This window comes from Adiantum capillus-veneris, chromosome 15 (assembly GCF_014529385.1).
Source record: "Adiantum capillus-veneris isolate H3 chromosome 15, ASM1452938v2, whole genome shotgun sequence".
NCBI lineage: Eukaryota > Viridiplantae > Streptophyta > Polypodiopsida > Polypodiales > Pteridaceae > Adiantum > Adiantum capillus-veneris.
The window spans coordinates 34,259,221-34,331,309 of record NC_140945.1 but is presented as its reverse complement, the minus strand read 5'-3'; the positions used below and the strand labels follow the sequence as shown (position 1 = coordinate 34,331,309).

General features: G+C 41.1%; 2 protein-coding genes across 2 annotated transcripts; both read right to left on the bottom strand.

The window, feature by feature from the left end:
• Positions 1-28,233: 28,233 nt before the first annotated feature.
• Positions 28,234-29,506, bottom strand: LOC147440508 (protein SRC2-like). The gene has a single exon (XM_086530223.1). It carries the CDS (start codon positions 29,321-29,323, stop codon positions 28,424-28,426), a length of 900 nt encoding a protein of 299 aa, XP_086386349.1. The 5' UTR covers positions 29,324-29,506; the 3' UTR covers positions 28,234-28,423.
• Positions 29,507-33,215: 3,709 nt separating this feature from the next.
• Positions 33,216-61,702, bottom strand: LOC147440507 (uncharacterized). Its single transcript, XM_086483529.1, is given in 4 exon segments — positions 33,216-33,448; positions 33,571-33,672; positions 60,891-61,258; positions 61,261-61,702. Coding segments are annotated over 4 exon segments (816 nt in total). The 5' UTR covers positions 61,562-61,702; the 3' UTR covers positions 33,216-33,403.
• Positions 61,703-72,089: the final 10,387 nt, after the last annotated feature.

Sequence of the window (72,089 nt, the reverse complement as noted above, 5' to 3'; positions counted from 1 at the left end):
ACGGGTCCTCTTTTTGGCTTTTTTCAACTTTTTGCAACTATACCACTCTAGAATTCATGTTTGTGAGGTCTATAATTCTAGAGAACTATCTTTAGTAGTCCTCAACATGTCCTGATGCTTCTAGGGAGAAATAAATGTTAAAGTTGTAAGTTATGACCAAATTACATAAATTGTCAAATCCTGTTTTTTAGCCAATTTTAGCTCTTCTATGATTTTTTTGGTGGCTTTCATGATATCCAAATGCATTTTTTATCATCTATGTCGCATATTGTAACATAAAGCTAATATTCCTTGAGTTTTGGGGCACCTAATACCCTATTTTCCATAGTAGACAATGATGGTTGATTTTTTCAATTATAGAAGAAAACGAAACATTCTAGTATATCAAGTATATCTTTTTCAATTTTGTTAGTTCTTGTGACAACTACATGCATTTTGTAGGTAGTAACCATATCTAGTCATAAGGATCAAATTTGGCTAGATATTGAATAGTTTCTATGGGATTCTACAACTCATAATGTTGAACCCAGTTTTTTCATGTTTGCTGTATTTAGCACTTCATCTTTGTCCCTAAGATTCCCCTTGGTAAGAGATGTATTATTCTTTTGACATGCTCCATGGCTCCTTATGAACCTAAAGGAAAATAGGGAACTAAGAAAACATGCATATATTATTTGTATTGAGCGTGGCTATAGAAACTTTGATGATAGGTTTGCAGAATGGAAAAGATTCAACTTTTTTGTACCTATTTCTTTTGGCAAAACAAAAAATAGTGAGTGAGAAGCAATCATATGTTCTGATCACCAACCCATTGAAGTTAACTAAGCAATTTATCTCAGGTCCTACAAAAATCCCTAATCTTATTTTTATGCAACAAAGCGTAAGAAATTACTGTTTTGATGAAAATGTACTGGTCCATCAACTTTGGAGGCTTGGTGTGACCAAAAGATGAGAAATTTTACAAGTTTCTTATTTTTCCCATGTGTAGTAGGCCTTGAACTATAACCTCATGAAAGGATTTTACAAAATGAGTGGATCTACTATGGTTTTGGAGGTTTTTTTCAAAACCCTGAAAGGACACTTTTATGTCCTGTTAGGTTACCAACCTAGTGTTAAGCTCGTTAGAGTTATTGGAAAGATGATGCAGCAAGAGAACCAAGCTGTCCTCAATTTTCTGGAGTTTGTACCCAATTCCCTAGTCCTCCTGTATGGTTTACCATCTAGAGAAGCTGAGTTGCCTAGGTTTTTCCCAGCACTGTATCCTCAACATCCAGAACCAGTAGATCGGCTCACATACTATAATATCACTGATGATCTTCAGGATTGGTATGAGCGATCCACAGTAGAATGGAAAACTTGGCAAACACTACTCAATGATGCTCTCCAATTAAATGATCTCGGGGAACTAAAGGATGAGATGAAGAGGATCAAGTTGTTTATGGGACAATGGAAAATCCACCTTAGAGGTCTCACCAAGATCACAAACTAGTTGTTGCAACTTACTGTGGAGTCCTCTAGGATCCCTCAAAAGGATGTTACGGCTAAACCAAGCCTGGGACCACAGTACAGAGAGATGGCTAAGATTCTCTTTGAAGCTAGGATTAAAACAAATCAGCCTCTTCCAAAAGGATGGATCCATACAGTTTCACATTGTCATAAATTGGCTAGACCTCGTTTGACAAAAGACAAACGCAGGCTCTATGATCCCGAAACCAAGACCTACCATCCTCTCACGCCTTATGAATTGGGAATGACCACAGAAAGGCGGGATCAACTTGAGTAGGAGGCCATTTACAGGCTTATCCAGAAGGAAAATGCTGGCACTTGGACTTCTGAAACACCAACACGACTGAAGGGCAAGAGGAAGCGGGTTCAGTGGAAGGATATTGGGTAGTTCCATCTCAAAATCCGATGGTAGATTTTTCTAGCCATTCTCAGAATCAGACGATGGATTTTTCCAGCCAATTTTAGAATCAGACGGTGGATTTTCCCAGTAAGGTGCTAGAATTTCTTTGGCTAGGCACCCTTGGAATTACAACTATAGGGGTGTCAAGCACTCAACAAGCATGAAGTATGGTATAAAGCTAGCAATACCAGGAGAGTTAGCAAATTCATAGGAGTACTATCATGAGAAACATAGGCCAACTCATGAGGAACATTGGCCAACCCAGCAAGCACGCAAAGAGGTTCCTCAACACCTAGGAAGAATCAGATGGTGGATTTTTTTCAGAAATTTTGGAGTCATACCAAAATTCAAGAAAGGAGGGAAGGATGTAGACGGCGAAGGCAGTCTCCATAGGTGGGAATTGTCTCCTGAAAGCCGAACAGTGGATCAATTACCATGGCAGTTACCACAGTAACCTCGAGAGGCTATAAATAGGGTCCATTACATTGTATTGGGCTGCTTGTCTTTTGACTTCTTACTCTTAGTCTCTTGGTTTTAGTCTCCGAAGTTGTTCTCGAGCTACAATCTCTTCACTTGTAATTCTACTCTATAATCATTACTACATTAGTTAATTGTGCTTCAGTCTATTATACCTTGTACTCGTTCTTCATAAACTTTGAATCTAAACCTAAAACACTTTTCTAGTCATTCAATATGTTTCTCGTCCCAGTAGAGTATTTTAGTTCAGTTAACTATTCCAATTTAGTTTCCATATTCTATTCCAATTTCACTCACTGAACTGATGACTTACCAGTAGTAGCTGTAAATTCTAACACTGGAATCAACGAAGTGTAAGTTCCTCTTTGGATGTGTCCAGCATGACTTTGATTGCTTTGATGCCTCCATCTTCATCTTGGAGGATTTTGTCTACACAACATAACGATCCATTGGCTGCTCCAATTGTTAAGTCTACATCCTCTATTATCAGTACCTTTGCCCCTTCTACTATTTCGTGAATTGCATGGAAGTCGAGATCTTCAAGCCATGCTTGGAGCTCAGGGACATTGTGTGCATTCGTCTTGAGGACGATTTGGATAATGTGACTATGCCGATGGAAGCGTTCCAAGAGAAGTTTATTATAATATCGAACGTCACTCTTGTGTGTGCAAATGATTATCATGTTCCTATCCATGTGCTGTTCTATTTCATCCGTCTTTATGATGTGGTCACCAAGCGCGTTGTCAATCTCTTTCTTTGTGGGGAGCCTGACTCTTATTGTATCGAGGAACTCTATTAAAGAGATATATTTTGCATGGCGCACTGAGCAAGACATAATGTACATAGTAGCAGAGGACCAATAAGTGGAGCTTGTGATGTGGCACAAGTAGCACTAGTCAGTTTGATGCCTACATACCAACGGCAACTGCGCTAAATCACCAAATAAGAAGACCTTTTTATCTTTGAATGGGTCTAGCAGTGTGCCGTTGCTAACATTCACAATTTTTCGTACTATGAGATCAAAAGTTTTCTTTGTTAACATAGAAATATCATCTATGATAATCGCGTCTACTTCTTTAATATTGATGTATCTATCATCAGTTTTAAAGATTGACACGGGATATTGTTGTGTGCGCACTGGTATCTTGAATTGGTAATGGACAGTTGTTGCGATGCTACTTAACCTCGTGGCTGCTACACCGGTGGAAGCAGCGAGTGTGACAGTTTTCCCTTGCTTTATGAGTTGGCTCGTGATGTATCTTATGAGGAAGCTTTTGCCACTCCCATGAGTGCCTATAATCACATGCAATCCACCCTTTGTTGCTATGATCTTCTTGTAGATCTTTGCTTGTTCAGTTTGCCAGTGACGTGTTTTGGACATTCTGAAGCTCGTTTAGAAGTGCAGAGATACAAGATGATGTGTCCTGTTGCTCCTAGTCTGTTTGCACATCTGGAGATTGAAATGAGGCAGCCTTTGTTGAGGATGTCTTCTGTAGTATCATGTTGTGAAATTGGTGTGTTTGATCTGTCGTGAGCATATTTCAATGTGTGTACTCTCTGATGTACATCTCAAGGTCCTCATCTGTCAGTATCAAATTTCTAAGTTTGCACTCAAGATACTATGATCTGGACGTGTTCTCAGGTGAGAATAGCTGGGATTCATTTTTGAAGGTGATGCTCTTTAGCAACACGTTGTAAAAGAAAGCCTCCGGATGATGCCCTGGGTGAAAGTCAGTGAAACGGACTAGTTGGTGAAACAGACCAGTCGGCATTGCCATTGCAGCGATTGGCCGTATGTATCTCCTATGAAAGACCTTTTTTCCTTTCTTTTCCCTTCATCACTATTAATTCTTGTGAAAGTCGTAAAATGCAAGCTTCTCCAGATTTCGTGGTCATGCGTAATACAGATCAACAGGGTTCAACACGACATTATTGTTATGAGAAATGATTCGTTGTCGTAGTGCTGGGGGCAATAAGTCAACATAGTGGACACTATTGCTCTTTGAAATGATTGGAATTTGCAAACAATTTAATGCCACTTCTGTTGCTGAGATAGGTTTTGACAGTAAAGAGGCTGAGATCAGCTTCAATTTCATAGTGTCGAGGCCACCTAGGCCTAAGCGCTTTGCATCTTTTGAGTGGATGTTGAGATGGCCCATTGGTTCAATTTTGAGTGCATACTTCAAGAGGTAGTAGGACAGCGATGAATCGGTGACCCGTTGTATATTCATATGTGCACCCCATAGCAAGAGCAATGTAGGGTGGTAAGGTACGACATTTTTGTCTTCATGTCGGGGCCTGAAGTAGTGCCATCTGTGATTTTGTTCATTGAAGACTGGGTTTGGATTTGGCTACACATGAAATGGAAACCCGTGTTTACATACTCCATCTCTTTGACCGTGGTAACAACTGGTACGGTACTTGTGAATTTGTTTCCTGAGTACGAGTTCTTGGAGCCAAATTATTTCTTGTGCAACCACAGAGCCAGTTTCTGTCGGGATGTATGCAGCTATTTCAGCACATAGTTGCTCTTTGTCTTCTTCATGAATCCATAGGATGACATGAGCATGCAATGATCCTCTATTTTAAACCTCATATCTAGCCAAGTGGTGTTTCACACAGCCCAACACACCTTTTGCAAGTATTTAGTTGGACATAAGCATCTGGAACTTAGAGTGGAAGGTGAGGGCGCATGAGACTGGGCAGTCTATCCAAGTGAAGGAGGCATTTAACTGCTGCTCAATTAGCTCGATCATGTCAATCTCAGGCCATATTGTGTCTGTGACCTCATAGGTAGTGAAAGTTAAGAAGAAATCAAGCATTCCCCATTCGTCCACCATTGCTATCAGGTCCTTTAGGTTCTTGCGGTGCCACGAGCAGGAGCCTGGCATGGTGGATGGGGTGCCTGTATCGAAGCACATTCCTCATAGTATCTTCGTGAGTTGCTATATGATTGGCCCTATTTTAGTTGTCAATGTCCTTCTACAACAATCTCGTGTGTGTATTGTTAGCCAACATAAGTGCATGCTTTAGTTGGTACATTATGAGCAGGTGTGGCTTGTATAGGGTGTAAACAAAGAACAGAGTCGATGCACGTATCTTTACATACATACTGAAATTTATTTTACCATCATACTAGCCTTTCCCAAAAGGGAACATGAATGGAAACCCTATTGCCTCTATTGTGATTTTGCTTGTAGAGCTTGAAAGTAATTGCTCTCTCAAGAAACTGTTGAAAGAGCCGGCCACGGAGTTGCTGGGAAGCAAATTCTTAAGTATGACTAGCGGTGAATGCTCCTCTTTTGGCTAGTTCAATGATGTTTTTTATTATACCAAACATCAAACTTGTGTCAAGTTGTGCCATCGGTGCAAATAGTGCGTTGTCTCGTTGTTGTTGAATGATCTTTCTCACCCTCTCTAGACTTAGTATGCAGAGGCCAACCTTCTTATTTCGCCCTTCAGCCATCAACATGTACTTCTGTAGTATGAAGTTGTTCTCAACATTGAATGCAAGTATGTCTGCCACTTGTGATGTAGCTAGATCTTGCTATGTGAAGGTTGCTCTATACTCTTTACTTCATGATAGCAGAGGGCTATCCAATCTTGAACGGTATACCTCGTGTCACTATTGAGATGGCATTGACAGATATGTCAATGAAAATTAGTAGCAGTATGTGAAGATGATTTCCGTTCAATATTCTTCTTGTGTAGTCTAGAAGTAAGAGCACACAATATCTGTGACGTGCACTTGAGTTCTCACAAGCGGAGCACTGCACCCATTTCGTTTGTATTTGTGTAGCCTCTAAGCTGGATACCAATAGACTGCTAGCAAACATTGCAATCGATGTCTCGGCTGGAGCTCGAGTACAATTGAAAGAGTCACTTCTTTGGGTGAAAACTACACCACAAACAACGCATATTCTTAACACTAGGTTGGTAACCTAACAGGACATAAAAGTGTCCTTTCAGGGTTTTGGAAAAAACCTCCAAAACCATAGTAGATCCACTCATTTTGTAAAATCCTTTCATGAGGTTATAGTTCAAGGCCTACTTCACATGGAAAAAATAAGAAACTTGTAAAATTTCTCATCTTTTGGCCACACCAAGCCTCCAAAGTTGATGGACCAGTACATTTTCATCAAAACAGTCATTTCTTACGTTTTGTTGCATAAAAATAAGACTAGGGATTTTTGTAGGACTTGAGATAAATTGCCTGGTTAACTTCAGTGGTTGGTGATCAAAACATATGATTGCTTCTCACTCACTATTGTTTGTTTTGCCAAAAGAAATAGGTACAAAAAAGTTGAATTTTTTCCATTCTGCAAACCTATCATCAAAGTTTCTATAGCCACGCTCAATACAAATAATATATGCATGTTTTCTTAGTTCCTTGTTGTCCTTTAGGTTTATAAGGATCCATGGAGCATGTCAAAAGAATAATACATCTCTTACCAAGGGGAATCTTGGGGACAAAGATGAAGTGCTAAATACAACAAACATGAAAAAACTTGGTTCAACATTATGAGTTGTAGAATCCCATAGAAACTATTCAATATCTAGCCAAATTTGAAGCTTATGACTAGTTATTGTTACTACCTACAAAATGCATATAGTTATCACAGGAAACTAGTAATATTGAAAAAGCTATATTAAATATACTAGAATGTTTCATTTTCTTTTATAATTTAAAAAATCAACCATCGTTGTGTACTATGCAAAATAGGGTATTAGGTGCCCCAAAACTCAAGGAATATTAGTTTTATGTTACAATATGCGACATACAAAATCAAAACTACATTTGGATATCATGAAAGACACCAAAAAGATCATAGAAGAGCTAAAATTGGCTAAAAAGCAGGATTTTACAATTTTTGTAATTTGGTCATAACTTACAACTTTACCATTTATTTCTCCCTAGAAGCACCAGGACATGTTGAGGACTACTAAAGATAGCTTTCTAGCATTATAGACCTCACAAACATGAATTCTAGAGTGGTATAGTTGCAAAAAATTGGAAAAAGCCAAAAACAGGACCCGTTTTTTCACACAGTTTAGGTTGTGAAATGTTGTGCAAGGACAAGGTTAAAGATGGAATTGATATTTCAAAAAAATGTCAAGTTTTTTTCAGCTCATGAGACAACTTTCTAGATAGATCACACCTCAAAATCCATTTTGAAACTCTTGACATAATTCAAGGAAAATGGTCACTTAACAGGACATAAAAGTGTCCCATTACCAACCTAGTGTTAAAGGCCTAAATATCGTTGCAATGTCTGAACTCCATTGGTAGACTATATCGATGAAATCAATCCATGATTGTGAGCATGGTAGAAATCTGGCCTTCTTCCTGATGGAAGTGCGATATCTCGCTTTTGATCTGCTCAGGTGTTTCCTACCCTTTCGGTGATGGTCCATTCAAGGCTTCAGTCGGACTCAATCTATATGATTCAATGCAATGAGAACCTTGTGATATTTACTTACTAGTCACGTCCACGAAACAAATAATGCAAGCGTTTGAAACAACCATGTACCTGGTGCTAGATTGGGCTGCTGTGGGTTTTCGAGTTGGGAAGAGGCAAGAGATAGCTGATTTTCCCAATGTCCCTTGCAAAGAATAAGTACGAAGCATTAGAAAAGTAATAACACAATGTTGAAGGTTCTGAGAGTAATCTCATTATTTGTATGTGTTCTTTCATTCTTATGTTATAGGAAAAAAAGAGAACGTGCTAATGTCCTTGCACGGGGGATTTTGCACAATCCTCTCCAATTTTTATAATATGAGGGAGCGTGCCATTCCCACGACAACATGCAATTTTTGGTGTGTTCTTTTTACTGTGTTCTCAGTGTTCAAGACTAGAATGTGGCACTTCTTACTCACCACACTTTGGAATATGTTGTTGTTGCAAATGTAGAGGAGATGTGTCCAAGCTTCTCTTGATTTGTTTGCAATGAAACACGAGAGAGTTAGGGTTGTCACAGGTTTGAATGGGATGCATGAAGAACAGTGGAATAAAAAGCTAAATTACAATATTTAGTGGACTCAAAGAGGAAAAATTTTAGGCAAAAGCTCCTCGAGCAATTTTTTTGCTTTCTCAAGCACACCACATTTGGTATACATTGTGTGTAGCGGAAAATAGCATAAACATATTGAGCATTTCGTTAGAATAGATTCCTAATGAGAATAACAAGAGTGTTTGGGTGGAGAGAGCAACAAAAAGTATAACACCTAGTTAGATATCATGAACAATACTTCAAAAGAGAGAGAAATTGAGCTATTGACAACAGTTGAGGACTGGATTTGCATGGAGCCAGTCCCCCCCTCCAAAAGGATTTGTATTATGGTTTCTCCCATCAAGAGAGACATTTTACAATACAATTCTTTGTGTTCCTTCAATACTATCTAGTGCAATGACGATGGAAACTTCAAGCACTAAGCAAAACACTTATTAAACAAAACATCAATTCCCTCACGGTCTCAGACCCAAGACCTCACACACCTTCGAAGATGGTGAGAGCTAGCGGGGTATGAGAGTAGATTGAGAGGAAGAAGGAGTAGTCTTACGAGAAAGATGTACATCTCCTCACCTAATCACTCATATTAGCATAGCTTAGCTTAGTAGTTGTCATGGTAGAGGAGATGAGCATGCATTGAAGCTTGTCTCTTGGTTGGATTTGCATCACAAAGCCAAGATTTGTTGGTGTAGGCCTCCCTTCTCACAAGCTTAGAGTAGGTGGTAAGCTTTCCATTAAATCTTGAGAAGGAGAGAGAGAGAGTCTTCTTGCTCCACACATAGATTGTGTGAGTGTGTAATTGAATAATGCCTTTGAAAAAGCATCCCCCTCTCTCTCTTGGTCGACCCCTCTTGCTATTTTCTCTTGCTCACTCCCTATTGGACCTCTCCAGGCTTAGCCAATGGAAATTAAGCAGCATAAGTGATAGCCTTATGACATGTGTCCCCCTGTCCCCTTTTGTGAGAGATTTTTCTAATGAATTAATGCAACTAAACTCTCATTGGACCCCTTTGCCTCTTGGCCAATAGCAATCAGGCAAGCCATTGGACTGTTGAATGCTCATTTGGACCCCTTGGGAGACTGTCCACCAATAGTCTTTTAGAGAGCTTAATTCTTATTGGTTCTTTTATTAAGTGTTTTTAAAATTATTTAAACTAGATTTACTCTAGCCTAATTCTCATTGGTCCACCTCCATGGCCATCGAATAGGATTTGAGTACACCTTGTGGGCATCTGGCCTAGGGAGCTGACATGTGTCCCTCATTCCCTTTGTGTAAAGGGAGATTTTGTGAGTATGTGTGTGTTTCTATCTCATCTCCTACTTCTAGGGCTCGCCCCCTCCTATGTAGGGATGCATGAAGACTTTTCGAGCACACACAAAGCATCCAATTTTCCTAAGCTTTTGACCTTTGGACACAACCTTTGAATTTTGGAACCTTTGAATTTTGGAACCTTAGCATTTTGGAAGTCTTAATGGGCTGAACCTTAGGGTCTTTTAAGCCCATTGTTGCACATTTCTCTTTTGCAGATGGAACCTCCTTTGAATCCCTATTTTTCCTCCTTTGGATCCCTACTGTGGCCGGTCTACTAGCTTAACCAATATTCTAGCTTTTTCTCCCCTAGAACTTCCCCATATTAAATGATCACTTTAACATGAGAAAATCATTTAGGAGAATTAGATATTAGTTATTATGACACAACCTGTAATCTTGAAGCCAGGTTTTTGCATCTTCAACCCCAGTGAAAATCAAAAAACTTGTCCATGTCGTCTTTAGCAGCACCTTCTCTTCAAAGGCCACACCTTTGGCATCACCAGAATCACCACTTCAACTTCAATTAGGAGCATCAGACGCTCCTCAATGGGGGCCCTAGAAGATGGAGAGGGGACACCCCGATCCACTAGAGTTCACCTTTGAAACTCTCAACACATGCTATCAGGGCACCGCCCGCACTCACACTGACGCATAAACATGCACACATTCAAGCCACACATTGTTGCCACACATGAAACTAATCTCACTTTAGGGTGTATACATGCCATGAACTTATCCATCTTGACATAATCACCATTAGCCAACTGCATGGTTGCCACTAATTCTACCCAACATTCTTCAAAACGACTTGCTTTTCACGCATCACCAAAGGAAATGTTTGCATTTTGCTATTCTCATTTGGCATACGCAGTGACAGCATATACACCTCCAAATCTTACATCCGCTCGTCAATGGGTGGGAGGTTCAATGAAATCAACCAAAATCTATTAATCAATGACATTGTCATCCCTATTCAAGCGTTTACATAACCGACTTACATGAAATATTGGGTGAACACAAAATTATGTCCGATAAAAATTATTTGTAGGGCATATCACCAACTTACTCGAGTATCTTAAAAGTCCCACAATATCTCGAAGATAATTTTGGTGTTGGTCGAGTCTTTAGACTTTTTGAATTCTTTGGCACACTCAAAAATACCTCTACCCCTTCCATGAATGTAACTTGCCGACGTTTCTCATTAGTATATTTCTTATATTGTGCTTGTTGAACATTTTGATAGGCTAGTCTCAATATTTCCATATGGTCTTGGATAAAATCCTGACCTATTGAAGATTTTATTTTGCCAACCCCATCGTAATTGGTGGCCTAGGTTGAAAACCTTATATAAGCATGAAAGAACTAGAACCAGTCATTATATGCTTAGCCTCATGGTAAGAAAACTCCAACTAGATAAATAATATTTCTAATTGGATTGCTTGTTGCTAATGTACACTCATAGCATACCCTTTAACACGCGATTAACACTTTTCAACTGCCTATATAGACAGTCTCTAAAATGACTGATAAATATGGGTCACAATTTTGTGCAACATTGCTGAGTAATCAATAATGTTATGCACAAACAACTTGATTAATTGTACAAATTTGATTCACTTATCTACCAACACCCAAACCGAGCCATGACCTTTATTGGTGATTGGCGGACTCACAACAAAGCTCGTAGAGATACTATCATACTACACGTAAAGTGTGCATGCTTCATAAGCTATAAATTTCATGAATTTGCATGCCTCTCCAACTTATCTTTTGCTAGGACCCAGATCTACATTTTTATTACTATAACAGTCAATTTGTATGGCAAATGCGATACTCATAGCATACATGAAAGAGGAGGGTAAATATTTTTGAGAAGAAGCTAAATAGTTTGTAATGGAATTTGCCTATTCAATTTGAGAGTAGCGGAATTTAATGAGAGTACTTTCAAGAAATGATTTTGTGAGCATAGCGGGTAGACATAATTGAAGATAGCAACATAATTATAGCAATTAGTTAACTTGGCATAGACAATACTTTTGCAAGAGAGAGAATTTAGAGAACATGACAACAGTTGAGGACCGGATTTATGTGGAGCCGGTCCCCCCTCCAATAGGCATTTGTATTATGATTTCTCCCATAAAGAGAGACTTGTTACAATACATTCTTTGTGTTCCTTGTGACCTAGGTGAAGCAATGAAGATGGAAATCTTCATGCATCACCATCATAACATAACCTAAACTTGAAGAAAGCTTTAACTATACCAAGCCTCAGTCCCAAGACCTCAAACACCTTCGAAGGTGGAGAGAGCTAGCAGGGAATGAGGGTAGGGAAGAGGAAGAAGAAAAATTTCGTAGGAGAAAGAATTAGTTCCTCACTTATCATACTCTTGTTGCTAGCATACATAATAGCATAGTAATGAAGAAGAAGGAGATGGCAAGCTTAAGCATTGAAGCATGGCTCTTGGTTGGATTTGCACTCCATAGCCAAGAGTGTTGGTGTAGGCTCTCAACCTTTTCTTTCTTGGAGAGGGAGCTCTTCCACTTTGCATAGCACACAATGAGAGTGCTTGTGAGTGTGTGTGGGTGAGTATACCCCCTAAGCACCCCCCTAGCTTGCTTGGGTCGACCCCCCCTTGTAGCTCATGCTTGAAGCTCATTGGACCCCTCCAGGCTTAGCCAATCACAAGCAGAAGCCATTACAAGCAACAGGGATAGCCTTGGGACAAGTGTCCCCCTTTCCCCTTTGAGAGAGAGGACTTGATAAATGCAAAAACAATTAGATAATTCAATTAATTTATCATTGGACCCCTTTGAAGCCTAGCCAATAGGCTTCAAGCAACACATGAAGGTAACATGGGTAGGGACTTGACATGTGTCCTTGCTGCCTCTTCAAGCTGGGGCTTCCCTTGTGAGTGTGAGTGTGTGTTCTCTCTCTAATCCCTAGGAAAAGGGCTCGCCCCCCCTCTTGTAGGGATGCTTTTGACTTTAGGAGCTCAAGCACCTTAGTCATCAAGCATGACAAAGCACTTGGACTAGGGGGTATTCCCACAAGCATCTCAGGCAAGCATGTCAAGGCACCTCAAGCACCTTAATCAAGCGGCAAGTCAAGCACCTCAAGCATGGAGTAAGTCAAGCACCTTAATCAAGCACCTCAAGCAGGACAAACACCTCAAGCACGACAAGCACCTCAAGTAGGTTAAGCACCTCGAGCTTGGGCCGGGTTCCCACCTCAAGCTCAGCCCTAGCTTACCTATGGTCAAAGGACTTCTACACACATTATTGGAGGTCTTCAATGAAGCTAACCCTAAGGTCTTATGCTCCATTGGTTAGCCTTGCTCTTGATAGACCATCTCCCATTTGGGCCCCTTTACTATTGGCCCCGTGTTGAGATAGATCTATAAGCAAATATCTATATCTTAACACTTGTTCCCGTTTATTCTCCCACATTAAGTGATCAATTTAATATGAGAAAATCATTTGGGTTGGTTAGATATTAGATTTTATGATATAGTTCCTACTACAATTACTTGCAAGCTTTGTTAAAATGTTTAAACCATAATAGAACGTGAAACATAAATCACATATAGGTACAAACAATGAAACAGTTAGATTAGCATTACATAGCCTTGCTATATACATAAACCACCATTCATTATGTTGTTTAACAGAACTTGTAACCTTAGCAAGTTTTCCTAAGTACCCAACAATTTCTCGCCATTAATTTTGTTATTGGTACTACGAGCTCAAAGTGGTCTTCAAACTGGATGTGACCAACACCTAGGGACCCTGTCGTGACACAAAATTGAAACAACAAGGACTAGTGTCAATCCAAAGACTCCTATTCTCCACATGTGGAATATGTCTCAGATAAGGATATTCAAAAAAATGACATCCACCAAGTACGAGGTGAAGTTGTGTCTCGAGGTAATTGTAAACACTCAGAGACATGAGTGAGAGGGACCCTCATAAACTTTTCTCCACACTGGCTAAACCAAACTCCATGAGTTCCTAAACCATGTTGCACCCTTGTGACAACATGTGTCAAACAAACCCTACCATGTAGGTCTATAACTGCAGGATACAAAAATGTACCGAGTACACTACTATTCCAAAATTTCTTCTCCTGCATGTCATGTGTCTTTAAGAGTGAAATGGATGAAATCATTTTAGCATATTCATCCCACTTGGATGAATATACATAAATGAAATGAAACCAAAACATAAGCTTACCTAGAGAATAAAGATAGCATCCACTTACTTGGAGTTAAGTGCAGTAGCCAACCTAAAAGGTATAACTTGAAAATTATAGCATGTAACTGGTAGCCTTGGGTGTTGCTTTGGCAATCCAAAGACCTTGGTTAGATTCTACATGTAAACTATGAAACAGTGACCAACTCAGTCTACCATGTCCAATAAAGGTTGCAATCAACTTGTAAAGTTGAACTTATGGACTACCCCATGGTAGATTTTGGACTTCTTTCCTTGAAAGTACAACTGTGAACAGATCAATCAATGACCATCAACAGGCATGGAGTGATTTGGTATTAGTTGGGTCATACTCTTGAATACCACTCCTATAGCCACAACCAAGTCTTTATATTAAACAAAATATCCCATATCTCTCCATGAATAGAAGAGAAAGATCCTCAACACCCCAAACAAGGTAGTCATACTAAAGTTCTTGGGTGTTCAAGTAAGATATCACATGCTTTGAGGCTCTCTTAGTCTATTCATGATGTCCCATGAATTATTTTCTTGATAGCAAGGCCATGTCTACTTGCTATACACAGAAAGCATCTTCTGTACAGCCAGCACCTTGTACACAAAAATTGCTTTCCGTTGTAGTCATATACAACGATCACAAGACAAAATACCAACCCCAGTTCATCATGAAGAGAGTAGTTGTTTGTATAATAGAAGCATAAACAATGATTCAATGAAATAGAGCCCATCGTATGGGCATGCCATGCATGCATATCGACAAAATAATGATACTAAGCCCTTGGCTACAATAGCGATCTCAACAATTTGACATGATGCCATATGTGCCGTGCACAATATGTTCTAGCACGGATACATCACAATTTGACATTGTAAAATGTAAAATGTGAGCTTATATCCGTATGTTTCCAATTCATCAAACCTGTGTGCCATGGCCCTTGATCCTAATTTGAGGGCAATATTGTGGCAAGGGGATGAAGCCTTACTTCTTATTAGATATGTCAAAGCACTTTTCTTTGCACAACAGGGAAATTTTTCCCAAATGAAAAGTTGAAGACAAGAAACAAGAACTTAAATTTGTATAACCTTGTCTCTCCTCGGAGATGCGTTGCATTCGCTTGAAGCTAGCTCATAGCCATGTATACATATAAATTTAGAGTTGTTGGATATCCCATGCATGCCCTCTTGGATTGTACCATTCCAACCTCTAGTGAAAAAACATTCAAAAATGCTGCAAAGTTTCCCAAGTGCGTATGCTAATAGCATATTCCAAACTTTGGAAAGTTCTATGCAATATGTCTTAAATTGAAACCTTGCTTTTCATATATAAATGAAAAAGATAAGATAGGTTTGAGCCCGTGCTCATATCCCACAGCTTCTCCTACTACTAACAAATAGATTTCAATGCAAAAAAAAATCAATCAGTCAAGTTTTCATAGAGAATTGGACTTTTTGAATTGTACATCTCATTTCACGTCCTTAGATTGCTCAATATTGTGGAGTAAATAGCTCAAGAAAAGTAGCTATCTAACTACCAATCTTTGTTTGGTCGAAGCAACCTTTGCTTGTCAAGTTGACATTGTAAGTGAAAATTTTCAAATTTGAAACTTAAATTGAACGTACTTAACAATTCTTTGGAATCCCTGCCCTTGGCATTGAAGGTTGTGGCACCCTATACTCACCCTATAACATCGTTGTCGACATTGGATTCGGCTCATAGCTGTGGATATCAATATACTTCCAGTGTACTTCAAATATTTATTTTGCCTACACTGTAGCAAGCCGTATATGCTTTAAAGTGATCATGCACTCTATGCATATAGACATGGAGCCATTCTCCTGGAAGCCTTGTTGTTTCCCTCTGCTTGATAGCACAAAGAGGACATATGAAGGAGATATTGGCCAATGATATCTAGGGCCAACAAAATCTATAGAGCCTTGATCCTCTTTCTTGTATGACCAAAACTAGCAACATATCTTGTCGTTGCATCAAAAAGTAACTTGCTAAAATCCATTTGTAGAATCTTAAAAATTAAATTCCTATACGGATTAAGAAACTCTTAGGAATAAAATAGCATATCTGATGACCATAATTGTTTCTGACTAAATCGACTTTAGAAAGGTTTCCTAGGAGCCATGCCCTAGCAAATCCAAAACTCCAAACAAGCAAGAAAGATGCTTGCTAGCTTCTTGAATCAACATCACTAGCTGGACCTTGTTCTTGTTAAACATAGGGCCAATCAATCTTCCCGATCCTTGAGCTTGTATGGCCCGATTTGAGAGAAAATTTCCTTTTAGCAATGAGAGATGGAGCCTTGCTCCTTCAAATGTATACCTTTTCTTTTACCTTGATTTGCCCTGAAAGTGTGTACATGTCAAAATTTTAAAGCTTTGAGAATCTTGTTGATCCTATCATCCCATGCCGCATCAAAAAACATGCCAACTATTATGGTTGCCAAAATCCACCACATTAGGAGAAATTTGGAATCAATTTTGGGCCTTGTAAGAAACACCAACTCAACATAGACAGCGGTAATCTTGGAAAATACAAAAGTTGTTTTCTAGAATTCTATTTTTCATAGTACATATGTAAAAATTTGCTCGAGCACTTAAATGCATGCTCGTACAAAATGCTTTTCAAGAGCCCAACTTAAGTGTGCACAAAAATCCATGTCATTGAATCTTAATGAGTGATGTGATGTGCGATGAGAGGAAACACATAAGAGATGTTTTCAAAATACAAAAAGAATACCATGGATGTATCCAAAACCTCCAAAAACCTTAGGATAGCACTTTAAAACACTGAAATCTGACGTCTCTAGCTCAAGATATACGCCTTTTTAATCCTAGGGCCTCATGAGGTCATAACCAAGAAAATAGAGGCCCAAGAGACCCGTCATGGACCTCTATTTTCTTGGTTCTAGCCCCTTCATAGTCTTAAATAGTACCTATCAATCGCTATCAAGTACGATCCATTCGAATTTGAATTGCAAGTAGCTCATAAAAAGGTGATTGATGCTTGTGCGAGATGCACACGTACAAGTACCTTCCTTTATAGGATAGAAACAATGGGTCATAAAAAGGTGCTTGACACTTGTGCAAGATGTCACTATCAAGCACCTTACTTTTCTAGTGATAGTGATAATTTCACCAAAATGGTTTTCATGGACATTTTTAAAAATGAGAAAAAAGGTTTTTGCTATGTAACATTAGCCTTCTTCCTATTGGCTAAGGAGCATTCTCTCACTAGAGCTAAAAGACCCAAAAATGAGTCTGTTTCTTTCCTGATGCCAAAAAATTATCTCCTTCCAGATTTCATGCTGATCCAAGAAAGCACTTCTTTGTCGGCTTCATGCTTCTTATTGATCCAAGAAAGCATCGCTTGCATACATTGCACCTTCAAAACTGTGGGAATCGGACCTTGCCATGGAAGGGTACCCAAATTAGGGTTCCCTCATGTAAAATAAAACAAAAAAAAACCTGCATGTTTAATGGTGAAAATAGACAGATCTCCATCGAGGAAACCTCCAGGAAACAGTGAGGGTAAAGCTCCTTTGCATTCACACGAGTGTCGAGAGTTAATGATTCCCTCATGGAATACCTGACAACCCTGCTTGTGGGTTGTTTCATGGAAATCGACCCCCCCTTCCTCTACTAAGCCGGCTTGCACACACGGCTTCATCATCTTCACAAACGGCCATAGAAGTTCCCCATATAGGGGGTTGCTCTTTCATCTCTTCCTTTGGTTGGGCCCACCATGGGAGCTCGCATGAGAGAGAGAGAGAGAGAGAGAGAGAGAGAGAGAGAGAGAGAGAGAGAGAGACCATGCATGCACCATGTTAGGCCCTCCACATCCTGTTTCCCTTCTCCCCTCTCCCTTGATCTCTGATACCAATGTGGGACATAGGGAATTTCCTTGGGTAATCCTCCTTCCTACATACATTTATATCAACTCTTGGGCTCCTAGACCTAGCCTGCTTTAGGATCCCCATGTCCACACTAAGTAGTCCAAGCCCTTGGCCTAGGTCCACGACCTCCTAGATTGGTCCTTGGCCTTACACTTGGATCCTATGATTGAGGTTCTACCCTTGTATCTATTCACATTTCCGGTTTCAAAATTGAAAACTTGAACTTAAGTTTACATAATCATTCTTATACCATACTTTCCCATGAGAGGTATATGTCGGCAATCATGCACAAATGCAGTTTACATGAGCATGTTTCCCATTAACATCCTCCATATAGAAATATTTGCTTGGATTCATCACCATAGGATATGCTTGAGCAAAGTCCCAAACAGGTGAAAGCATGTTAACGTGTCATGCTTTTTGTGCTAGTTAGCACATCTTGAAAAAGTTGGGCGTCCGGTAAAATTTTTACAAATAATATCAAAATTTATAGGAGGTTGTACATTTGGATTCCTTGTTTCAAGAGCTTTCTACCAATATATCATACATCATAGATCTTGGAGATGTAGCTCATGTTATTGTACTAGTTAGCATATGTCAAAATTGTGTTAGTTAGCATTGTCCGGGACATGAAAAAGTGTGACATGTTAACATGCTTTCACCCAAACACATCTTGGTTTCTCATATTCATCAAAAGTGATGATGACATTGTGAGGATTTTACTTTAGGATAGGGCCATAGACCTTACTAAACCAATCTTGGGATACATAGTACAATCGATTCCTGCTATCTAACTTCTTCTAGACTCTAAATATGACCTTCTCTTGTAGAAGCCATATCTTTGGTTAATCATGAGTGCTTTCTTACCAAGAATGATGTCATGGCTAGGTACTCCACAGATGAGCATAGGTTAATATAAAGAACATATCCTTGCACTTTAATTTTGCCCTCTTGGAAGATTTTCCGGAAGCCAAAGCTATGGGTCGACCATGTACCTAGCAAGTACTTGCATTTGGTTTTCAAGTTGAGCATCAACATATAATTTACATGCTACATAGGAGTTTGAAATGAGATAATATCTACTTTTCGTTGAAGTTTGGAACTCCCCAACAAACATTAAACCCAATAGTTTAGTTGAAAAGGAAATTTCTAGCAAAGTCACTTGGGAGTTCATCTAAACGATTAAGGATATCCATCCAAATACAAAACATGGAGAGACAAAAATAAGTACACATGAATATCAAAATTGAGTCTATGCTCTTTATTCATCAGAATTTGATTTTTATAGATGCTTACAATATTACACATGTCGCAGAGCTAACTCTCTAAATACCCTCTTAAATCTCATCATCAACAAGAATTCTCTTAGACCTCCCATACAACATTGTGGTCTATAGCTATCTTCTTATCTTTCCTTCCCTCTGATGGCAAAAAGTGCTTCAAACTTCTTGGTAGTTTCAGAAATCTTAAGCATCTGTGAGTGCTTTGCCAAGTAATATAACATATCCCCTAGGCCTAGACACATCCTAAGCTAGAGTAGCTTGAGGTTGGTAAACCAATCCTTTGGGCTATCACCAATGTAGATAAAGAATTAACAAAAAATCTCATGGTTATGAGTAAGATAACTACGGTCGATACTTTTCCAAACAAATCATGGTCCCTAGCCTCGTAGACTTTGGTCCCAATCCCAAGGTAAAACTAATTCCCTTGCATCTCTCAACAATCATGTTGCCATGTTGTTGAATACTATGGCAAGAACTTTGTTTCCCTTGCTAAAGCATTCAGACGTCACCTTAGGAGAAAATATTCAAACTTTCTTAATACACTTGTATGACACTTCAAGAAATTTCTTGTAGCCCAATACCATGCAAATCCACACAAGCCTAGACACCTCAAGAAAGTATCACCAATTAATGTTTCTCATAAATACAATATATTTTCTCAAATAGCATGCATGACTGCATGCATGATACATGAGTTATCTGATAAGTATCAAGCTTCGAGAGATCCCCATAACCTTAGGCTCTGATACCTTGTGAGAGATACCCTCCCCAAAGGTCTATGCAAAAACTATATAATTTAAACTTTTATACAATTTCAATATACATTAGAGTTACAAAATCATTTGCATAGGGGAGAAGTTCTCAGTGCCCAACTAAGCATGGATTTTAAGCCATGAGCCGAACTTCATCCAAAGGTACCTAGCCACTAGTGCTATCCCTCAATGTGTAGTATAAATGACAGTCTACTCAACAAAAATAACCAAGTGGAGGGTGATTATATGTGTACACCGCATTGAGAGAATAGAGAGAGAGAGAGAGAGAGAGAGAGAGAGAGAGAGAGAGAGAGAGAGAGAGAGAGAGAGACAGAGAGAGAGAGAGAGAGAGAGGGACACAGAGAGAGAGAGAGAGAGAAGACTGTGAAATAGAGTATGGAGAGACAAGGGAGAATGACAAAAGAGAAAGTTTAAATATTACATTTAAATGAAATAAGAAATCATGAATCAATACAAGTTCAAAATCTTGTATACCATAACTTCAAAAATAAAAGAGGACTAGTAGAAACATCGGACCATGTATAGGGATCGACTAGTCCACCCAAACACTTATGCTCCTACTATGGATAGAGAGAATTTCACTTTGCAATTAGCGAGCTAGAACATCTCCAACTTACCCACATAAGCTAAGGCCTCTTCGTCTCCCTCCATGAACCCGAGATCTGAAAGGATTCCAAATACTAGCAGATGGTAGAAAATCAACACCGACCATACTAGTTTAGGCACCACGTCTCTTTGACACCAAGCATCGGGTGTTTAGGAAAATCCAACGCAAGATCTTGGATGAGTTATCCGTGTAGGTAGTTCAACCCCCAATGCGCTAATCGTGTAGATGAGCCTAACAAAAAGACGAAGATCTAGGAAACAATCCCAATCCATTAAATCCCCGGATCATTCATCCTTTCATCTAAGGCTAAGCGATGTAAGTGATCCTTATGTTATCTACACTGTCATGAGAAATATAGCACGTATGTTCAAACAAAATAGTATCTTGTATATGCACAAATAATCATTTCCAAAGCAATTAGATTGTATAGGGTCTCTACCCTTACATGTCTACCATAATCGATCAAAAAGCCACTTCATAATCCAATCCAAGATAGTAACCATAATCCAATCGCATCACATGGGTGAGCACTCCACCCATTTCAGGTGATGCACATCCATCCTGTAAAACCACTTTAGCACATAACTCGGCTGTAAAAATTTTGACAACACAGTTACATAACAAAGAAAAATGATCCAAGAGTCACACCGACTTCTACCATCAAAATCATAACCATCATCCATGAGGGATCTAGTCCTTTGCCATAAACCATAATCCTTACTAAAATAAACTTCTACACTTGGAGTTTGACCATACACACTGCAATCAAACCCAGCCAACACACACACATGGCCCTTAAAGAGTGAACTTTTTATCTGTAAAATAAGTCTAAAAAATGACCAAACATAACATCAAAATCCCATTTTGATAATGTTTAACCATGCACAAGTGATGTACTATGATCGCACCTCACCCTCCTAGCACATAAAGGTAGTTTTTTCGCCTAGAAGGGTGGATAGCAGTATACGCATGCACATGAGACATCCACATCCGTCCATAAAGTCTCATACATCATATGACATGATCAAATCGACCCAATCATGATGCAAAACAGATCAATTACTTTTGTCAATCATATTACATAACATCACGTTGTTGGGAGTTTTTTGGGAAGGTTTTTTTCTGCTCTTCTTTCATGGCTAGACAGTGAAGACCCAAGTGTCACTATTTGAAGGCTCTTGACTTTCAGCATATAGTGGTTTCTATGAGGGTTAAATATTTCAACATCTATAGTTATCAGATTTTTCAAGTAATTACCAGATATGTGTTTTTCCATCATGCGTTTGGGTGGATGATATTAATGTTTTGAAGGATATTACATGGTTTGCTTGCTTGCGGAGTTTTAATCTCTTTGTTGTGAGAATTTTTATCTGCATTGAATGTCAAATTTTGATGGTTGTTCAGCTAAGCTATCTACATGTGCCCATTAGTTAATGCTGTTGTGTTCCATGTAGTTATATGGTTCCCTAGAAAATAGGAAATAAATGGGTCGATTTTCTTTTGGCCCCATGTGGAGGACAACACTAGTGTTGGTGATGGAAAAATGAAATTGAATGTGTGTGTTGGTAGTCGATGACCGTTTTTTGAAAACAACATGTCCAGAAGGGGCTCAAAGTGAGAGAAGGGCCGAACAACTTCTCCAGATAATTTTTCAAGCTTTTCGGGAGAACAAGCTTTTTATCAATCGAAAGAATAGTGAATTTTTCCTTCAAGAGATTCAATACTTAGGTCATATTATCTCTCAAGATGGTATCCGTATAGATCCATCAAAGAGGTAATGTCATAAAATATAATATCTAACTAGCCCAAATGATTTTCTCATATTGAAATGATCATTTAATATGGGAAAATAAATGGAAACAAGCTTTAGAATATAGACATGTGCTTATGGATATATCTCAGCACGGGACCAAAGTCAATGGGTCCAAATGGGAGATGGTATGTCAAAGAGAAATGCTAGCTAATGGAGCTTGAAAGACCGTAGGGCTAGCTTCATTAAAGACCTCCAAAGGTTAGTGTTAAAAGTCCTTAGACCTAGGACCTTAGGTTAAGCTAGGTTCATGTTTTAGGTGTTGATAATTAAGGTTCTTGACATGCTTGATAGATAAGGTCCTTGGCCAAGCTGGCCGTATTCTTGAGGTGTCCAAGTCCAAGTCAAAGTTGATCCCTACAAAGAGGGGGGCGAACCTACAAGCCAGGGATATGAGAGAGAGAGAGAGAGAGAGAGAGAGAGAGAGCCCATTCTCAAACTAATCCTATGCATGTTGACTAGGGTGCTTGAGAAGCTTACCCATGCTTGGAAGGTAAGGTCTTGAGGAGCTTAAGTCAAAAAGGGTCCCTACAAAGGAGGGGACAAACCCCAAATCTAGGGACATTCTTGCAGACTTCACCTTCCACTCACCCGAAGGGCACCCCTTCCTTAAGGGGCACAAGGACACATGTCAGGTTCTCCCTATCCTTAGCCACATGGTGTGCTTGAATCCTATTGGCTAGGCTAAAGAGGTTTCCAATGAGCATTTAAATTAATTAATCAATTATCTAGATATTATCAAGCTCTCTCTCTCTCAAAGGGATAAGGGGGACACATATCCAGCCTACCCATGTTGCTTGAAATGTACAAGGCATGTGATTCGCCAAGCTCTAGGGGTGTCCAATCAAATCTCATGATGAGCTAGGAAGAGGGGTCGACCATGAGAAGCTAGGAAGAGGTCCAACCATGAGAAGCTAGGGCCTTTCTTGAGGGGTATACTTTCTCCCACACACTCACGTACACTAAATTGTGTGAAGTGCTAAGTGCAAGAACTTCATCTACTTCTCCAAGCTTGTTGAGAGGTGGAGAGCCTACACCAACACTCTTGGCCATGGAATGCAAATCCAACCAAGAGACGTGCTTCAATGCTTAAGCTTTCCATCTTCTTCTTCATCATTACTATGCTATTATGCTATGCTAAGCAACAAAGTTGGGCATTCAAGCTTTTGAGATGGTAGATACTATAACTACCGATGGAGATTTCAAGGGACAGAAAGCCTCCGTTACTCCCTTTTTTGAGAAGTTGAGGCTTCATGTCCAAAGCTACATCGACAAAGAATACTTTTTCATCTCTCCTCTCCAACATGAGGATGTTATCCTAGGGGCACCATGGTTCAACCGCATGGCTTCCAACATAAAGTTCCCTGAAAGGAGAATCTACTTCACCTACAAGGAAAATAGCGTGTATATAGATGCTAATGAGTCCGGTCATACTATGTCACTTGTGAATTCACCTGCTTTTGATAAGTCAATGAAAAGCTCAGTTTCCTCGTACATGATTTTTGACAAAGAGTCTCTAAATGATGGTAATGTTTTAACAAAACAAAGTGGTAGGAATCAAGAAGAATTAGACTTGTCTAGTTTTTAAAATAGATTCCAAGATGTATTTATCGATGACATCCCTATGGAGTTACCTCCAAAACAAGGGGATGATGACCATATGATAGAGCTTCTACCCGGGAGCTCACTACCTAATAAACCTCCTTATAGAGTTTCTTTAGCTCAACAAGAGGAGATTTTGAGGCAAGTGCATGAGCTGGTATACAAGGGAATGGGATAGTGAGGCCTAGCTCCTCTCCCTTTTGTTCTCCAGTCCTTTTAATGCAAAAGAAAGATGGTACATACCGCATGTGTGTGGACTATCGAGCACTAAATTGTATCACTATCAGAAGCAGAATTCCTATACCGCAGGTAGAAGATCTGTTTGATAAGCTACAAGGCTCGACCTACTTCACTAGGAAGTGGCTATCATCAAATAAGGATAGTGAATGAAGATATCGTCAAGACTGCATTTCATACAACATTTGGTCTTTATGAATATCTTGTCATGCCTTTTGGTTTGGCAAATCCTCCAGCCACCTTCAATCCTTTAATGGAGAAATTTTTTAGACCCCACCGTAAGTTTACTGGAGTTTTCTTTGATGATATCATCATCTACTCCAAGTCCTTGGAAGAGCATAAGCAACATCTCCAAGTAATTTTTCAAGCTTTTAGGGAGAACAAGCTTTTTATCAATCAAAAGAATAGTGAATTTTTCCCTTAAGAGATTCAACTATTAGGTCATATTATCTCTTAAGATGGTATTCGTATGGATCCATCAAAGAGGTAATGTCATAAAATCTAATATCTAACTAACCCAAATGATTATCTCATATTACACTGATCATTTAATGTGGGAGAATAAATGGGAACAAGGGTTAGAATATAGACATATGCTTATGGATCTATCTCAGCACGGGACCAAAGTCAATGGGTCCAAATGGGAGATGGTATGTCAAAGAGCAATGCTAGCTAATGGAGCTTGAAAGACCTTAGGGTTAGCTTCATTAAATACCTCCAAAGGTTAGTGTTAAAAGTCCTTAGACCTAGGACCTTAGGTTAAGTTAAGTTCATGTTTTACGTGTTAATAATTAAGGTGCTTGACATACTTGATAGCTAAGGTCCTTGGCCAAGCTGGCCATATGGTTGAGGTGTCCATGTCCAAGTCAAATTTTAGCTCTACAAAGAGAAGGGCAAGCCTACAAGCTAGGGATATGAGAGAGAGAGACAGAGCCCATGCTCATACTAAGCCTATGCATGTTGACTGAGGTGCTTGAGAAGCTTCCCCATGCTTGGAAGGTAAGGGCTTGAAGAGCTTAAGTCAAAAAGGGTCCCTACAAAGGAGGGGGAAAACCCCAAAGCTAGGGACTTTCTTGACTTGACCTTCCACTCACCCAAAGCTAGGGACTTTCTTGACTTGACCTTCCACTCACCCAAAGGGCACCCCTTCCTTAAGGGGCAAAAGGACACATATCAGGTTCTCCCTATCTTAGCCACATGGTGTGCTTGAATCCTTTGGCTAGGTTAAAGAGGTTTCCAATGAGCATTTATATTAATTAATCAATTATCTAGATATTATCAAGCCCTCTCTCTCAAAAGGATAAGGGGGACACATGTCCAAAGCCTACCCATGTTTCTTACAAGGTATGTGATTGGCCAAGCTTTAGGGGGTCCAATCAAATCTCATGATGATCTAGGAAGAGGGGTCGACCACGAGAAGCTAGGGCCTTGCTTGAGGGGCATACTCTCTCCCACACACTCACACACACTGGCATTGTGTGAAGTGCTAAGTGCAAGCACTTCATCTCCTTCTCCACGCTTGTTGAGAGGTGGAGAGCCTACATCAACACTCTTGGCTATGGAATTCAAATCCAACCAAGAGTCGTGCTTCAATGCTTAAGCTTTCCATCTTTTTCATCATCATTACTATGCTATTATGTTCTGCTAAGCAACAAGAGAGATGATAAGTGAGGAACTATTTCTTTCTCGTAAGATTGTTTCTTCTTCCTCTTCCCTACCCTCATTCCCGTCTAGCTCTCTACACCTTTGAAGGTGTTTGAGGTCTTGGGACTGAGGCTAGGGACAAGTTAATGCTTTCATTTAGTTAAGTTACGGGCATAATTGTGGTGCATGAAGCTCACTATCTTCATTGCACCATCAAGGTCTCAAGGAACACAAAGATTGTATTGTACCAAGTTTCTCTTTATGGGAGAAATTATAATACAAAATCCTTTTGGAGGGGGGACCAACTCCACATAAATCTGGTCCTCAATTCTCTCTCTTGCAAAGTATTATTCATGTCAAGTTAATTAAGTATAATGGTTATGTTGCTACCTCTAATCAAGTTCACACTCTATTTTCTCAAAGTATTCTCATAGAAAATGCTCACTACAATTTTCTTAATTCCGTTATTCTCAATGTTCATAGGCCATTTCCATTACATGGACATTATAATCTATTTTCTTATTTTGAAAGAAACCCAAAAAATGAGGTTATTACATATGGCTAACTAGGGTTACAGAGATGGGTTTCAACAACACAATAGCCGATCTTTCTCCTTCCTTGTACCCTCTTTCAGGTCCCTTTCTACTTACCTTCTATTCCCCTTTTTCTAACCGAGAATGGATTGCCCTTGCTCTTCGAGAGGACCTCCCCTTGAGGCAGGGGAATTTTCTATATTGAGTAAGAATGTTCCTCCTCTGGAATTGAATGCTTTGGCTGCTAACCTAAACCAACCCCTTTGTGCATGGTGAACATATTTTAATCATGAAGCTACGGCTTGCATCTTCTTTTCAAGCTAAGGACTATTTGAAATTCCGTTTTACAAGGAGGGGGATTAGAACCTACAGTTGTTCTATTAAGCAGATAAAGGAGGACCTTTTAGTAAAGTGTCATGTTTGGGTTGAATTCGTTGATCTACCCTCTTTTATATGGCCTTGCTTAAAGCAAATTGTTCAATCTCTAGGCAAGCCTCTCTATGTGCCTTCTATTTCATCTCCGAATGAGAATAGAGCCTGTGTTCTCTGAAAAATCGACCAAAAATTTAATGCTACCCTCCAATGAAATATGTTTGGAGTAGGGTAAATTGTAATTTACCTTTAATGGGATAAGCTTGTTGGAGCATGTTTTCACTCTGGGAAGCATGGGCAATTCTCCAAAAATTGCCCCGCTGTTCTTATTCCCTCCTCACCTGGTAGTAAATTGAGAGTAAATTGATGGTGCCTAGAGAGCAAATTTTTGGTCGGAAATCGGGTATGCACTCTATATATAATCAATCAAAAAATCATGTGGATGCTCCTATTCCCAACCACCCCTTTGCTCCTCCTCCAAGGGGAAAGGGCCCCTTAGCCACTAGTCCTAATCCTAGACAACCCATGACCTCTCATCAACCCTCCTCTTCGAGAGACCCCCCTAGAAATCAGGAGTCAGACCACATCGACAAAGGAAAGTGTGTGATTGATGCATAGGGGGCTCAACAAAAACTCACTAGGAAGGCCTTTAGGCAAAGAAAAGTGATGTTAACACACTGTATGCTTGATGCACGGCTAGCTACTAATGAACATGCCCCAAGGTTTACCTTTAAATCCAATTCTCATTTGCAATCTTGGCCTAGGTTGGACAAGATCTACTTTGTAAATCAAAATGGAGTTCCACCAGCTCAGGCTGACTGTTCAGTTATGAATGGTATTGTAATGTCGAATCATCATCCTCTTTACTTGAGATTGTAAATGCTGAATTCAAGCAGCTTACTAAAAAACATGTCAAACTTCCTTTGATGCTTATTAATGTTCATCCTATGTTTCAACTTGGGACACTTTTGCAATGATAGAAAACATCAAGAGTGTAGATGGCAATATTATGGATAAATGGATGGCTTTGTGTCGAGGCCTACAAGATTGAATCAAAAAGGGTGGGGAAACATGTAGCTTCCCAGGAAAGGAAAGAGGGTTAAATGCTCAACAATGTATTCATGTCATGGCTAGTAAAGCTCAAGCATCAGTTCTTTCTTTCTTGGATTTGTAGGACATTGCATATGCTAAGAACTTTCTCAGATCATATGAGCAAAGGCAATTTAGAAAGTACGGCATGCTGTGCAGAATTAGATTGGTTAATGTTCACGGTGCATCAAAGGGTTTCTTTAAAAAGCTGAAAACAAAACAAGATAGGGATGTAATGCACAAACTAGTATTGGAATATGGTGCTGTGATTACTGCCGGATAGGAGCTTGTGCAAACATGTGTGCCATTTATTGAGACAACACGTAATATTGACCCAACACTCCTTTGAAAGAAAGGAGGCTATTGAATTTGAATAGCATCGAAGAAAATCGCAATAATCTATGCTTGCATCTCTAAATGTGTGTGGTACTATGCAAGACATTGACATGGCCAAAAGAATTCACAACAATATTAATAGTCAAAGACTGTTGAGAAAAACATAGTGTTGGACATAGATGCCAAGTTATCGACTTTGTGAACGTCACTTCAGTTGAACCTTTTCTTAGAGAGTAATCACAGCTAAAATAAAAAGACCATCACAAAAATAGTGTGACCATAAAACCTGTCAGAAACACACTTAGTAGTCATCATCACCATAGCCACCATCATCACCTCCATCCTCACGGGCCTCTGCATAGCGCTCTGCATCCTCTTCCGCTTGTTCTTCAGCAGCCTCATCCTCTTTGTGGTCAATGTACTCGCCAAGAGCCAGTCCGCCGATGGCACCTGCGACGGCACCAATGGCAAGGCCGGTGCCGATTCCACCAAACTTACTACCTTCTTGCTGAGCTGGTGGAGTCTCCTGGTAGGCTGGGGGCTGAGACTGGCTGTAGAAACTATCATGGGGAGGGGCTCCATAGGGTTGAGGGGAGGCATAGGATTCATAAGGTTGAGCAGGGGCATATGATCCATAAGGCTGAGGGGGAGCCCCATATGGGGGTGGGCCACCATAAGGGTAAGATTGGGCTGGGTAGGGCTGTGCATAACGTTGGGTAGCGTAAGGGTGGTTGTAACCTGGATCTGCATTTTGCCCATATGGTGATGCCCCCGGCGGAGGCGCACCATACACCCCCCTCCTCTCTCTCAAACAAATTGCGAGTTCGAGCTTACCATGCGGTCGCCCTGACGGCCGCTTCAGCTTGACCGTGTAGTCCTGCGCACTGTCGTAGCCACCGGTGTCTACGACATCGAGGAGCGGAAGTGAGGCGCTGCCTACGATCACCTCTTCGTGGTAGACCTCAAGGATGAGGTGTGCATCTTCAAGCTTCTCCTTGGTGGCACAGAGAGTGAATTTATTGCCCCATGAGGGATCGGTGTCGCCGCTGGCATCAACCTCTGTGTTCATCTTGGTGGGCTCGGCACCACCGTCTTCGATCCATGCAACCGCGTATGCACAGAGGTCACCATGCTTCCAGTTTACATTTTTGAGGTCGCGGGCACTGGATATGGTGATCTCAACATCTACCAGAGGCGCCATGGAGAGGGGTGTGCAGCTCTGTGTGTGTGTGTGTGTGTGTGTGAGAGAGAGAGAGAGAGAGAGAGCAGCACAAGTAGCGTAACTGAAGACGCGTCAAGACGACTCAAAGACTCTGAAGTGTGTTGACCGTTTCCTTCGCCCACGGTTTCGGTTTTGGCTGGTTTTCCTCGCCAATCTGGTTTCCCGCAGCAGCGATGCCATGTTCACACCTGCGCAGAAGATTAATCTTAAGCTGGCGCAGCAAATGAGAGAAGGCAACGTGGACGGCTGCCCGTCCCATGTTCTCCATATCCAAAAAAATTTCTTCACATTGAAGACCCCGTCATGGGATCCATGGCAAGGGGGTGTGCGCGCAAAAAATGGCCGTCCGATTTTAAATGGACGTGTCCGAGTTTATATTTTGTGTCCGAGTTTACTTTTGCTTGCGTGAGTTCACCATACACGGTTTATTTTGCGCCTTGATGGCAATGAAATGCACGCGCCTGTTGCTGCGGGGTTAGCTCATCTCGTTGCCTTGGCCCAGGTTGTGGGTTCGAGTCGACGGTCGAGCGTTGACCCAACATTTTTGTTGGCCATCGATCACCCTCGAGATGTGCACGTGTCCCCTCTGCCGTCGATTCCATGATGGGGTCTTTATTGAAGACCCCGTGTTCTTTAGTCCCGTGGGTGGGCGAGAAGTTGGGAATGACCTTTTGCGGGCGATAATGGAACGTGGTTTGCCTAATAAAACTTTCTCTCCTACCTAGGGTGCATCTTTTTATAAACAAGGTGAAGAGACACTAAGGTCTCCTAAGCTAAGGGGGGATGAAGATTTATGGAGAGTAAATTTAAATGAGTGCTTACAATCACATGGAATGTTTGTTATGTTTTGATATAAAATTATATTATTCATTTACACATATATATTTATAAATGGTTTATAAAATAAAAAAAGTTTCACTTAAATAATAAGGTGAAAGATGCACATTGCACATTACCATTTAAAATAAAATAAAATAAAAATATATAATATATTATTTAGTGACTTTCTAAAAGAAGCTTTAGTGTTGAGTTGGGTTAGGTATACTTTCATTGTTTTCAATGCCAATTTGGAGACTTTCCTTAAATGTTATTCTCATTTTAAAATATTAAATGAATCTTTCTATTTCACCTTTAATTTCACATCCTTACACTTCTTTACTTCATTTACATTCTATTCTATTACAATGCTAAAGTGAAGCTTCACTTTACATAATTCTAGTAAATTCTATACATATACATACATACACACATACATAATTCTAGTAAATTATATACATATACATACACACACACACACATATACTAAATGAGTAAACCATGGTAAGGGAAAAAATTTGGTGAAATATGTAAGAACTTAGTTCAAAAATCTTGCAAATTCAAAAATTCGACTATTATTTCGGGTTTGCTTCTTTGCAAGGAAATAACTCAGCCCTTTATAAAAGAGATATTCCTGAACAATGGTTTACCTTATATAATTCTAGTTAAACTATACCTAATGAATTTTTTATTTTTTTTGCAAAACTCACAATTGTGAGTGGATAGTATTAAGAACGTCAGAAATATACACCAACCTAGAGTTCAGACTGAGCCTTGAGGGTCAAAGGATTACAAGTTTTCTGCTTGACAGAGAAACCACAACTACTCCTAGGCTTTACTTATTACAAGATGTCATCATGACATGTATTATTCTAGACTAGTCCTCTGAGGCTTGTTTGTCTCCGATCCTGTGGATTGTCACTTTGCTCTCTTGTATGATTTCACAAAAGCTTACCACCCCCACAGCCAGATCCCCCTCAAACACACGGCGGTCCCTTGCTTGCCAAATATGGTGAAAGAAGTAGTGCCTAATTATTTGAGTGCAGACAAGAAGAGCAGGACTTCCCAACATGTTACTACCAAAGAACAGATCAGTCTTGAAGAACTTAATTTGCCATGTCCTTTGAATTCACTTGCATGTTTTTCCAGCCATGCAATTGATTGCCTGGCATCCCATGAAAAGGTCGGCTAGGTCTTCACTAGCTATTCTGCACCCCGAGCAACAATCGGACCCGATTCCTCTTTCTTGTATCTTTACGCCCGTCGGCAGAGCACCCCACATCACTTTCCACAGAAATATCTTCATATATTGAGGCCACCTTGGCTTCCAAATGTTCTCCATGACTCCCTCCCACCGTTTTTTCGTCCAGTGCCTCTTCCATAATTTGTTGAGGGGGCTACAGTAATTAGCCTCGTGCATTAATGCATGGTAAATGCCTTTAGAATGTGGTTGAGTTCTCTTGATGAAAGAGAACTCAACCAATGATTTTATCATTTTCTTTTTGTTTTAGAAAGCCATCTTGACCCTTTCACTTGTTATATATCCTATATCATGAATAGTTTATATCATGAAGAAGAACTCAGAGGGCTTGTTTAGCTCTGTGAGTAAAGTTTCTTGAGTAAGGACTGGTGAAGTCTTCGATGTACAACACGTCTCCTCAAGGCTTGGTAACAGCTTGAGGCTCCCTTGTAAATTTTCTTCACATGTTTAATACACTACACTCATGATTGTGAGTTTGATAATAAAAAAAAGAAAAAATACCCCACTTCAATAATGAGGTGAAAAGTACACTTTGCATATTATCATTTGAAAATAAAATAAAATGGAAAAAATTAACTAAAAACAATAATTTAAAAAGACACATTGAAAAAGTAAAACAAAATAATATTTTAATGCTTTCAAAAAAAAAGATAGATTTAATAAGCATAAAGAGTAATAAAACAATTTAAAAATGAATCTTTTGTGAAGTCCTTAAGCTAAAGGACTCTATCAAGTTAGAATATAAAAACGAGTAGGTAGCCAAAACAACTTTTTTACAAACCATTAATTAATTAGTTTTGGGGGGGGGGGGGGGGGGGGGGGGGAAGAAAGGAAAAGGGAAGGGTGGGGAAAAAAAGCGAAAGGAGAAAGCGGGGGTAGGGGTAGGCTAGGGGGGGGGGGGGGGGGAGGGGGTTTATTTGTTTTTTTTAGTGCTTAAGGGAGCCATAAGGGCAACCAAGGCGAATAGCCTAGTGGTTAAGCTTGTCTTTTTAGTGTCTACATGCTGAGGTCAAATCCTAGGGATTAGGGGTGCTTTTGAAGCTAACTCGAGACGCTGAAGCATCTTGGGAAGATACTATGTATTGAAAAGTGAAAGTTGGAGCCAGTAGTAGGTTAGGTTCCATGTGCTTACACTTATTATTGAATCAATACTTTATTTCATGGATCTAACTTCTATGAATACAATCTTTACTCCTTTGTTCTCTAAAGTCTTTTTAGCATGCTGCCCTTTAAAAATAGCATTTGAAAGGAGACGAGTTCTTTCTATTCAAGACTTTTGAGTTTTTTTGAAGGGACACTTATCAAACACTCACTATAAGAGGTTATGTGCACTTGTGACGCTTTTAGCGATGGAAATACACTGGGTTTTTATACTCCTCGGTGTCGCTAAGACCGTCGCTAACAGCGTCGCTACGGGAACATCACTATATACGTCGCTATCTTCGTCGCATATAGCGGCGTTGATAGCGATGGTTGCAGACTTCCTATAGCGACGCTCACAGCGATGTTGTAGAGCCTTATATAGCGACGCCCGAGAGTAAAAAAATTTGGGTGGCAAAGCTAAATGCCCTGCCACCCATCAACCATATTGAATGTTTCAATAATAGAGTAAACCTAAATGAATCCAAGATAAGCCCAGATTCACCTTCGAAAGAAAGTGCAAGGTATAGACCCAAAGTAGTCACCAACAAGACAATATAACCATTAACTCCATCATACATAGTATTGTTTGCAGAATCAAGATACAAAACTGACAAAAGTAATTGGACGCAAGTAAATCAATGACAATTTTATACATCATATGCAAAATCACTTGATTGTTAAGCTTTGCAAATGTAATAGTTACAAGACAATTGTCATTATTGAGAAAATACATGGTTTTCCAACAGTTACAAAAAGACGTATACGTCATCTCAATATACAATCTATGACAAAAGGAAACTAATGCTATCTGGCTACGGCTATGGTTAGATTGACGTCGTCTAATTAGACGTCTCATCGCGTCCAAGCGGTGTATCTATCGAATTCTGCAAAAAAAAACAATAAAACATACTTTCTGTAAGTATAAACATATAATTACAAAACAATTTATTTTTTTAACTTATCATTGAAATACAACAAATGTAAAAGAGTAAAGTGAAATACTAACCATGCCGTCGCAAGAACTCAGAATGTCCATCAAGGCATTTAAGCCCTTTCTGTCTGCGTACTCGCGCTCGTACGCTGTGGAGTCATATCCTGTCATCGACCACTGTTCACAATATACAAAGAATCCATTATATTAGAATTTAAAAGTACAAGTAGACGTAACTATCAAATCTAAAGAGCAATGCAAAAGCACTTACAAAATCGGCATCAAATGATGCCTACCCGTAGCTCCCCAAGTGCTGCGAGCTCCCTTCCTCTACTTGCGCTTTGGCTACCTCCTTTTGTTGCTTCCACTTGTCAGGATTCTCGCGCATTGCTCGCTTCGCATTCTTCCAATCTTCTTTGGCCAGTCAATCTGGCCTATTCCACCCATGCTTTATTGCTTTTTGTACTTCAGAATGCTTGTGCTTGCAGTATTCGCGCATTCAAACCTTCATCAGGTCTTCATTAAAGCGCTCATGATGCCGCTGCTGATGTCGATCGAGTACGGTAAGCCCTCTCGCTTGTGATGCGTGAATCTGGGTGTCTTGGAAGGGATCTCTAGAGGCGTCTCAATGGGGGTACGGACGTCAGGTGTCTCCACTGGATTCTGGGCCCCGAAGCGAGGAGTGTCAACTAGGGTGACTCCCGGAGGAGTAGCTAGTGGCGTGTAGCCAGGAACGGCCGATAGCCGCACAAAACCTAGCGTAGATCCCGCGTAGATGGCGATGTCGTGGCTAGTGTGGGGGCGGACAAAGAAGGGGAAGGTAAGGAGTCTCGTCGGACATGAGGCGGTGTCGAGGCATCAGCGGCGACATCCCCATAGCAATCGTCGCTGCCACAACTAGAGCATTGGTGCCTAGACAAGTGCGAAGATCGTCTCTTCAACACCAAAGCTTCGGAGCGTACTAAATGCTCCATAATAGAGGGAGACGCTGAAGGAGTGGAACGACGTGATGGTGCTCCAGAGCGATGACGGTCCTCATACCACGTTCTCTACTGGGGTGACAAAGAATAAAGAAACTCATCATCATCCATACCTACATTAAACACACGAACATTTAATCTTAATATTGAATGGAGAATAAAACATGGACAAATTATAATCTATACTATAGATAGGGAGAGGGATTCGTGTAGAGAGAGAGAGAGAGAGAGAGAGAGAGAGGACTCATAAAGGGGGAGGGATTCCTGTGTAGATAGGTTCCTGTGAAGTTCTTGTGAATTTGTCTCCCATGTGCATTCTACGTATGTTGTAAAAGGATGAAACTCGTATTGCGATGGAGACTGAGGCTCGAATCGCAAAGGAGGTGATCCGTCTCTGCTCATAGATGTTTCCCGTGCCTCCACTAGATCTAGTGGAGGGATGGGGATCATCTATGAGCAGAGACGGGATCTAGTGGAGGGACGGGCAGCATCTATGAGCACAGACGAATCACCTCCTTCGCGATTGCAGCCTCAGTCTCCATCGCAATCCGAGCGCAGTGCTGCATCAGCATATCAGACTTTCACGACACATCGAGGAGTGTCCCTGCTTGTGAGAACATACCTGGAGTGGTAGCAATGACGATTAAACACAATTTAAATTTCTCAACTATAGCATATAGACAAGAATGGAGAAAAAGCCACATGAATACAATATATATTATAAAACGGAGCAAAATTGTTCAAATACAATGTTTATGGCTTTAAGAGGTATCTCTCTCATCCTCGCATAGCTCAGCATCACTCCCTATGTTTATATAGAGCTCTCCGTTGTGCGCTTTTCAATTGGTTTCCCAACCATCTTAAGCTCATGAATGTTGATAGGCTCTCCAGATCCGCTGGATAATGCATCGAGGGTCGTCTTTCTCGTCTCCACTCTATTCGTGCCCTTTGTGGCTCTTGCTTTGCATCCTCGTTTGTGAAATCCACTTTTGTATCACTGGATTGTGAAGCATGCAAAATCGGTTGATTTTAGCCTCTAGATCTTTCGTCATCTTCTTCTCAACACTTAGATTGCACATGACAATCCTAGATATGCGCTCATCATCTATGGTTTGCGAAAGCGTGTCCCGGGCTTTATCAAATCCGTCTAGCCACTCTCCAATGTAAACTAGGGACTTTAATACCAGCCAACCTTCTGCCATGCTACCCTCCGAACGTGCCTTCTGACGCACATATCCCTTAAGCGTTTTTATAAAACGTTCTATAAAGAACATCCATCTGGAATGTATTGTGCCAGCTATTTCCACCTCCTCAACTATGTGAACAAGAAGATGCACCTGAATGGTTAGCATGGTAGTAGAAAAGTGTTTCTCAAACATGCACACAACCTCCGCAGCGTTTAGTTTGGCGAATGGTATGGAGTCTACATTGATCTCCTTTTGTGAGATCCATTGCACCAACTTCACTAGTTTGTAGATTGTGTTACGGACGTCAGGACACAAACATCCCTCAATGGCCACCGATAAAATAAATTGCAAAACATGTCTAGCAATGATATTAAAGTCCACATACGAATTTGTTACACAATTCCCACTATGATATATTCCAGTCTAAACATACCTGACACATTTTATGCCATCCGTGTGACTTCAAACTGGTAAGCTTCTCTTATTTAGTGAAACACGTTCGGAGCGAGTGCATTACACCAGTGGGGGTCCGCACAGATCAAATGGTCTCTTTTACTTTGCGTCCTTGGGCTCTTGTCAAAATCTATGGCGCTTTAGGGAGTTTTATCAATCCATCGGATGCTGTCTGCGGCCAATATTGCTTTAGACGATCCACATTTCTAAGGTCAACCCTGGCTCCCAAAGTATCTTTCTTGCTGGTCAGATGGTCCCACATTAGATTACCCTCATTCTTGAATATGTACATTGGATCGAGCAAGTGATTGATCATGAGTCTGGGCCAATATGGTAACTCGTACCATAGAGAGAGTCTCTTCATCCCTAGGGACAAACCATCATCACACATCTCCTTCTACGCTAACCATGCTTGAGCAAACATCCTTGGTGGCTCTTCCCAAAAAGCAGTCACGTAACTCATGATTCTCTGGAAGATACGCTTGATGTCCTTCGTAGATTTGCTTCTTCAATGAGAGCACCCGACGTGCATTAAGTGTAGGTCCACATGTGACACATGCTCTGTATCTGCTTGTTTGTAGCCCTGCATGTATACACATGACAATAGATAAGCTTAAGAAAAACCAAGATTTAATTTACAGTGTTTGAGTTTGAGTGTAAATCACCTGAGCATTCTGTTAGTCAAGGATAGTCATCCATGGTCCACATTAGAATACCTCTGATCAAAGCATTCTGTCGACCTTTGTGTCGGCTCATATCCACCACTTCTATGCCAATCCACAATTGTTGTAGCTCTTCCAATAGTGGATGAAGATACACATCCATATTCTTCACTTTATACCGCCCCGGCACAATCAAGCTTAGCTACAGGTGCCCCTTCTTGGTAGTCAACCACGGGGGAATGTTGTAGTTGACGATGACAACGGGCCATACGCTGTAAGATGTTGATCTCTGACCAAATGGATTTACGCCATCCATAGCCACGCCTATGCGCAAATTTTGAGCTTCCCTGGCAAAATCCGGCCATGTATCGTCTATATGTTTCCAAGCTGCGCAATCTGCAGAAATCCGTAACACACCATCCGAAGATATATTCTCCTCGTGCCATGATGCTAGGGCGGCCATGGACTTACATTCGAAGAAATGTTTGATGCGAGGAAGAAGAGGAAAATGTCGCAAAACCTTTTGTGGAATTTTTGTTCCATGGAGATCTTCTCGATATCTCTCGGAATCACATTTCGGACACTTCTCCATGTCTATATATTCCCCTCTAAAAAGAATGCAGTCGTTAGGACAAGCATGAATCGAATTGTAATCCATCCCCAAGTTTTGCAAGATCTTTCTTGCTTCCTCTCTGGAATTTGGCATCGCATTATCAGCTGCAGTATGTGATCTTTGAGCAATCTACACAGTGAAAAAAATGCGGTACACTTGTGTAAGTAATCTATCAAATCATTATACATCTAGAGTTTTTTATTGCAGTAAACATGTTGGGATAGATCACCTGAAAAGTGTTGTGACTCTAGTGTCACTCCATCCAAACTTTGCATACCATTAGTACCTTCAATCTAAACACACGTGCTCCATCATACAATGGCGTATTGGCTTCACTTTTCATATCATCATAGATAAGCCTTTTCGAATCCATGATCGTCTCGATCATTTCATCGATCTCGGGCTCAAACATTGCCTCTTTAGGAATGTGGTCTGCATGATCATCCTCCCAGCTGTCAGAGGATACATCTTATGGCCTCACATATGTTGCTTGACCAAAGCGCCTGCGACGAACACGTCTATTGGATTTCAAGATTGCTGCCTGTTGGCCAGCGTCAAAGTCCGACGAGTTATAGTTGGCAACAACTCGATCTATAATAGATGGATCGAACTCGCCAAATTTGTGAACGTGCTGCAAAGAAACGCGTCTTGTCCATCACACATCATGCTTGTATTGATTACAAGGACATAAGATCCTTGTTGAGAGATAGGTGTTTCTGTTGGATGGCCCCACATCCTCGTCACTACTCATAATGAATGTAAAAACTTTATAACCTAGACATAAATTTAATCTTCTATTGGCATCATTCGTCTTCTCTCTCTCTCTCTCTCTCTCTCTCTCTCTCTCTCTCTCTCTCTCTCTCTCTCTCTCTCTCTCTCTCTCTCTCTCTCTCTTTGTTCACACTGTAAACTACCTCACATTCTCTAGTCATGTCTGAGCCCTGCACACCTCGCGAGGTTTAGAGGTGCACGGAGATTAGAACCATCGGTTTATAATCTTGTCTTTATTGGTCAATGCCTGTATTTGTGGGTACCAGAAATCTACACACCCACGTCTACACGATAGTGCATGTAGTGGATAAAACCCCTTTGCCTCTTCTCTAGCTGTAGCAATTCACAACATCTTAACATCTCTTCAAAGCAGATCCTTGTTCGAGGGATTACTTCGCACATTACATGTTGGCCTCCAATCTGAGTATCATGCCGTTGAAAGCTTTCCAACTCGAGGTCACATCCGTAGAGAGGAAGAGAGGGATCACCGTTCGCCTAACTCTAATTTTTTTCGTAATCCCGAAGGTAGACTTTAATATAAAAACTAAATCCAAAATCTAATTTTAAATCTAACCTAATTGAACATATGGTGATTCTGAGCTAATTGAACATGGTTAATGGGTGAGTTAATAGGTACTAGATTTTGATGGGGATGATGGGAATATACATATTGTTGTGTAACTAGTGTTTTCTTTTTGGGCAAAGCCTTCATTAACATGTCCTAAAATCTAACCTAAATCTAATCTAATCTAACATAAATCTAAATCTAATCTAATCTAACATAAATCTAAATCTAATCTAATCGATCTTAAACTCAACATAAACCTAAATCTAATCTAATTTTAAATCTAACCTAAACCTAAATGTAATCTAAGTTAAATCTAAATCTAATCTAATCTTAAATCTAGATCTAATCTAATTTTAAACTCAACATAAACCTAAATCTAATCCAATCTTAAATCCTAAATCTAAATGTAATCCAACTTAAATCTAACATAGCTAATCTTAAATCTTGTCCTAATTTTAAATCTAACGTAAATCTAAATCTAATTTAATCTTAAACTTAACATAAACATAAATCTAACCTAAACCTAAATGTAATTTAACTTAATCTTAAATCTAATTTAAATCTTAACCTAATCTTAAATCTAACCAAATTTTAAATCTGGCATAGATTTTAAAAGTAAGTTAAATGTATAATCTAACTTAATCTAGATCTTTATCTAACCTAATTTTAATTAAATGTAATTTTAAATATAACCTAACCCTAAATCTTAATATAACATTTCATTTCATATTTTCTCTAATTTTTTATCTATCTCTCTCTCTCTCTCTTTGTTTTCTCCCCTTACCTCTCTCTTTCCGTCTTCTCCCCCTCTCTTTCTCTTTGGTTTCTCTCTCTCTCTCTCTCTCTCTCTCTATCAATGTGTGTGTGTGTTTTGTTTATGCATGTGTGTACTCTCTCTCTTTCTCTCTCTCTCTCTCTCTCTCTCTCTCTCTCTCTCTCTCAAAGACACAATGTGTGTGTGTGTGTGGAGAAGAAAGAGAGAGAAAGAGGGAAAGCGTGGGTTACCTCTTTCACTTGAGCATCGAAACTCAGATCTGAGATCTAAGTTTCTGACGCTCTCGGTTTATTTTTCACCCTTGTCGGCGTCGCTATGGGCGTCGCTATGTAACAAATAAATTAAGAGCAAGTTCCTAATGAGCATAGAAGAGTGCTTGGTTGGAGATAGAAACGTTAGCATAACACCTAATTAGTTTGGCATAACAATACTTGAAAGAGGGAGAGAAATATAACAATTGAAAACTATTGAGGACAAGATTTACATGGACCGGTCTCCCCTCCATTAGGCATTTGTATTATATCTTCTCTCATTAAGAGAGACTTTGTACAATAAAACTTTTTGTGTTCCTTGGTAAAAACTCGTTGGTGCAATGAAGATGGAAGCTTCATGAACCAAACTTACACGTGATAATACATAACATCAATTCCCTCGGGTCTCAGACCCAAGACCTCACACACCTTCGAAGATGGTTAGAGTTAGCAGGGTATGAGACTAGATGTAGAGGAAGAAGAAGTATTTCCTCACTTAATTACTCTTATAGCTTAGCTTAGCTTAGTAATTAAATAATAGAGGAGAGAAGCATGGCATTGAAGCTTGGCTCTTAGTTGGATGTGCATTCCATATCCAAGAGTTGTTAGTGTAGGTCTCCATTATCAAAACTTGGAGAAGAATATGAGCTTTCCATTAAAGCTTGGAGAAGGAGATGACTTTCTTTCTCTACACATGAGTTGTGTGAGTGTGTGTGTATAATTGTGTCAGGCAAAAGTGAGGCTTCTCTCTCTTCTTGGGCGACCCCTTCTCCAACTTACTCTTGGTAGCATCCTATTGGCCCTTGAAAAGCCTAGCCAATAGCATTTGAGAAAGCTTTTTACTCATGTTGGCTCCCTATTGGCCCTTCAAAAGCTTAGCCAATAGCATTTGAGATGCCAAGTCAAGAGCCTTGTCACAAGTGTCCACCCTTTTCCCCTTTTTGTAAAAGCTTAGATAATTAATTTAATTTTCTAAATTCTTATCGTACCTTTTAGTCTTTTGGCCAATAAGAATTAAGGAAATTTGTGGGTTGCTTATTTCTCACTGGACCTTTTGACTGTCCAATATTCTTTCTGGGAGATTAATTCTCATTGGTTCTTTTATCAAGCATTTCTAAAATAAGAAATTGAATTTACACTAGCTCAATCCTCATTGGTCCACCTCTTTGTCTGCAATAGGATTCATGAAAAATTGGGGGATTCCTTGCATGCCTGACACGTGTCCTATTTGCTTTTAGGTGTAAAGGTAAGCTTGTGTGTGTGTGTTCTCTCTCATCCCAGCTCGCCTACTGTTGTGTGTCATCCCAGCATGCCTGACATGTGTCCTATTTGCTTTTAGGTGTAAAGGTAAGCTTGTGTGTGTGTGTGTGTTCTCTCTCATCCCAGCTCGCCCACTGTTGTAGCCACCTTGTTAACTTTAGCATTCAACACTTTAGTCACTAAGAGAAGTTCTCATGGCCTAGGGATTTTAGAGTAAAAATTTAGATCTTTGCCCTATGGAAGTCTCAATAAAGTTAAACCTAAAGGTCTATTAAACCCATTGATGTACTTTGCTCTTTAGTAGACCATCCCCATATGAATCCCCAATTCCCGTCTTTTGGATCCCCTGTTGAGACCAGTCTAGCAGCCTTTCTAATATCCAACCTTTGCTCCCCCTTGGTATTTTCTTATATTAAACGATTAGTTTAATATGAGAAAATCATTTGGGAAAAGTAGATATTAGGTTTTTATGACATTACCTCTCTCTTGATATCATAGTCGTCCTCGACTATGAGGTGGAGAAGATAAAGCCTAATCATTAGTCCGTTTGCTAGCGGGTAGAGGATCCCTATTTTACCCTTCAACATCATTCTAGAATGGATGACTAATCCATTTGGTGCTTGAGAGACTTAGTTGTCACAAGCACGTCTGCTCATTAGTTCGTATCAATCTTCCATAGTAGAGTGACAAGCTCTACTTGGTTTGGGAGACGTCGTCACCCCACAAACATGATCTTAAGCATGCATACTTCTTAACATTTGTGCACAATAAAGAAAAAGAGAGTCTTATAAGACAAAAACATTGATCATTTAAAACATATTTACATTTGCTTACTCTAGGGAATCATTGTAAGCATTGACAAGGTTTAGTTTATCCTTTAATTGTATGCCTTGCATCCATCTAGCATCTTCAAAAGGATAATTCTTAAAGCTAATAAGATACTATCGGATAATCTTACCGCCTCTCAATACCTTTTCTTTGTGTCAGAAAATGGACTTAGGCTGCAGTACCTCTTCTTGGTCTTCAATCTCTAGTAGGTCTTCTATGGTTGCTTCTTGGGGTGGCTCTCCTTGGTAAGGCTTTAACAGGCTCACATGGAAAGAATTGTGTATGAGCTAGTGGTTGGGCAACTTGGGCTGATAAGCCGTCTCATTGATTGGATTAAGAATCTAAAAGGGGCCATAGTACCTTTTTGCTAGTTTAGCATAGTACTTTTGGTGTCCCATAGGATTCTTGCCCGTCATGTGCCTTAACCGAGCCTTGGGAAATTTAAGCAAGACCCAATCATTTTCTTTAAAGGTCAGGGCTCTTCTGTGCTTGTTAGCAGCAACCTTTTTCCTTTGCTGTGAGATGGATATAGCACCTTTAATCTTTTTAGAAAGATTCTTGTAGGTCGCGCTTATATTCATCTGCAGCAAAGATCTTCCCATGTACCTCTCGGGGCGGTCACTTTTTAGAATGTGTATGATATCACGTGAGTTAACCGGAGAGGATTATTAAAAGACCAAAATGTATAAAAATGTATACATACAGAGGGGGGTGGGGTTTTTTTAAATAGGCTCACAGTGTAAGTATAGTATGTATATTGGGGTATTATTAATTAACTCTTGAACGCACGTGGTATATGAGTCTTTTGATAAGTGACTGCCCCAGGATGTACCTTAAGTAACAGGGGACTTTTTGATCTTCCCTCAATGCCCTCAAAAGGTGTTTTTCCCATGGATGTATGCATTGTGTTATTGTAAGCATACTCCATTAAAGGTAAGTACTTCTCCCATTGCGACCTTTGATCTACTTTAGTGACATAAGCTTTTAGTAGATCAAGAATTGTTAGGTTAGCTATCTCACTTTGGCCATCCGTTTGCGGGTGATAGGTCAAAGAGAGATTTAGCATTGTGCCTGAATTCTCAAAGAGATCCTTCCAAAAATTTCTGGTCATTATAGGATCTCTGTCCAACACTATTGACATTGGCACGACGTGGTACTTAAAGATTTGTGATATAAAGTGTCATAATAATCAATATCTAATTCTCCTAAATGATTTTCTCATATTAAACTGATCATTTAATGTGGGGAAGTGCCAAGGGAGAAAAAGCTAGAATATTGGTTTAGTTAGCAGACCGGCCACAGTAGGGATCCAAAGGAGGGAAAATAGGGATCCAAAGGGGGGGCCATCTGCAAAAGAGCCATGTGAAACAATGGGCCAAAAAGACCCTAAGGTTCAGCCCATTAAGACTTCCAAAATGCTAAGGTTCCAAAATTCAAAGGTTGTGTCCAAAGGTTAACCCTAGGGAAAATTGGATGCTTAGTGTGAGCTCAAAAAGTCTTTGCATATCCCTACATGGGAGGGGGCGAGCCCCAAAGCTAGGGGATGAGAGAGAAAGCTACACACACACACACAGGCTCCCTTTACACAAAGGGAATGAGGGACACATGTCAGCTCCCTAGGCCAGATGCCCACAAGGTGTGCCCAATTCCTATTGGAAGACCCTTGAAGTGGACCAATGAGAATTAAGCTAGAGTAAATCTAGTTTAATTAATTTAAAAACATTTAATAAAAGAAACCAATAAGAATTAAGTGTCCTAAAAGACTATTGGGCAGTCTCCCAAGGGGTCCAATGAGCATTCAGGAGCCCCATGGCTTGCCTGATTCCTATTGGCCAGGAGGCAAAGGGGTCCAATGAGAGTTTAGTTTAATTATTTAATTATCTAAAGCTCTCACAAAAGGGGAAAGGGGGACACATGTCAGAAGGCTATCACTTATGCTGCTTAATCCCTATTGGCTTGACCTGGGGAGGTCCAATGAGGCAAAAGCCAGCCTAACTTAGCAGCTAGGGCTCGCCCAAGAGAGAGAGGGGGCTGATTTTTGCTTGGCATTGACACACAACACTCTCACACTTGACCATGTGTGAAGGAAAAATATTCTATCTCCTCCCAAGCTTTAATGGAGAGCTCATCACCTACTCCAAGCTTGTGAGATAGAAGCCTACATCAACACTCTCTTGGCATGTGGATGCAAATCCAACCAAGAGCCAAGCTTCAATGCATGCTCATCTTCTCTACCAAGCTAATTACTAAGCTAAGCTATGCTAATATGAGTGATTATGTGAGGAGATGTACTTCTTTCTCGTAAGATACTTCTTTTTCCTCTCAATCTACTCTCATACCCTGCTAGCTCTCACCATCTTCGAAGGTGTGTGAGGTCTTGGGTCTGAGAACGGGGATAATTCAAGTTGTGTTTGATTAAGTATTTTACTTGGTGTATGAAGCTTCCATCTTCATTGCACTAGCTAGTCTTGAAGGAACACAAAGAATTGTATTGTACAATGTCTCTCTTGATGGGAGAAACCATAATACAAAGCCTTTTGGAGGGGGGACCGGCTCCATGCAAATCCGGTCCTCAACTGTTGTCAATAGCTTAATTGCTCTCTCTTTTGAAAGTATTGTCGATGCTATCTAACTAGGTGTTATGCTTTTTGTTGCTCTCTCCACCCAAGCACTCTTGTAATTCTCATTAGGAATCAACTCTAATGAAATGCCCACTATGTTCATGCTAAATTCCGCTACACAAAAGATTTTAGGCCATTAAATGTTACATTGGTATCAGAGCTCAAGGTTTCTCTTTTCTTGCTCAAGAAGGGAGGTCCTCAAGCTAGCTACAAATGGTTGGTATTATTAATTGCCTGTGAGTAAGTAGAATAGGGATTTTTCAGCCTTGCAGTGCGCCTGCCTTTGTGCAGTTAACGGGGCATCACCGTCGAGAGCTATGGTCTTAATAGTGGAGTCCTACGGGGCTTGCCTACGGCTTAACCACTATTGAGCTATTAGAAGCTTGACAGGAGCCGGTGCTGTTTTGGTGTCGAAAGACCCTCTCTTCTATTCCTTGCAATTAATGGTATTCGAGCCGCGGGTACAGTAGCTTGAGTGCTTTTTCTAAAGGGGTAAAGAGGAGTAGCAACTAGGGCTTGAAGTGCCAAAGTACACCTAAAAAGTTTACACCTAAAAGTTGTTAGAATGGCTGACAATATTAAAGAGAGTGAAATTAATGTTGATAACTTTGATTTTGCTCATGAGCAAGCTACTAATGATGCTTCAATGCTTGTTAATTATCTTGTTTCTAGGCTTCAACAAGCCATGGGCAATCCATCTCTCCAAAGTGAAGTGCAACGGCAACTCCGTGCTCACGGGATTCTCCAAGCTCATCACCATGACGAGAGAACACCTAGGAAGCCTCCTGTGAGACTACCAAAAGAGGTCTCTCTCCGATTCGGGAAGAAGAAGAGAATCCATATGAAGGGCTCAAGAACTTACTTCTTGATGATGCATCTCCTTCCCAAAGGAGAACTCAAGAGCCCCCACCGAAGGAAAGAGAAAGAAGCGAGTCTCCCGCCACCTCGGCGGAGATGGCTCCACGAAGACGGCGGGCTAAACGCTCTCCATCACCACCAAAGCGGAGAAGACCATCACACTATTCTCCACGCCATAATTCAAAGAGGGATGATAAAAAGCAAGAGAAGAAAAAGGCGAGAAAGAGGACACCCTCTTCTCCATCTTCTTCATCCTCTTCCTCTCATGAAAGCTATGGTGAAGACGACAAAGATCAAGACAAGAAAAAGGCGAGAAAGAGGTCACCCTCTTCTCCACCTTCTTCAAATTCTTCATCTTCTGAAGAAAGTGATGGTGCAACTTTTGAACCATCAAAAAGAAGAGGCCATAGAAAATCCTATGCCGCATGGAAGAGGTCGTCCAAGCTGAAGAAATTCAAAGAGGGAGGGAAGAGCATCTCTTTCCTTACCTATGATGGCACCTTCGGTGCTACAGACAAGGTTTTGGCCTTTATCCAGCAATTCGATGCGGCGTTTGGAGATGAGGGCTTCACGGAGTCCTCTAAGCTACGCCATGTAGCTATGCACTTTCAAAAGTCCGCCAGACAATGGTGGTCTAGCCTACGAGCCAACGGTGAAGCTCCACGAACATGGAAGGCTTTAAGAGCTTCCATTATGAAGCAGTTTTTGGCCACCGATGCCAAAGACAAAGTACTCACCGAATGGCGAAGCTTAAAGCTCTCTCCCAATGAATCCATCCACAAATATGTAGACAAGTTTTGGGACCTACAACTCAAAGCCACTGTCTTCAAAAAGTTGGATTTTGGAGAGCAAAAGCAACAATTTTGTGCGGGCTTAACCGAAGAAATGGCGGAGTATGTCAACTCCCAAAGGCCACGTACCATATCGGCGGTAATACACCATACTATGGTGGCCTCGCGAATCAATTTCCAAACGGGGGGTAAAAGAAATAATAAGCCCCCGGAAAACAAAGGTTCCAATGAGCCTAAGGGGAAGGACAATGTCCAAAAGTCTCCTAAGGGCAATTCCAACAAAGCTAACGAGAAGGGAGTTTACAAAGGAAAGAATAAACTCTCTCCTGAAGAGCTTGAGCGTTATCGTAAAGATAACCGGTGTTTCAAGTGCGGCGAACAAGGGCATGCGTACCGCGCTTGTCCCCAAAAGAACAACCGCCAAGATCCTCCTAGAGCTTCTTTGGTTGAAATCCAAGAGGAGGAGATTCCCCAAACTCACCACAAAGGATCTCCTCTATGCCATGCTTGGGGAAAGGTAAGAGAACATGATGCTTTTATTCTCTTTGACCCTGGTTCTACTCACAATTTTATATCTATGGAGTTAGCCGCCAAGCTAGGCATACAATCCTACGAGATGGGAGATATCCTACCCGCAAATAGTGCCTTCAAGGGGCAAGAAGCTTCAGTCACTCCCTTAATCGGGAAATTGAGGCTTCATGTCCAAGGCTATGTGGACAAAGAGGATTTCTTTATCTCTCCTCTCAAGCATGAGGATGTAATCCTAGGGGCACCATGGTTTGACCGTCTGGCTGCCCATGTTAAATTTCCTGAAAGGAGAATCTCCTTTAAGTTCAAGGAAAAGGACATGTATATAGATGCTAGGGAGATGGGTAACACCATCCCCATTGTACATACACCAGCTTTCAACAAGTCAATAAAGAGCTCTATTTCCGTGTACATGATTTTTGTTAAAGATTCTCAAAATGAACCTAATGCTTTAGCAAAAGAAAATAAAAGCAACCAAAAGGAATTAGAGTTATCCAATTTTCTCAAGGGGTTTCAAGATGTCTTTATTGACGACATCCCTTGTGAACTACCTCCTAAACGAGGTAATGACGACCATGCAATTGAACTTCTTCCAGAAGTTCACCGCCTAACAAACCTCCTTATAGAGTTTCTCAAGCTCAACAAGAGGAGATTATGCGGCAAGTGCATGAGTTAATTGAGAAGGGCATGGTTAGGCCTGGCTCATCTCCATTTTGCTCACCTGTGCTATTAGTGCAAAAGAAAGACGGCACATATCGTATGTGTGTCGACTATAGAGCACTAAATAGGATCACTATCAAAAATAGGTTTCCCGTTCCACGGGTAGAAGACCTATTTGATAAGCTACAAGGATCGACCTACTTCAGTAGGATTGACCTAAAAAGTGGCTATCATCAAATAAGGATAGTTGATCAAGACATTGTAAAGACCGCATTTCGTACTACATTTGGTCTTTACGAATACATTGTCATGCCTTTTGGCTTGACTAATGCACCAGCCACATTTAACCGCTTGATGGAGAAGCTGTTCAGACCTCATCGAACCTTCACCGGAGTGTTCTTTGATGATATTATCATCTACTCTAATTCATTAGAGGAACACAAGCAACACCTCCAGGTAATATTTCAAGTTTTAAGAGAGAATAAACTTTATGTTAATCGAAAGAAAAGTGAATTTTTCTTGCAAGAGATTCAATATTTAGGTCACATTATCTCTCAAGATGGAATCCAAATGGATCCATCCAAGTTAGAGGTAATAAAAGGATGGCCTAAACCAAGGAATCTTCATGAACTAAGAAGCTTTATAGGTATGTGTGCATACTATAGACGCTTCATAGAAAAGTTCTCACAAATTGCGGGACCATTACATGACCTAACAAAAAAAAATGTTAGGTATACGTGGTCTGCTAAGGAGAACAATGCTTTCGAAAAGCTTAAAGAAAAGCTTATCTCTCAACCTGTGCTTACACTACCGGATCTCTCAAAACCATTTGAGGTCCAATGTGATGCTTGTGGTGATTGCCTTGGGGCTGTTTTGCTCCAAGAAGGGCACGCCATAGGCTATGAGAGTCGAAGGCTCGACCCTGTTGAGCAAGCTCTAGGCATATACGAAAAAGAACTCCTTGCAGTTCTACATGCCTTAGACTCATGGAAGCACTATTTATTGGGGACTCCTTTCATTCTGCGAACGGATCACCAAAGTCTTAAGTACTTCATGACGCAGACCAAGCTCTCCGACAAACAAATGAGGTGGGCAAATTTCCTTTCGCAATTTCATTTTCATATTGCTCACATAGCTGGCAAGCATAATCAAGTAGCCGATGCACTCTCAAGACGACCGAGAGTGAATGCGGTTTCCATAGCAACTCACAATGATCTATCTTCAATGATAGATGAGTATGCTATTGATCCCGATTTTAGAGATGTGATTTCAGCCCTTGCATTAGGGAAGAAAGAAGAACCATTTACTTTACAAGATGGTTATCTTCTCTATGGCAATAGACTATGCGTTACTAACTCACTACGTGAGAAAGTAATGTATGAATCTCATGCTCCCCCATATGCGGGGCATAGAGGGATTCAGTCTACCCTAAAGGGAATTGAAACATATTTCTATTGGCCTACCATGAAAGTGAACATACATGAGTATGTTTCCAAATGTGTGGTATGTCAAAAGACAAAATTTGATAGAGGGAAGCAACTTGGATTGCTTCAACCCTTGCCAATCCCTAATTCACCGTGGGAGAGCATATCCATGGATTTTATCTTTGGATTGCCTAAGTCTATCCATGGGAATACGAGAATATGGACGATAGTAGACAGGTTCAGTAAACAAGCTCATTTTATACCTGTCAAAAAGACTATCAAAGCCCATCAAATGGCAACCCTCTTCATTTCACAAATTTTCAAGTACCATGGCTTGCCAATGTCCATAGTGTCGGATAGAGATCCTAGAATGACCAGTAATTTCTGGAAGGGTCTCTTTGAGAATTTAGGAACAAGGCTAAACTTCTCTTCGGCCTATCATCCACAAACTGATGGCCAAAGTGAAATAGCTAACCTAACTATTCTCGATCTACTAAAAGCCTATGTAACGGAAGTAGATCAAAGATCCCAATGGGAGAAGTACTTACCCTTAGTAGAGTATGCTTACAATAACACTGTACATACTTCTACAGGAAAAGCACCTTTCGAGGTAATTGAGGGAAGATCAAAAAGTCCCTTGCTACTTAAGGTACATGGGAAGATCTTCGCTGCAGATGAGTATAGCCGAGACCTACAAGAATCTTTCCAAAAGATTAAGGATGCTATCTCTATCTCACAGCAAAGGCAAAAGGCTGCTGCTGACAAGCACAGAAGAGCCCAAGCCTTTAAAGAAAACGATTGGGTCTTGTTAAAGTTTCCCAAGGCTCGATTAAGGCACACGACGGGCAAGAATCCTACGGGCCACCAAAAGTACTATGCTAAACTAGCAAAAAGGTACTATGGTCCCTTCCAGATTCTTAGGCCAATCAATGACATGGCCTATTAACTTAAGTTGCCCAATCATTGGCTCATACACAATGCTTTTCATGTGAGCCTTTTAAAGCCTTACAAAGGAGAGCCACCTCAAGAACCAACTATTGAAGACCCACCGGAGATCGAGGACCACGAGGAGGTGCTGCAGCCCGAGTCCATTCTCCGACATGAAGACAAGGTATTAAGAGGCGGTAAGACTATCAGACGATATCTTATTAAGTTTAAGAATTATCCTTTTGAAGATGCTAGATGGATGCAAGGCATACAATTAAAGGATAACCTAAACCTTGTCAATGCTTACAATGCTTCCCAAGAGTAAGCAAATGTACAAAATGTTAAAAATGAACAAAAATTTTTGTCTTATAAGACTCTCTTTTTCTTTATTTGTGCACAAAAATGTAGTATGCATGCTTAGATCAAGTTTGTGGAGACGACGTCTCCCAAACACCAAGTAGAGCTTGTCACTCTACTATGGAAGACTGATAGGACTAATGTGCAGACATGCTTGCGGCAGCCTCAGGCTCTCAAGCGCCAAATGGACTAGTCATCCATTATGGAATGATGTCGTAGGGTAACATAGGGATCCTCTACCCGCTAAGAAAAGGACTCATGCATATGCTTTATCTTCTCTACACCATAGTCGAGGACGACTATGATTTCAAGAGAGAGGTAATGTCATAATAATCAATATCTAATTCTCCTAAATTATTTTCTCATATTAAACTGATCATTTAATGTGGGGAAGTGCCAAGGGAGAAAAAGCTAGAATATTGGTTAAGTTAGCAGACCGGCCACAGTAGGGATCCAAAGGAGGGAAAATAGGGATCCAAAGGGGGGGCCATCTGCAAAAGATCCATGTGAAACAATGGGCCAAAAAGACCCTAAGGTTCAGCCCATTAAGACTTCCAAAATGCTAAGGTTCCAAAATTCAAAGGTTGTGTCCAAAGGTTAACCCTAGGGAAAATTGGATGCTTAGTGTGAGCTCAAAAAGTCTTTGCATATCCCTACATGGGAGGGGGCGAGCCCCAAAGCTAGGGGATGAGAGAGAAAGCTACACACACACACACAGGCTCCCTTTACACAAAGGGAATGAGGGACACATGTCAGCTCCCTAGGCCAGATGCCCACAAGGTGTGCCCAATTCCTATTGGAAGACCCTTGAAGTGGACCAATGAGAATTAAGCTAGAGTAAATCTAGTTTAATTAATTTAAAAACATTTAATAAAAGAAACCAATAAGAATTAAGTGTCCTAGAAGACTATTGGGCAGTCTCCCAAGGGGTCCAATGAGCATTCAGGAGCCCCATGGCTTGCCTGATTCCTATTGGCCAGGAGGCAAAGGGGTCCAATGAGAGTTTAGTTTAATTATTTAATTATCTAAAGCTCTCACAAAAGGGGAAAGGGGGACACATGTCAGAAGGCTATCACTTATGCTGCTTAATCCCTATTGGCTTGACCTGGGGAGGTCCAATGAGGCAAAAGCCAGCCTAACTTAGCAGCTAGGGCTCGCCCAAGAGAGAGAGGGGGCTGATTTTTGCTTGGCATTGACACACAACACTCTCACACTTGACCATGTGTGAAGGAAAAATACTCTATCTCCTCCCAAGCTTTAATGGAGAGCTCATCACCTACTCCAAGCTTGTGAGATAGAAGCCTACATCAACACTCTCTTGGCATGTGGATGCAAATCCAACCAAGAGCCAAGCTTCAATGCATGCTCATCTTCTCTACCAAGCTAATTACTAAGCTAAGCTATGCTAATATGAGTGATTATGTGAGGAGATGTACTTCTTTCTCGTAAGATACTTCTTTTTCCTCTCAATCTACTCTCATACCCTGCTAGCTCTCACCATCTTCGAAGGTGTGTGAGGTCTTGGGTCTGAGAACGGGGATAATTCAAGTTGTGTTTGATTAAGTATTTTGCTTGGTGTATGAAGCTTCCATCTTCATTGCACTAGCTAGTCTTGAAGGAACACAAAGAATTGTATTGTACAATGTCTCTCTTGATGGGAGAAACCATAATACAAAGCCTTTTGGAGGGGGGACCGGCTCCATGCAAATCCGGTCCTCAACTGTTGTCAATAGCTTAATTGCTCTCTCTTTTGAAAGTATTGTCGATGCTATCTAACTAGGTGTTATGCTTTTTGTTGCTCTCTCCACCCAAGCACTCTTGTAATTCTCATTAGGAATCAACTCTAATGAAATGCCCACTATGTTCATGCTAAATTCCGCTACACAAAAGATTTTAGGCCATTAAATGTTACATAAAGAGGGTTTCCATTTGATGGGCCTTAATAGCCTTTTTGACAGGTATGAAATGCGCTTGTTTACTGAACCTATCTACTACTGTCCATATTCCCGTATTCCCATGGATAGACTTAGGAAATCCAAAGATAAAATCCATGGATATGCTCTCCCAGGGTGAATTAGGAATTGGAAAAGGTTGAAGCAACCAGGTTGCTTCCCTCTATCAAAGTTCATCTTTTGGAAAACCACACATTTTAAAACAAACTTTTGTATGTTCGCTTTCATGGTAGGCCAATAGAAGTACATTTCTATCCCTCTTAGGGTATCTTGAATCCCTCTATGCCCCGCATATGGAGGAGCATGAGATTCATACATTACATTCTCATGTAGTGAGTTAGTAACGCATAGCCTATTACCATAGAGAAGATAACCATCTTATAGGGTAAATGGTTCCTCTTTCTTCCCTAGTGCAAGGGCTGACATCACATCTTTAAAATTGGGATCGATAGCATACTCATCTATCATAGAAGATAGATAATTGTGAGTTTCTATGGAAACCGCATTCACTCTCGATCGTCTTGAGAGCACATCGGCTACTTGATTATGCGGCCCAATAATGTGAGCAATATGAAAATTAAATTGTGAAAGGAAATTTGGCCACTTCCTCTTTCTTCCCTAGTGCAAGGGCTGACATCACATCTTTAAAATTGGGATCGATAGCATACTCATCTATCATAGAAGATAGATAATTGTGAGTTTCTATGGAAACCGCATTCACTCTCGATCGTCTTGAGAGCACATCGGCTACTTGATTATGCGGCCCAATAATGTGAGCAATATGAAAATTAAATTGTGAAAGGAAATTTGGCCACTTCCTCTTTCTTCCCTAGTGCAAGGGCTGACATCACATCTTTAAAATTGGGATCGATAGCATACTCATCTATCATAGAAGATAGATAATTGTGAGTTTCTATGGAAACCGCATTCACTCTCGATAGTCTTGAGAGCACATCGGCTACTTGATTATGCTTGCCAATAATGTGAGCAATATGAAAATTAAATTGTGAAAGGAAATTTGGCCACTTCATTTTTTTGTCAGAGAGCTTGGTCTGCATCATGAAGTACTTGAGGCTTTGGTGATCCGTTCGCAGAATGAAAGGAGTCCCCAATAAGTAGTGCTTCCACGTCTCTAAGGCATGTAGAAATACGAGGAATTCGTTTTCATATATGCAGGACTTGGCACCTGTCCTAGCCTTCTGCACTGCATCCGCCTGCACCCTTTGCTTGGTATAGACCATCTCCCCGCTTCGACCAACTTTGGTTGTACCAATGTCTTTCTAATGTTGTGCCTACCGCTGATGATTTCACTACTAACTTTCATGATATTTATGCAAGTGTGCATTCTGCTATTAAACACTCACAAGAAATTTACACTAAGCATGCTAACAAGCACCACATGGCACACCAATTCAAAGAAGGTGATTATGTTTTACTTCGCATTGAAAAACAAAGGATCAAAAGTGTTGATACCAATGTCTTTGTTAAGCTTGCACCTCGTTTTTATGGACCTTTTAAAATTTCAGCTATCATTAATGATGTCTCTTTCCTTTTGATTTATGTAAAGCTTATTCTCTCATAGAACTTGAAAAATTACCTAGAGGTGTTGTTTGTGTTCGTCCAAGGAATTGGAGTAGATGATTATATCATCAAAGAACACTCCAGTGTAACTACGGTGAGGCCTAAAGAGCTTCTCCATCATGCGGTTGAATGTAACTGGTGCATTGGTCAAGCCAAAAGGCATGACAATGAATTCGTAGAGACCAAATGTAACGCAAAATGCGGTCTTTACAATGTCTTGATCCACTATCCTTATTTGGTAATAGACACTTTTTAGGTCAATCCCATTGAAGTAGGTCAATCCTTGTAGCTTATCAAATAGGTTGTCTACCTGCAGAACGGGAAACCTATTTTTGATAGTGATCCTATTTAGTGCTCTATAGTCGACACACATAGGATATGTGCCATCTTTCTTTTGCACTAATAAAACTGGTGAACAAAATGGAGATGAACTAGGCCTAACCATTCCTTTCTCAACCAACTCATGCACTTGCCACATAATTTCCTCTTGTTGAGCTTGAGAAACTTGATAAGGAGGTTTATTAGGCGGTGAGCTTCCTAGAAGAAGCTCAATTGCATGGTCATCATCCCCTCGTTTTGGAGGCAATTCATTAGGATGTCGTCAATAGAACATCTTGGAATTTATTAAGAGAATTAGATAACCCTAATTCTTTTTTATTCCCTTTATTTTTATTTGACAAAACATTAGGTTCATTTTGAGAGTCTTTTACAAATATCATGTACACAGAAATAGAGCTCTTTATTGACTTATCAAAAGCTTGCTTATGTACAAGAGGTACAGTGTTACCTGACTCATTAGCATATATGTACATGTCTTTGTCCCTGTACTTAAAGTAAATTTGGCTTTTAGGGAGCTTGATGTTGGCTGCCATGCAATCAAACCATGGTGCCCCTAGGATTACATCCTCATGCTTAAGGGAAGAGATGAAGAAATCCTCTTTGTCCACATAGTTTTGGACATGAAGCCTCAATTTTCCCAATTAAGGGAGTAACTGAGACTTCTTCTCCCTTGAAAGCACCATTGTCCTGGTAGGGTATCTCCCATCTCAAAGGCTTGGATGCCTAGCTTAGTGGCCATTGCCAAAGAGAATGCAAGCATTATGTTCTCTTACCTTTCCCCAAGCATGGCATAGAGGAGATCCTTTGCGATGAGCATCTTCTTCTTGAACTTCAACTATGGAAGCTCTAGGAGGTTCATTGTGTGTGTTCTTTTGTGGGCAAGCACGATAAGCATGCTCTTGCTCCCCACATTTGAGACAACGGTTATCCTTGTGATAACGCTCTAGCTCTTCAGGAGAGAGTCTATTTTTGCCTTTGTAGACTCCCTTCTCCTTAGCTTTGTTGTTGTTGAAGTTTCCCTTGGGAGACTTTTGGACATGGTCCTTCCCCTTAGGCTCATTACGGTTTTTGCTTTCCATGGGCGTAATATTTTTCTTAGCCCCTTGTTGGAAGTTGATTCTCGTAAAGCCACCATAGTGTGGTGTATGACCACTAAAATAGTGCGAGGCCTTTGGGAGTTGACATACTCCGCCATATCTTCAGATAAACATGCACAAAATATGTTGTTTTTGCTCTCCAAAATCTATCTTTTTGTAGACAGTGGCTTTGAGATGTAAATCCCAAAACTTGTCTACGTATTTGTGAATAGATTCGTAGGGAGAGATCCTCAAGCTTCGCCATTCAGTGAGCACTTTGTTCTTGGCATCGCTAGCCAAAAACTGCTTCATAATGGAAGCTCTTAAAGCTTTCCATGTTCGTGGAGCTTCACCGTTTGCTCGTAGGCTAGACCACCATTGCCTGACGGACTTTTGGAGATGCATGGCTACATGACGTATCTTAGAGGACTCCGTAAAGCCCTCATCTCCAAATGCTGCATCCAATTGTTGAATAAAAGCCAAGAATTTGTCTGTAGCACCAAAAGTGCCATCTAGGTAAAAAAAGAGATACTATTTCCTCCCTCCTTGAACTGTTTGAGCTTGAACAACCTCTTCAGAGCGGCATAGGATTTCCTATGGCCTCTCCTTTTGAGTTCTTTGGGAGCTGCACCATCACTTCCTTGAGAAGAGGAGGATGATGATGAATATGGAGAAGAGCGTGACCTCTTTATCAATTTTTTCTTCTCATACTTCCTTTCTTTCTTCTTTGAATTATGGTGAGAAGGCCTATGCGATGGTCTTCTCCGTTTAGGGGGTGTTGGAGAGCGTTTTGCCCGCTCTCTTCACGGTGCCATCTCTTGCTAAGCACTATCTGATAACCAAAATCTACCAACTCTCTCACTAAGATCAAGCTTTGTCTCAGTTGAGGAATGTAGCACACATGTCGGAGTGTGTATGATGCACCACTGGGCAAAGACAAACAAACGTCTCCTGCACCCTCTATGTCGAATGCCAAACCATTGACCAAGTGCACACAGCCAAGGCTCCCACTAGAAAAAGGGTTGAACCAGTCACAATGTGGTGTGACATGGAAAACAACATCGCTATCAGGTAACCACTGTGGAGAAAGTGTGCTATCCATAGACAAATCTGCAAGAGGTACACTTGAGGCAAGCATTATATCATTGGCATTGGCATAGACTGCCACTGTAACTGCCTCTCTAACATGTGTGAAATCCATATCTGCACTATGCATACATGTCTGATGCTACCTCATACATATGAAACAATGGTGTCTAATGTAACACGTGTCACCACAATGCCAACAACGCAAGTATCGGCAAGAATGAGACCGTCGTCTCTCAAAAGTCACCATAGTGGACTTTACACTGTTACACATATTTGCAACCATAAGTGAATGGCTAAGAACCAACATATGGCAAGAAATCTTGGAAAAATTTAGCAGAGTCTCCCCTATAAACTAAGAAAAACCTCAAGTATAATCTCAACCATAAACCATGCCAAATTGGCAACAAAGTGGGAAGTCACTCACCCACTACACAATTCTCAAAATCATGATCAAACGCATCAAACCTGACGCCACATATGCACAAAACCAACTCCACAATTTGTAAACTTTGCAAGCATAAATTGGGTCAAACTGCTCAACCGAGCGTAAAGCGCATAACCATATACGGAAGTAGAGAGAAAACTAGCTCAAAATGCAACCCACAAGAGAAAGTGTTTTTAAAAATTTGCAAAAAGTCTGTGAAATGTATGACTGTCCTGACTGTAGCCACACAAGCATATGCTAATCCTCACTCCTTCAAGAGTGGATACGAGAACACCAAAACTGTGTCCAAATTGACAAAACCTACCAAAATTGAGAGTGAATACACGATCAATGTCAAAGTGGGAGCCAAGCTCGACCACTAACCATCAAAGAGTAAATTATGGATACGCATAAATCATGGCGTGAATCTGGGAAAACTCTAGCAGAGTTTCTCCTAAAAACTAAGAAAAAACTCAAAAATTTCACCAAATACGCATGGAAATAGACACTTAGTGTCTTAGTAGCAAAATCCACAAATGGTCTACATGCAATGCCAAAAGCCTGACAGACTGGCTCACTCTTGACTGAGTGGCTCTATGGATGTATACCTCTCCAAAAACCGCAACAAACTTGTAAATCTGCTACTTGCAAGCTACACCTAGCTCAAGCTATATCCACATAAGCACGCATAGCATGAAACTGTACAAGATCGTGCAAAAAATTCTCTCTAGTGCTTCGCACAAGCTGCACTACAACATGTGAGCAAAATCGTTGGAAAAATGGCAACTATTACCTCATTAGTCGGTAAACATGTCGATTGGAAATGCCATCTAAGAGCTATATGCGCTCAAGAAAAACCTCCTCTAGAATGGTCTGTCAAAGCCGTATCTCTCGGTATGTGCCATTGAAGCCATAAACTGGAGAAAACCGTGGAAGTCAAGAATCCTGGGATGGTTGTCGGAGCTGTCTTCCCCTGTGGAGCGGAAGTGCCAATGCTATGGCCGCTTGTGCTCGAAGTCGAGAAAATGCTCGATGTCGACTTCCGCCGCCGAGCGGAAGCGTGCTAGTCCAATAGCCGCAAATCAGTGTAGAAACCAATGGGTTGAGCCGTCAATGCTCAAAGCCAATGTTGAGTTGTCAATGCCAAGGTTGGAGAGGAAAATCTCCACGAAACCAAGAAAACGTCAAAATCGGTGTTGATGGGGTGCAGCGGGGCTAAGGTGGATGCCAGCGACGGCAAGGAGAATCCATGGCGTGAAGGCGTGCAGCAGACAAGGACGAACAAGAGAGAGAGAGAGAGAGAGAGAGAGAGTCGATACTCAGAGACAAAAAAATAACGCTATGATATGATATTGTAATCCTGTGTAAATACATATAGCTTTTTAGGCTTGCCATGCAATGGCCATGGAGACTGGAACTGCCTACTATAGGCTGTGCCCACAAAGGCTTAAACGCACAAGGGCTTGCATACCCAACAACCCCCCCCTCAAGCCCAAATCACTGACAATGGACTCGAGACAGACAGACCATGGCACATTTCATTCACCTGAAACTATGAGTAGAAGTCCCCCCTTGACAATAACATAGGTATGTGTGTGTACTTCCCTCAAACAACTATCAGTGTGAGACTTACCAAAACTCGACCAAACAACAAAGGGTGGTCTTGCTGCTTTTTATGTGGCAGTGTCTATAACCTGTACAGAAGTCTGGCATGACAATAAGTGACAATAGATAAATCATAACAGACTTATGACAACATGATAAAACATGACTTTTAGCTAGCACAATTAAACTGAAAAGCAGTTGAAGAATAGTGCCAAAAAATTGAGTTGAAAGAAACCAATCTGAACTTGCTTCTGCTATTTTTGGGGCACCACCTTGAATCATGGAATGCTTAATAGAACCATTATAGAATCCAATTTGATTGTAGTGACAAACTGATCCACAATGTTCAAGGCTCCTTTAACTGTATCCGATTGACATCCGTCACATAAGTTCCCTTTCACAGTAGCACATACTAGAAGCTGCATGGGTACCACTTCGACTGTCGGCTCATTAAACTCGTTGATTGTTGATGCCATATTTGTATTTCTAGAAGAGCATATTTGGCTTCGTATTCGTCTTCACGTAGTACTTGCACCCGAAAAGAAGGCCGTGTTTATCTGCTAAAAACTATCAGCACCATCTTCAAGCCTTGCACTTGCAACTGGAAGCGTTTTGTAAGGCTCGTATGAATGACCTCTTGGACTAGTTAAATTAGGTTGGCCACTATTTCAAAATAGTGTGAACACAAAGGAAAAAAAACAAGCTCTTTGTGTCTGTGGCAACGAATACAGACGCTATGAGAAGTGCCACCGAAACTCCCAAGAATCAGCAGCGTTTTGAGAAGTTGCAGTCCACAAGCTTAATCACCTGCACCTTACCAATGATCACCTCATGCACATCATTCTGAGATGATGTGTTTGCACCAAGTAGCCACCAAGGAGGACGATGACGATGAGGTGCTCTATTGCAGATTTGATTGCATTTTGATATGCCGTCTTGCAAACGCCTAGGGGAGGAGCATGTTGAGATGCTGCCTTTGCCTTGCGAGTGCCAAGGATCACCAAGCATGTGGCTCTGATACCAGTTGATGGGGTGCAGCGGGGCTACGATGAATGCCACCGGTAAGGAGAAATCCATGGCGTGAAGCAGACAAGGACGACCCAGAGAGAGAGAGAGAGAGAGAGAGAGAGAGAGAGAGAGAGAGAGAGAGAGAGAGAGAGAGAGAGAGTCGATACTCAGAGACAAAAAAATAATGATATGATATGATATTGTAATCCTACGTAAATACATATAGCTTTTTAGGCTTGCCATGCAATGGCCATGCAGACTGGAACTACCTGTTATAGGTGCCCACGAGGCTTAGATGCACAAAGGTTTGCATACCCAACAGGTGTCGAAATTGATGTCGATTCACCCAAAAATCGTAGCTGATGTCTAGCCGATTCCAGGTGATGTCCGAGCTTACTTGCCAAGGCTCACAAACGTCGCAAACGCCTATGTGTGCGCATGAGCGCATGTTGGAGAGGAGGAATGGGGAACACGCCCAGTACACAAATAAAGGCCTCCCTATATCTCAGGGCACTCGCAACACCCCTATCCTCTCAAACACACCTTTGAAACACACACGGCTTTCTAGCAAATAATAAAACCCACCCTTGGCAGTACCACAATTGAACATACCCATGCCACAATCCTCAATCCTTGCCCTTCAACATAGACGACACCTCTCTCTCTCTCTCTCTCTCTCTCTCTCTCTCTCTAACTTTTCTTCCCTCTCCGATGAGCTGCAAACCCTTGAGCGGAAGAAGAAAAAAAACTCCTCCTTCCCTAAAGTCCTCCCCCTTTTCTTTACATCCTCTCTCCCCTTTTTTAATCCCCAAGGGGCAACGACGGCTAACGGCCCCCTTCCCCTTATTGCTCTTTTCTCTTCTTTCAAACTTTACAAAACAAAATGAGGGATCACGAGGACCTACCAATGAAATTTTCTAAAATTTCTTCCTGGCAAACTCAAGGAAAGGAATTTTGCTTATTTGGAAAAAATATTTTTCACGAACAGTAATAGTCTCTCTCTCTTTCTCTCATGTAGGTGCACACCATGGTCTCTCTCTCTCTCTCTCTCTCTCTCTCTCTCTCTCTCTCTCTCTCTCTATTTGAGGTAGTCGAGAGTTTACAGGAGGAAGGTAAGGTACACAGCCAATGGGAAAAAGTAATAGTCTCTCTCTCTCTCTCATGTAGGTGCGCACCATGATCTCTCTCTCTCTCTCTCTCTCTCTCTCTCTCTCTCTCTCTTTGAGAAAGTTGAGGGTTTGCAAGAGGAAGGTAAGTTACACGGCCAGTAGAAGGAAGGTAAGGTACACATCACTACACAGTCTCGACTCTTTGCACCATGATCTCTCTCTCTCTCTCTCTCTGTGTAAAACTTCATTATTTTTATGATAGTAGACTGGATAACCTAGGCTATACCTAGAACATCAGCAAGTCATAAGCTATCATAACACGCTGAAAACATGCAGCATTAAAAGTGTTGAAGTGCAATGCTTCGACGATTACAGAAACCAGTTTCTAGACCCTTACAGCACCTTGTAGGCCTTTTGCAACGATTTCAGCTTCGAACACAGTCGTCTTTTTTGCACAGCGGGTCACCTAGACGAGTAATGGTGGGTTCATCAAGAGCTTCTACCCCCCGGGGCGGTCACTTTTTAGAATGTGTATGATATCACGTGAGTTAACCGGAGAGGATTATTAAAAGACCAAAATGTATAAAAATATATACATAAAGAGGGGGATGAGGGTTTTTTAAATAAGCTCACAGTGTAAATATAGTATGTATATTACAGTGTAAATATAGTATGTATATTGGGATATTATTAATTACCTCTTGAACGCACGTGATATAGAGATCTTTTGATAAGTGACTATCCCAGGCTTTTGCCTTTGCCAGCAACGCCTCCTTGACTTTCACAAGCCGCATGAGTTCCTCAATCTCTGCTCCAAGCACCCTATTCCTCTCTTGCACCTTTGATGATAGAATCTGGAGTTCATCATTAGCAGCCAAGGCAGGACTGTCTGATGCACGCTTAGATCTGGCTTGCAAATCCTCTTTAATCTTGACAAGCTTTGATAACTCTTCCACTTCAGCATTGAGGGCGCGTTTCTGCCGACGAAGAGAGGAAGCTTGCACACAGAGATCTTCAATGTTCTTTAAGAGCTTCTGAAGCTTTTATATTTCACAGCCAACCTCATGCTATGCTGAAGAACCCTAGCAGAGAGAGTCTGGGTTTCGTCTCTGATCTTGTATACCTCATCACGCTTTTTAATCAGCTCATCAACCTTGAGATCGTACTGTCTGGCGAGCTGGAAGAAGGTTTTTTCAACACGGCGACGATGGGCAAGCGACTGTTCATGGTGGATTCGCTCTTTCTTGGCAACAGCATCCTCACTAACGTTCATGTTGTAGCCCGCATAGCCACAGCCCACAGCGATGGCCAACAAGGAAAGATTCCCCAGCCTCAGCAAGCCCTCCTTCATCCTGTCCGCCATAGCCATCTCCTTCAATTGATCAAAAATCTGTCACATCTACGCAGCTGCCATTTTTCACGCAGATCTCATATGCGCGAGCGGCGTTGCAAGAGCGCTCTCTCTCTCTCTCTCTCTCTCTCTCTCTCTCTCTCTGACGCAATCGAGGGTCTGCAGAAGTACGGTTGCATTTAGTGAAGTGCAGGAGCCTCAAGGCGACATCTGGACAGCTTGCACAAAACTGAGGCCCCTGTCAGAGTCAGACTGGGACACCCGCCCCACTCTGATTTTCAACTTAAAACAAACAATGATAAGAAATTATCGACTAAGAAAAGACGGACCTCTTTTTGAAACAGCTAGCTTGACATTAGAGCTGTAGAGTCGGAAACATGCGTAGAGTTCAAATAGTTCTGAACATCAAGAGCGTGCCTTCTATGACACTCCTGAGCTTAAGATGAAGTCGAGCAATGATCCATGACAACAATCAAGCTTACCATGTCTTCTAAATGTGCATTTTTGGTGCCCTGTAGTCAGAAAAGTAGAGCCCCGTTGCGTGGCAAATGCTCGTGCCAATGAACTCTTGCAGAAGATGCCGGCATAACCTCTGGTACACATGTGAGGGCTAGAAGCTGCGCCAGAGAGAAAGAAAACCCTAAATGGAGAGCAAAGAAGTAGAGTATGCAAAGGCTTCGTAGTGGGGGTACCTCTGGGAATGGCATCCTAGGGAAGGTAAAGTAGGACGAAGGCAGTGCAGGAGGAAGAATCAACAGGCGAGAAGGAAGGTCGAAGAGGGAGGGGATGGCGATGGCAGACGAAAGCTTGAAGCCATGAAACATTGAGGTGATGGAACTCCTGAGGACACGTCAAGCTCGCATGTGCTACTCCAGGCAGATTTGACTTCCTTGCAATGAGCAACACCACATATGAAAAACAAGATGAGGGATGGCGCGCATGCTCAGATGCTGAGCTTTGACAAGCCCCAGTCCATACTCTACGTTCCTACAGACGGCTCTAAGCAAAATTTTGCACGCCTTCTCACCTCAAAAAGTGATGGCCGTCCATGTGGATGCCATCCGTGAAAGAACGCCCAAGCTAGCCCAACACTAAGGCCTTTCCTTATCAAACGATGTCTGTTTTCTACGTGCTGGTAGTCTATAGAATTGTGGCGACATAAGCTACGCATAGGTACTCATAAATTTCAGTTTCGGGCACTTTCAAAATTCTGCTCTGTCATCCTAAGCATTTTCCGCAGATGGGTTTAGAGTGAGGGTTTTGAGTGTAGAAGCGTAGGGACAGGTGTATCCTAGTGAGGGGATGGTGTTCCTTAAGTTTCATATGAATTTGGCATGATTAGGTGAGTTAACTTCCGTATGTATGTATGTGGCTAGGTGGTGTACTCTAGAGCAGTGAGGTTCTTGATTGTGGTTTAGTTGGCCTTCCACAGTGTTGTATGTGTAGGATGGTCTCAGCCTGACAAGCTAAAGAGATTTCCTCCATGTGCCTATCGTGTCATCTGTGTCCTCGATTGACATTATGTTGATCTAGGTAGTGTTTGCATGCACTTCATGGGTGTGTGAGTCGCTCCCGCAACAACCTCACACACCTTCGAAGATGGTGAGAGCTAGCGGGGTATGAGAGTAGATTGAGAGGAAGGAGTAGTCTTACGAGAAAGATGTACATCTCCTCACATAATCACTCATATTAGTATAGCTTAGCTTAGTAATTAGCATGTTAGAGGAGATGAGCATGTAGTGAAGCTTGGATCTTGGTTGGATTTGCATCACAAAGCCAAGAGTTGTTGGTGTAGGCCTCCCTTCCCACAAGCTTGGAGCAGGTGATAAGCTTTCCATTAAAGCTTGAGAAGGAGCGAGAGAGTCTTCTTGCCTCACACATGAGTTTGTGTGTGGATAATGCCTTCAAAAAATCAGCCCCCTCTCTCTTGGTCGACCCCTCTTGCTATTTGCTCATGGTGCAACCCTATTGGCCCTTTCTAGGCTTAGCCAATGAGTATTAAAAATCATAAGGGCTAGCCTTCTGACATGTGTCCCCCTTTCCCCTTTTGTGAGAGCTTTAGGTAATTAAGAAATGCAGCTAAACCCTCATTGTACCCCTTTGCCTCTTGGCCAATAGGAATCAGGCAAGCCATTGGGCTGCTGAATGCTCATTGGACCCCTTGGGAGACTGTCCAATAGTCTTTTAGAGACTCTTAATTTCTATTGGTTATTTTATTAAGTGTTTTTAAATTGATTAAATTAGATTTACTCTAGCCTAATTCTCATTGGTCCACCTCCATGGCCATCCAATACGATTTGAGTACACCTTGTGGGCATCTTGCCTAGGGAGCTGACATGTGTCCTTCATTCCCTTTGTGTAAAGGGAGCTTGTGTGAGTGTGTGTGTGTTTCTCTCTCATCTCCTACTTCTAGGGCTCGCCCCCTTCTATTTAGGGATGCATGAAGACTTTTTGAGCACACACAAAGCATCCAATTTTCCTAGGATTTTGACCTTTGGACACAACCTTTGAATTTTGGAACCTTAGCATTTTGGAAGTCTTAATGGGCTGAACCTTAGGGTTTTTTAAGCCCATTGTTACACATTGATCTTTTGCAGATGCCCCCCCCTTTGGATCCCTATTTCCCTCCTTTGGATCCCTACTGTGGCCAATCTGCTAGCTTAACCAATATCCTAGCTTTTCTCCCCTGGCACTTCCCCATATTAAATGATCAGTTTAACATGAGACAATAATTTAGGAGAATTAGATATTAGTTATTATGACATTACCTCTCTCTTGAAATCATAGTCATTCTTGACTATGGGGTAGAGAAGATAAAGCATATTCATTAGTTCTTTTTCTAGCAGATAGAGGATCCCTATGTTACCCTACGACATCGTTCCAGAATGGATGACTAGTCCATTTGGCACTTGAGAGCCTAAGCTGCCGCAAGCATGTCTGCACATTAGTCCTATCAATCTTCCATAGTAGAGTGACAAGCTCTACCTAGTGTTTGGGAGACTTTGTCTCCGCAAACTTGATCTAAGCATGCATACTACTTCATTTTTACATTTTCTTACTCTAGAAAAGCATTGTAAGCATTGAGAAGGTTTAGGTTATCCTTTAATTGTATGCCTTGCATCCATCTATCATCTTCAAAAGGATAATTCTTAAACTTAATAATATATTGTCGGATAGTCTTACAGCCTCTTAGTACCTTGTCTTCATGTCGGAGAATGGACTCAAATTGCAGCACCTCTTGTTGGTCCTTGATCTCCAATGGGTCTTCAATAGTTGGTTCTTGAGGTGTCTCTCCTTTGTAAGGATTTAGTAGGCTCACATGGAAAGCATTGTTTATGAGCCAATTGCTGGGCAAATTGATTTGATAGGCCATCTCATTGATTGGCCTAAGAATCTGGAAGGGACCATAATACCTTTTTGCTAACTTAGCTTAGTACTTTTGGTGTCCCGTAGGATTCTTTCCCGTCGTGTGCCTTAATCAAGCCTTGGGAAATTTTAGTAAGACCCAATCATTTTCTTTAAAGGCTTGGGCTCTTCTGTGCTTATTAGCAGTAGCCTTTTGCCTTTGCTGCGAGATAGAGATAGCATCCTTAATCTTTTGGAAAGATTATTGTAGGTCTTCGCTATACTCATCTGTAGCAAAGATCTTCCCGTGTACCTTAAGTAGCAGGGGACTTTTTGATCTTCCCTCAATTAACTCAAAAGGTGCTTTTCCTGTGGAAGTATGTACAGTGTTGTTGTAAGCATACTCCACTAAGGGTAAGTACTTCTCCCATTGGGATCTTTGATCTAGTTCCGTTACATAGGCTTTTAGTAGATCAAGGATTGTTAGGTTAGCTATTTCACTTTGGCCATCCGTTTGTGGGTGATAGGTCAAAGAGAAGTTTAGCCTTGCTCCTAAATTCTCAAAGAGACCCTTCCAGAAATTACTGGTCATTCTAGGATCTCTATCCGACACTATGAACATTGGAAAGCCATGGTATTTGATGATTTGTAAAATGAAGAGGGTTGCCATTTGATGGGCTTTGATAGTCTTTTTGACAGGTATAAAATGAGCTTGTTTATTGAACCTGTCTACTATCGTCCATATTCCCGTATTCCCATGGATAGACTTAGGCAATCCAAAGCTAAAATCCATGGATATGCTCTCCCATGATGAATTAGGGATTGGCAAAGGTTGAAGCAATCCAGGTTGATTCCCTCTATCAAACTTTGTCTTTTGGCATACCACACATTTAGAAACATACTCTTGTATGTTTGCTTTCATGGTACGACAATAGAAATATGTTTCAATCCCTTTTAGGGTAGATTGAATCCCTCTATGCCCTGCATAAGGAGGAGCATGCGATTCATACATTAATTTCTCATGGGAGTGAGTTAGTAACACATAGTCTATTGCCATAGAGAAGATAACCATCTTGTAAGTTAAATGGTTCCTCTTACTTCCCTAGTGCAAGGGCTAAAATCACATCTCTAAAATTGGGATCAATAGCATACTCATCCATCATAGAAGATAGATCATTGTGAGTTGCTATGGAAACCGCATTCACTCTCGACAGTCTTGAGAGTGCATCGGCTACTTGATTATGCTTTCCAGCAATGTGAGCAATATGAAAATGAAATTGCAAAAGGAAATTTTTCCACCTCATTTGTTTGTTGGAGAGATTGGTCTGCGTCATGAAGTACTTAAGACTTTGGTGATCCATTCGCAGAATAAAAGGAGTCCCCAATAAATAGTGCTTCCATGAGTCTAAGGCATGTAGAACTACGAGGATTACCTTTTCATATATGCCTACAGCTTGCTCAACAACGTTGAGCCTTCTACTTTCATAGGCTATGGTATGCCCTTCTTGGAGCAAAACATCTCCAAGGCAATCACCACAAGCATCACATTGGACCTCAAATGGCTTTGAGAGATCCGGTAGTGTAAGCACATGTTGACAGATAAGCTCTCCTTTAAGCTTTTTGAAAGCATTGTTCTCCTTGGCAGACCATGTATACCTAACATTTTTCTTTGCTAGGTCATGTAATGGTCTTGCTATTAGTGAGAACTTTTTTATGAAGCATCTATAGTATGCACACATACCTATAAAGATTCTTAGTTCATGAAGATTCCTTGGTTTAGGCCATCCTTTTACTACCTCTAATTTTTATGGATCCATTTGGATGCCATCTTGAGAGATAATGTGACCTAAATACTGAATCTCTTGTAAGAAAAATTCACTTTTCTTTCGATTAACAAAAGTTTATTCTCTCTTAGAACTTGAAATATTACATGGAGGTGTTGCTTGTGTTTCTTGAATGAATTAGAGTAGATGATGATATCATCAAAGAACACTCTAGTAAGGTTCGGTGAGGCTTGAATAGCTTCTCCATCAAGCAGTTGAATGTGGCTAGTGCATTGGTCAAGCCAAAAGGCATGATAATGTATTCGTAAAGACCAAACGTAGTGTGAAATGCGGTCTTTACAATGTCTTGATCAACTATCCTTATTTGATGATAGCCACATTTTAGGTCAATCCTACTAAAGTAGGCGGACCCTTGTAGCTTATCAAATAGGTCTTCTACCCATGGAACGGGAAACCTATTCTTGATAGTGATCCTATTTAGTGCTCTATAGTCGACACACATAAGATATGTGCCATCTTTCTTTTGCAGTAATAACATAGGAGAACAAAATGGAGATGATCTAGGCCCAACCATGCCCTTCTCAACTAACTCATGCACTTGCCACATAATCTCCTCTTGTTGATCTTGAGAAACTCTATAAGGAGGTTTTTTAGGGGGTGAACTTCCTGGAAGAAGTTCAATTGCATGGTCATCATTGCCATGTTTAGGAGGTATCTCACAAGGGATGTCATCAATAAAGACATCTTGAAACCCCTTGAGAAAATTGGATAACTCTAATTCCTAGTGGGTGTGTATCTTTTCTTTTGCTAAAACATTAGGTTCATTTTGAGAATCTTCAACAAAAATCATGTACAAGGAAATAGAGCTCTTTATTCACTTGTTAAAAGCTTGCGTATGTACAATGGGTATGGTGTTACCCATTTTCTTAGCATCTATGTACATATCTTTTTCCCTGAACCTAAAGTAGATTCTCCTTTCAAGGAATTTAACATTGGCACCCAATGCCATCAAACCATGGTGCCCCTAGGATTACATCCTAATTCTTGACAAAAGAGATAGAGAAGTCCTCTTTGTCCACATAGCTTTGGACATGGAGACTCAATTTCCCGATTAAGGGAGTGACTGAATCTTCTTTCCCCTTGAAAGCACCGTCTGCGGGATGGGAATCTCCCATCTTGTAAGCTTGTATTCCTAGCTTGGTGGCCAACTCTATGGATATGAAATTGTGAGTAGAACTGGGGTCAAAGAGAATAAAAGCATCATGTTCTCTTACCTTTCTCCAAGCATGGCATAGAGGAGATCCTTTGTGGTGAGTTTCCTCCTCTTGGATTTCAACCAAGGTAGCTCTAGGAGGTTCATGGCAAGTGTTCTTTTGGGGACAAGCGCGGTACGCATGCCCTTGCTTTCCGCACTTAAAACATCGGCTATCCTTGCGATAATGCTCAAGCTCTTCAGGAGAGAGTTTTTTTTTACCTTTGTAAACTCCCTTCTCCTTAGCTTTGTTGGAATAGCCCGTAGGAGACTTTTGGCCATTGTCCTTCCCCTTGGGCTCATTGGAAACCTTGTTTTCCGTGGGCTTAGAATTTCTCTTAGCCCCTGTTTGGAAATTGATTTGACAAGCCACCATAGTATGGTATATAGCCGCCGATATGGTGCGTGGCCTTTGGGAGTTGACATACTCCACCATTTCTTCAATTAAGCCCGCACAAAATTGTTGCTTTTGCTCTCAAAAATCCAACATTTTGAAGACAATGGCTTTGAGTTGTAATTCCCAAAACTTGTCTACATATTTGTGAATGGATTCGTAGGGAGAGAGATTCAAGCTTTGTTTTTGGCATTGGTGGCCAAAAAATGCTTCATAATGGAAGCTCTTAAATCTTTCCATGTTCGTGGAGCTTCACCGTTGGCCCATAGGCTAGACCACCATTGCCTAGCAGACTTTTGAAAGTGAATAGCTACATGGTGTAGCTTAGAGGACTAAGGAAGCCCTCATCTCCAAATGCTGCATCAAATTTGTTGGATAAAGGCCAAGACTTTGTCCGTAGCACCAAAGGTGCCATTGGAGGTAAGGGAAGAGATGCTCTTTCCTCCCTCTTGGAACTTCTTGAGCTCAGATGACCTCTTCCACGCGGCATAGGATTTCCTATGGCCTCTTCTTTTTTATGGTTCAAAAGTTGCACCATCACTTTCTTCAGAAGATGGAGAATTTGAGGAAGATGGAGAAGAGGGTGACCTCTTTCTCGCATTTTTCCTTGCCTTGATCTTCTTTGTCTGCATCATCACTGTCATAAGGAAAACTGAGATCGCTGGCTGATTTGCTGTAGGCGGAGAGAATAGGCTAATTCGAAGAAAAAACACTAGGCTAATATACTATGAATGCCAAGCAATAGGGCTGATCTGCAGTAGCCAGCACAATGCGAGCAAGCCGGTGAGAAAACGTTGGCTATGTTGATGCAAAAAACACTGGGTAGCTACTCATCTTAACACCCCTTCTCTGTTTGAAAATGCTAGGAAGGCATTCCTTTTTTATACTGACTGAAATCTGCTCCGAAAATCGATCATGCAAAGATCCACATGGTCATACTCACAAAATTCCTCTGCTGATGTATTACAAAAGGTAGTCTGACAGTTTGTTGTCCTTGCATTCTCCAAGAGCACTCCAAGAGACTCTGTATGGCGAGGAGCCCTCACTTCCTTGCCACAACCATGCTAGGAATATCCTACAATTAACATACTCCAAGAGGTGACATTTCTCACAAAAAGCTTATTAAAAACTTTTTCTGCTTTTGCATTTGACATACATATCAAGAAAAGCCTTACGAAGAACAACATCTTTCTAATAGGTCATGACTAGCACTCTCATCATGCATTCTCTCAACCATGTTAGGATCTTTCAAAATGGCAGATGCTTTCAAGGTGCCGATCGCCACCGATGGCTAAAATGCACATCCAAGGCAAGAGGAATGAAGGACTCAAAATGCAGATCTTGGCGTTGCCAATGATGGACAGCAATGGAACACTCGATGTTGACATGGAAATGGCCGAGGAGAAGCCAATGGGCTACCGAAGAACCGGACCACAACGGGATGATTGCGAAGGAAGTTACAAGACGTTTCGTCGATGGAGAATGGGCTGAAAAGTGAGATTGCTAGCTCATTTGCTGCAGGCTGAGAGCATAGGCTGATTTGAAGAAAAAACACTAGGCTAGCCACTGGGTCTTGTTGTACACAAAGCTGCTATGATTGCTACGCGGGGAAGGCGCAGAGGCTTGACTAGAAAAGAAGGTCAATTTGAGTATGCCAATGAGGCAAACAGTGACATTGTCGACCTTCTACTGCTGGAATGAATAGGGAGGAGCTTGGCCTACAGACTCTATGCTACTGAAGAATGCTCTCGCCATGTCGAGGAGGTAGGCTTTTCTACATGGGCCTTTCTACTTCAAACTGATGTTGCTTCTCTAATCTTTCCCTTTCATGCCTGTCAGCTTCATCTCGAGCCTCCCTTTGTCTCTGACAGATCTCTGCCCTCCACTCGGTATCATCATTTTCTTGGATTTTCTTCAAGCTTGATGAGTATGGCATCAAAAAATACATTTGGGCCAGTATCAAACCCAATGTTGGTTGTATATGGTGCACGATCCTCCAATTGCAGCCACAGATGCAACTAGGGGGCCAAAGTGTCTACCAAAAATTCTTGTTGTTGTTCAACAGTCTGGTTTTCTAACTTGGGAGTAATAAGCCAACTTCCTTCAGAGTTCTGGTATTATTTGTACTTATTTTCATCAATGATCAGATTTTTTGAAGAAATTAGGCCTATTATGTATCAGCCAAGGCACCTTACCACCATGTCCTATGCAAAAACACTTGCCATCTGTGGGACACATGTTTAACCTCATCATCCTGTCTTATTGCAGTATTAGCAAGAACCACTACTAAATTGCGAATCCATGGGACGAAGCTGACTTGACTAGTGCATAGAGGCTACAAGAGGTTGTCAATCTCTCAAAAGACAACTAACAACTCGCAATCTAACTGAATCTACACTGAACTGACTGAAATCACCAAAATCGAATCGCTCGTCGGCAAACAAATCACATCCGTTACAGCATCAAATGACATCCAAACATAACAAACTTCTAGGACGTGTTTATAAGACCTAAGCACAAATGCTTATGGTCTCAAACCTCGCTTTAGGTCAATTTCCAAAATCACAATTATTAATAGAAATGGATTTTTGACCTAGTCGTTTTTGATTCAAAATGCATCTAAATGCTTAGCAATGATGCCCCAATACCCCGCCTATGCTTAGTTTTTTATTTGAAAGTGTAAATTTCTAGTTATGATGAAAGTCGGCAACGTCAAAAGCTAAAAAATACCGTGATGTGTTTACGTCAATGCATAGATCTCCTACCTACGGTTGCAATGCAACAACGCGACTGCAATGTGACAATCGGGGAGGGAGTAAGAAGCACTCTAATGGCTATTGCCCACACAGGAGCAATAGGCATTACGGGAATGATTACCCGCAACTACATTATATGAACATCAACGCATAGAATGACAAGAGAAGGAAGTACAAAGTACACAGATGCAGAACAACCCTTGCTTCATTCATCTGTAATCCAGACACAGAGTACAATAGATGATGCCATGGATATCATAGAGATTGGTTAAGTTACATCAAAAGACAGGTATGCCCCTCCATATACAACCGCTGCTCCAGCGTAGATCGAGAACGGTGCACACACTCCTGTCCCATGATATCCTATGAAGAACTGCCGCTCCGGCCGCCGCATACCGCATGACTCCTGACTCCTGATCCACAGTGTCCAGAGGACCGCAGGACCGCATGTGCGGCTAATGCCGTAACACCTGGCACGCACGGTGGATTGCGCGAACCCACAATCAGCCCCTCCGGTTGGAAGGTTCTGGTGGTTGCTCTGCACCCTGTTCTGGTGAAGAGGAAACATCATTATAGCCAAAGCCCCGAAAATCTACAGTATGGGCTCGATAGACCTCATCCAAAAGACATGGATCTATCTCAATTTGTTCCGGCCAGGCAGCCCGAGGAATAAATTACATTGGCAAGGAGATAGATTGAGGCGGCTGTGGCAGAGGAGCAAGAGGTGTATGCAAGGGATAATAATGAGTAAGGTAGCGATTAAGAGCAACCCAAAATGGAGGGCAAGGTGGGAGACTGAGAGAAAAGGAATGAGCTAAGGTCTCCACCCAAAAACAGACCCTGCGCCTCTCCTTACAAAATCGACGAATCATTTTCTCTGTCAGTGTTGGATGACTCGGGTTGGTGCACCACAACCTGCTGAGCGGGTGGCTGTGCTCCCACCTCAGAAGCCAAGCGTGTGCTCCAGCTTTGTAATTGATTATCTAAAAAAGTTCGGAGATCCTCTTGCATCTCC

Bases quoted from the DNA above. Each gene is read 5' to 3' on its own strand.
- LOC147440508 (XM_086530223.1), bottom strand. From the start codon at position 29,323: ATGGCGCCTCTGGTAGATGTTGAGATCACCATATCCAGTGCCCGCGAC.